The sequence below is a fragment of the Ovis canadensis genome, chromosome 15 (assembly GCF_042477335.2).
Source record: "Ovis canadensis isolate MfBH-ARS-UI-01 breed Bighorn chromosome 15, ARS-UI_OviCan_v2, whole genome shotgun sequence".
NCBI lineage: Eukaryota > Metazoa > Chordata > Mammalia > Artiodactyla > Bovidae > Ovis > Ovis canadensis.
In genome coordinates this window covers 57,594,977-57,658,783 of record NC_091259.1, presented here as the reverse complement: position 1 = coordinate 57,658,783, position 63,807 = coordinate 57,594,977, and the positions used below count along the sequence as shown (strand labels likewise).

The 63,807-nt window shown below is 42.3% G+C and overlaps 3 protein-coding genes and 2 pseudogenes across 4 annotated transcripts; 2 read left to right on the top strand and 3 right to left on the bottom strand.

Annotated features, from left to right (window-relative positions):
* Positions 1–10,840: 10,840 nt before the first annotated feature.
* Positions 10,841–34,670, top strand: LOC138420317 (olfactory receptor 51E1). 2 transcript variants are annotated; one of them, XM_069553447.1, is made up of 3 exons: positions 10,841–10,983; positions 11,296–11,347; positions 29,500–30,615. In XM_069553447.1, exon 3 carries the CDS (start codon positions 29,542–29,544, stop codon positions 30,493–30,495), a length of 954 nt encoding a protein of 317 aa, XP_069409548.1. In that variant the 5' UTR covers positions 10,841–10,983; positions 11,296–11,347; positions 29,500–29,541; the 3' UTR covers positions 30,496–30,615. The 2 variants fall into 2 exon arrangements, with proteins under 2 accessions (XP_069409548.1, XP_069409547.1); XM_069553446.1 differs by lacking the exons at positions 10,841–10,983; positions 11,296–11,347 and adding an exon at positions 20,129–20,759 and having other exon boundaries at positions 29,500–34,670.
* Positions 14,829–15,813, top strand: OR51D1 (olfactory receptor family 51 subfamily D member 1). Its single transcript, XM_069553940.1, has one exon. The coding sequence runs from the start codon at positions 14,829–14,831 to the stop codon at positions 15,801–15,803; it is 975 nt and encodes a 324-aa protein (XP_069410041.1). The 3' UTR covers positions 15,804–15,813.
* A 1,895-nt stretch (positions 34,671–36,565) lies between the features above and the next one.
* LOC138420725 (olfactory receptor 51I2-like) lies at positions 36,566–37,576 on the bottom strand (annotated as a pseudogene).
* A 6,253-nt stretch (positions 37,577–43,829) lies between these two features.
* LOC138420651 (olfactory receptor 51I2-like) lies at positions 43,830–44,791 on the bottom strand (annotated as a pseudogene).
* An 11,960-nt stretch (positions 44,792–56,751) lies between these two features.
* LOC138420520 (olfactory receptor 51I2-like) lies at positions 56,752–57,714 on the bottom strand. The gene has a single exon (XM_069553755.1). The coding sequence runs from the start codon at positions 57,712–57,714 to the stop codon at positions 56,752–56,754; it is 963 nt and encodes a 320-aa protein (XP_069409856.1).
* Between the last annotated feature and the right edge of the window lie 6,093 nt (positions 57,715–63,807).

Genomic DNA, 63,807 nt, shown 5'->3' with positions numbered 1-63,807 from the left:
AGATTTAAAAAATGGCCAACAGGTAATGAAAAGATGCTTAACATCACTAATCATAAGGAAATGCAATAAGATATCACCTCACACCCATTGAGATTGCTGTTATCAAAAAGACAAGAGATAACATGTGTTGACAAGGATAAGAAAAAAAAGCCCTCCTGCACTGTTAGTGAGAATGTAAATTAGTACAGCTATCATGGAAAACAGTACAGAGGTTCCTCAAAAATTAAAAAAAAAAATAGAATTGCTACATGATCCAGACATTGAATGGTTTGCCTTGGAAATGGACAGAGATCATTCTGTCCCTTTTGAGATTGCATCCAAGTAGTACATTTCGGACTCTTTTGTTGACTATGATGGCTACTCCATTTCATCTAAGGGATTCTTGCCCACAATAAAAGGTATAATAGCCATCTGAGTTAAATTCACCCATTTCAGTCCATTTTAGTTTGCTGATTCCTAAAATGTCAATGTTCACTCTTGCCATCTCCTGTTGACCACTTCCAATTTGCCTTGATTCATGGCTCTAACATTCCAGGCTCCTATACAAAATTAAGAAGAGGTGGCAAGAATACACAGAAGAATGTACAAAAAAGATCTTCACAACCCAGATAATCATGATGGTGTGATCACTCATCTAGAGCCAGACATCCTGGAATGTGAGGTCAAGTGGGCCTTGGAAAGCATTGCTACGAACAAAGCTAGTGGAGGTGATGGAATTCCAGTTGAGCTGTTTCAAATCCTGAAAGATGATGCTGTGAAAGTGCTGCACTCAATATGCCAGCAAATTTGGAAAATTCAGCAGTGGCCACAGGACTAGAAAAGGTCAGTTTTCATTCTAATTACAAAGAAAGGCAATGCCAAAGAATGCTCAAACTACTGCACAATTGCACTCATCTCACACACTAGTAAAGTAATGCTCAAAATTCTCCAAGCCAGGCTTCAGCAATATGTGAACCGTGAACTTCCTGATGTTCAAGCTGGATTTAGAAAAGGCAGAGGAACCCGAGATCAAATTGCCAACATCCGCTGGATCATTGGAAAAGCAAGAGAGTTCCAGAAAAACATCTCTTTCTGCTTTATTGACTATGCCAAAGCCTTTGACTGTGTGGATCACAATAAATGGTGGAAGATTCTGAAAGAGATGGGAATACCGGACCACCTGACCTGCCTCTTGAGAAACCTGTATGCAGGTCAGGAAGCAACAGTTAGAACTGGACTGGAACAACAGACTAGTTCCAAATAGGAAAAGGAGTACGTCAAGGCTGTATATTGTCACCCTGCTTATTTAACTTATATGCAGAGTACATCATGAGAAACACTGGACTGGAAGGAGCACAAGCTGGAATCAAGATTGCTGGGAGAAATATCAATAACCTCAGATATGCAGATGACACCACCCTTATGGCAGAAAGTGAAGAGGAACTAAAAAACCTCTTGATGAAAGTGAAAGAGGAGAGTGAAAAAGTTGGCCTAAAGCTCAACATTCAGAAAATGAAGATCATGGCATCTGGTCCCATCACTTCATGGGAAATAGATAGGGAAACAGTGGAAACAGTGTCAGACTTCATTTTTTTGGGCTCCAAAATCACTGCAGATGGTGACTGCAGCCATGAAATTAAAAGAGACTTACTCCTTGGAAGAAAAGTTATGACCAACCTAGATAGTATATTCAAAAGCAGAGACATTACTTTGCCGAGTAAGGTCTGTCTGGTCAAGGCTATGGTTTTTCCAGTGCTCATGTATGGATGTGAGAGTTGGACTGTGAAGAAGGCTGAGCACCAAAGAATTGATGCTTTTGAACTGTGGTGTTGGAGAAGACTCTTGAGAGTCCCTTGGACTGCAAGGAGATCCAACCAGTCCATTCTGAAGGAGATCAACCCTGGGATTTCTTTGGAAGGAATGATGCTAAAGCCGAAAATCCAGTACTTTGGGCACCTCATGCTAGGAGTTGACTCATTGGAAAAGACCCTGATGCTGGGAGGGAATGGGGGCAGGAGGAGAAGGGGACGATAGAGGATGAGATAGCTGGATGGCATCACTAACTCGATGGACGTGAGTCTGAGTGAACTCCGGGAGTTGGTGATGGACAGGGAGGCCTGGCGTACTGCGATTCAAGGGGTCGCAAAGAGTCGGACACGACTGAGCGACTGAACTGAACTGAACTGATATAATGTTGCTCTTTACAACATTGGACCTTGCTTCTATCACCAGCCACATCCACAACTGGGTATTGTTTTTGCTTTGTCTCTGTTTCTTCTTTCTTTCTGGAGTTATTTCTCCACTGATCTCCAGTAGCATATTGGACACCTGCTGACCTGGGGAGTTCATCTTTCATTGTCCTATCTTTTTGCCTTTTCATACTGTTCATGGGGTTCTCAAGGCAAGAATACTGAAGTGGTTTTCCATTCCCTTCTCCAGTGGACCACATTTTGTCAGACCTTTCCACCATGACCCATCCATCTTGGGTGGCCCCATATGGCATGGCTTAGTTTCATTGAGTTAGACAATGTCCATGTGATTAGATTGGTTACTTTTCTGTGATTGTGATTTCAGTCTGTCTGTTCTCTGATGCCCTCTCTCAGCACCTACTGTCTAGCTGGGATTTCTCTTACCTTGTCTGTGGGGTATCTCTTCACAGCTGTTCCAACAAAGCACAGCTTCTGCTCCTTACCTTGGATGTGCAGTATATCCTCACAGCCTCTGCTACTGACCTTGAATGTGGGGTATCTCCACAGACCTTTTAGAATAAACATCTCAAAAAGATGTCCTTTTCATTATAGGGGACTGGAATGCAAAAGTGGTAAGCCAAGAAACACTTGGAGTAGCAGGCAAATTTGGCCTTGGAGTACAGAATGAAGCAGGACAAGGTTAATAGAGTTGTGCCAAGCAAATGCACTGATCATAGCAAACACCCCCCTTCAACAACACAGGAGAAGACTCTACACATGGACATCACCAGATGGTCAACTCCAAAATCAGATTGATTATATTCTTTGCAGCCAAAGATGGAGAAGCTCTGTAAGGTTAGCAAAAACAAGACCAGGAGCTGTCTATGGCTCAGATCATGAGCTCCTTATTGCCAAATTCAGAATTAAATTGAAGAAAGTAGGGAAAACCACTAGACCATTCAGGTATGACCTAAATCAAATCCCTTATGATTATACAGTGGAAGTGAGAAATAGATTTAAGGGACTAGATCTGATAGACAGAGTGCTTGATGAACTATGGATGGAAGTTCCTGCCATCGTACAGGAGACAGGGATCAAGATCATTCCCCAAGAAAAAGAAATGCAAAAAGGCAAAATGGCTGCCTGAGGAGGCCTTACAAATAGCTGTGAAAGAAGAGAAGTGAAAAGCAAAGGAGAAAAGAAAAGATATAAGCATCTGAATGCAGAGTTGCAAAGAACAGCAAGGAGAGATAAGAAAGCCTTCCTCAGCCATCAGTGCAAAGAAATAGAGGAAAACAACAGAATGGGAAAGACTAGAGATCTCTTCAAGAAAATTAGAGATACCAAGGGAACATTTCATGCAAAGATGGGTTCAATAAAGGACAGAAATGGTATGGACCTAACTTAAGCAGAAGATATTAAGAAGAGGTAGAAGAATACACAAAAGAACTGTACAAAAAAGATCTTCATGACCCAGATAATCACAATGGTGTGATCACTCACCTAGAGCCAGACATCCTGGAATGTGAAGGCAAGTGGGCCTTAGGAAGCATCACTACAAACAAAGCTAGTGAAAGTGATGGAATTCCAGTTGAGCTATTTCAAATCCTGGAAGATAATGCTGTGAAAGTGCTGCACTCAGTATGCCAGCAAATTTGGAAAAGTCAGCAGTGGTCACAGGACTGGAAAAGTTCAGTTTTCATTCCAATCCCAAAGAAAGGCAATGCCAAAGAATGCTCAAACTACTGCACAATTGCACTCATCTCACACACTAGTAAAGAAATGCTCAAAATTCTCCAAGCCAGGCTTCGGCAATACATGAACCGTGAACTTCCTGATGTTAAAGCTGGTTTTAGAAAAGGCAGAGGAACCAGAGATCAAATTGCCAACATCCACTGGATCATGGAAAAAGCAAGAGAGTTCCAGGAAAACATCTCTTTCTGCTTTATTGACTATGCCAAAGCCTTTGACTGTGTGGATCACAATAAACTGTGGAAAATTCTGGAAGAGATGGGAATACTAGATCACTTGACCTGCCTCTTGAGAAATCTGTATGCAGGTCAGGAAGCAACAGTTAGAACTGGACATGAAATAAAGGCTGGTTCCAAATCAGGAAAGAAGTAGGTCAAGGCTGTATATTGTCACCCTGCTTATTTAACTTATATGCAGAGTACATCATGAGAAACGCTGGGCTGGAAGAAGCACAAGCTGGAATCAAATTGCTGGAAGAAACATCAGTAACGTCAGATATGCAGATGGCACCACCTTTATGGCAGAAAGTGAAAAACTAAAGAGCCTCTTGTTAAAAGTGAAAGAGGAGAGTGAAAAAGTTGGCTTAAAGCTCAACGTTCAGAAAACTAAGATCATGGCATCTGGTCCCATCACTTCATGGCAAATAGATGGGGAAACAGTGGCTGACTATTTTTTTTTTTTGCTCCAAAATCCCTGCAAATGGTGCTTTCAGCCATGAAATTAAAAGATGCTTGCTGCTTGGAAGGAAAGTTATGACCAACCTAGACAGCATTTTAAAAAGCAGGGATATTACTTTGTCAACAAAGGTCCATCTAGTGAAAGCTATGGTTTTTCCAGTAGTCACGTATGGGTGTGAGAGTTGGACTATAAAGAAAGCTGAGCACTGAAGAATTGATGCTTTTGAACTGTAGTGTTGGAGAAGACTCTTGAGAGTTCCTTGGACTGCAAGGAGATCCAACCAGTTGATCCTAAAGGATATAAGTCCTGAGTGTTCATTGGAAGGACTGATGTTGCAGCTGAAACTCCAATACTTTGGCTACCTGTTGCAGAGAGCTGTGTCATTTGAAAAGACCCTGATGCTAGGAAAGATTGAGGGCAGGAGGAGAGGGGGATGACAGAGGATGAGATGGTTGGATGGCATCACCAACGCAATGGAGATGAGTTTCAGTAAACTCTTGGGGTTGGTGATGGACAGGGAGGCCTGGCTTGCTGCACTCCATGGGGTTGCAAAGAGTCGGACATGACTGAGTGACTGATATGATCCAGAAACCCCACCTCTGGGTATATATCTAGAGATAATAAAATCACTACCTCAAAAAGATATCTGCACTGCCACATTCACTGCAGCATTATCTATAAAAGGTAAGACATAGAAACAACTTAAGTGTCCATTGACACAAGAATGAATAAAGGAAATGGGCTTTTATGGGTGGAAAGTCACTGGCCCCGTTGTCTACTCTGTACCAATATCACACTTGTATAGTTATTATAGGTTTATAATAAGCCCTGATATTTGATATAGCAAGTCTTTCCACATTGTTCCAATATTTTGAGTGTGGTGGCTATTTTCAGCAATTTACATTTTGCTATAAATTTTTAATTAAGCTTGTCAAGTTCTACAGAAGTACCTGTTAGGCTTTATTGAGATTGCATTGAATGTTTTGAAAAGTTGGGGAATATAATTAAATTCTTCAATTAAATTCCATTTAATTTATTCTTTTGGAGATATACACACATATATAAAATCACTAATCCACAGATAATGATTGCATGTATTTTTCTAATTCTCATACTATATGTTTCTTTTTCTTGTCTTATTTCAAACTATTAATGTAAAGACTTATTTCTAAAGCCATGTTCTCTTTTCATGAGGGCTATCTGTGGCCTTGTGTGGCTATGTCCACCAGTGTTTCCTAACAAAAAACAGTGGCATTACTCATCTGCAAAAGAAGCTTGGATACCTTTGGAAACAAGAGGACATTTTCTTATAGGAAAGATTTCCTTGTAGAAGCAGTACCTACAGTGAAATCTAAGAATGGTTAGTATGTATAGGAGAGACATAGACCTTGACTATGCAAGACAAAGCAAGTGCTTAGAAGTGAGTGTAAGAAAAGAGAACTTTCATTTGAGGAGCAGAGAGAATTCCAGTGTAGGACCTTGTTGAGGGACACTTGGTGGGTCATGATATCAATTGGGAATTATTATCAGCAAGTTTATATATTTAGCACCTCCTAAGCCAAGAATTTGAGTATATCTCTGGCCAGAGGTCTCCATTATTGGTTGGACATTTTAACATTTTGTGTATGTTGAATGATTTTTTTCTTTAGAAAAATATTGAAACAAAAATATAGGGATATACTGTAATTTTAAAAGTTCACCTTACTCAGTAAAATACCATTCTTGTTACTATAGTAAGTAAAAAAAAAAAAAAGCTTGAAAAGTGACCTTGAAACCCCTTCATTCAAAAATTGTGCCAACTTGATGCTACTAAGAACAATTTAAGGGGATCTACCTGTTTCAAATCCTGAACGATAATGCTGTGAAAGTGCTGCACTCAATATGCCAGCAAATTTGGAAAACTCAGCAGTGGCCACAGGACTGCTCCAATTCCAAAGAAAGGCAATGCCAAAGAATGCTCAAACTACCGCACAATTGCACTCATCTCACCCACTAGTAAAGTAATGCTCAATATTCTCCAAGCCAGGCTTCAGCAATATGTGAACCGTGAACTTCCTGATGTTCAAGCTGGATTTAGAAAAGGCAGAGGAACCCGAGATCAAATTGCCAACATCCGCTGGATCATGGAAAAAGCAAGAGAGTTCCAGAAAAACATCTCTTTCTGCTTTATTGACTATGCCAAAGCCTTTGACTGTGTGGATCACAATAAATGGTGGAAGATTCTGAAAGAGATGGGAATACTGGACCACCTGACCTGCCTCTTGAGAAACCTGTATGCAGGTCAGGAAGCAACAGTTAGAACTGGACTGGAACAACAGACTAGTTCCAAATAGGAAAAGGAGTATGTCAAGGCTGTATATTGTCACCCTGCTTATTTAACTTCTATGCAGAGTACATCATGAGAAACACTGGACTGGAAGAAGCACAAGCTGGAATCAAGATTGCCAGGAGAAATATCAATAACCTCAGATATGCAGATGACACCACCCTTATGGCAGAAAGTGAAGAGGAACTAAAAAACCTCTTGATGAAAGTGAAAGTGGAGAGTGAAAAAGTCGACTTTTAAAGCTCAACATTCAGAAAATGAAGATCATGGCATCTGGTCCCATCACTTCATGGGAAATAGATAGGGAAACTGTGGAAACAGTGTCAGACTTTATTTTCAGGGGCTCCCAAATCACTGCTGACGGTGACTGCAGCCATGAAATAAAAAGACGCTTACTCCTTGGAAGAAAAGTTATGACCAACCTAGTTAGCATATTCAAAAGCAGAGACATTACTTTGCCGACTAAGGTCCGTCTAGTCAAGGCTATGGTTTTTCCTGTGGTCATGTACGGATGTGAGAGTTGGACTGTGAAGAAGGCTGAGAACCAAAGAATTAATGTGTTTGAACTGTGGTGTTGGAGAAGACTCTTGAGAGTCCCTTGGACTGCAAGGAGATCCAACCAGTCCATTCTGAAGGAGATCAACCCTGGGATTTCTTTGGAAGGACTGATGCTAAAGCTGAAACTCCAGTACTTTGGGCACCTCATGCTAAGAGTTGACTCATTGGAAAAGACCCTGATGCTGGGAGGGATTGAGGGCAGGAGGAGATGGGGCGACAGAGGATGAGATGGCTGGATGGCATCACTGATTTGATGGACATGAGTCTGAGTGAACTCCGGGAGTTTGTGGTGGGCAGGGAGACCTGGTGTGCTGTGATTCATGGGGTCGCAAAGAGTCGGACATGACTGAGTGACTGAACTGAACCTGTTACACATGCCTTGGTTGAAGTAACTGAATTGTGAGCTATGAGTGAACATTGATAAAGACCAATAATTTTTGCATGAAGAGTGAATGAAAGAGTACTCTGTCAATCTCCCCTTTTAAATATGCACATTAGTGTCCATCTCCCCCCTCCAAAAATAGGAGGATACGATCTACTCAGAATTATGGAGACTAATTAATCTCATAATGTTAAAGGCTTTATTTGAAAGAGAGGGAAAAAGAGTCAAGTGATTCTGTCAAAATTAGGCCCCAGGAAAGAATCTTTCTAAGGAAGGAGGTTTAAACAGATATCTCAAAGCTAAAACTTAATAAAAACAGGGAGGAGGGTGAGTATTTTTACCATGAGGGAAAATATGTGAAAATTAAAGGGTGAGAGAAAGCATGGCACTTTGAAGCAGGGGACCAATTTCAATGTGTCTAGGACTTGGCACTCAGAAAGGGAGGTAGAGTGGTTAAGGATGGGATGGGAAAGTGCACAGAGATGGCACATGAAAGCTTTAATAGCTATATTATAAAGTGTGAATTTAAACTTCCTATTCTAAAATCAATGGGAAGATGTTGTGAACTGATGTGTGTTTGGAAGATCACACTGGTGGATAATGAATTGATGGCAAAGATAGTCTATGAGGCTGGCAGGTGAACAAATGATTCTGATGATCTAGGCAGAGATTATCTTGGTTCGGAGGCAAAAGACATGGATAAAAAGAATCTGATTCACAAAATTTCCAGGAAGTAAATTAAGGAGAACTTGGTGACTGATTGGATGGGATCAGAGAGAGGTAAGAGAGAGGGAGAAGGCAGAGATGATGGATTCTAGGTTCCTGGCTGAGGCAGCAGACACCAGAACTGAAAACATAACTGGAGGCATAGACTGAGGATCAGAGATAGTGAAAGTGATTGAAAGCATTGAGTTTGAGATGCCTGAGGGATGCTTAAATAATGTCCAGTAGGCATGACCATGTCTGGAGTTCAGGGTGTTGGTTTGGACTGTTTGGGGGATGATATGGGAGCAATTAAGATTTCTCATGGTCACTATATAGAGGGGCAAGGACAGAGAGTCTACCTGGATCACAGCATTGAAAAACTTCACTACGAATATGAGAAATAAAGGACTCCCTGCTAATTGGCAACCCACTCCAGTGTTCTTGCCTGGAGAATCCCAGGGACAGAGGAGCCTGGTGGGCTGCCGTCTATGGGGTCGCACAGAGTTGGACACGACTGAAGCGACTTAGCAGCAGCAGCAGCAGCTACTAATTCCATCCTGTTGACATTTACTTGTGTTTAATCTCTTTAAGCTTCAAATTTGTAGAAATTCTCTTTTGAGCTATTAATACTTCATGTATAGTCCATTTCATTCCTTCTCTTCACATACTGCTGCTGCTGCTGCTAAGTTGCCTCAGTCTGTCTGACTCTGTGCGACCCCAGAGACGGCAGCTCACCAGGTTCCCCCATCCCTGGGATTCTCCAGGCAAGAACACTGGAGTGGGTTGCCATTTCCTTCTCCAATGCATGAAAATGAAAGGTAAAAGTGAAGTCGCTCAGCTGTGTCCGACTCTTCGAGACCCCATGGACTGCAGCCTACCAGGCTCCTCCATCCACGGGATTTTCCAGGCAAGAGTACTGGAGTGGGGTGCCATTGCCTTCTCCGCTCTTCACGTACGAACTTATCAAAATTGTGGTCTACAGCCACTTTCTCCATTTTTTCCCAACTCACTCACTCTTCACTCTGCTGTATTCAAGATTCCATTCCTACCAACCACCTCAACAGTTCTTCACGAGGTAACCAGGGAGCTTTCATTTTCAGTTCTCCAGCGACTTGATCTCTCAGCAGCTTCTAGCCCTGCTGTCTACTCTTTCTCTCTAATGTATTTGCTTCCTTTGGCTGTTCTAACACTATCTCAACTAGATTTTCTCCTATTTTGTTGGCTTTTCATGTTGTTTTGAGCAATAATAATGAACATTTGAGCAATAATAATGAACATTCACTGGAAAATGGCTAATCGTTGTTACTGTTCAGTCACTAAGTCATGTCCGACTCTTTTCAACCCTATGACCTGCAGCATGCCAGGCTTCCCTGTCCTTCACTATCACCTGGAATTGCTCAAACTCATGTCCATTGAATCAGTGATGCTATGCAACCGTCTCATCCTCTGTCACAATCATTCACTGGAGAATTGCTAGTATCTCATTTTATTTTTCACTTCAAACTGAGGCTAAGAATGGTAAGTGGTTGAGCCCAGATTTGGACATGTTTGTTCCTTGATAGAGCCGCATATTTAAAAAGACTTTCTACACAGTCTCATTTTGGATGGGGAGGTGGGGACAGGAGAGTATTATTATCAGCCTGAGGAATAAAGAATTGGCTTATTAGGGAGAGGAGAAAGAGCTCAGGGGCAGCCGTAGCGCAGTGATAGGAGCTCAGATACAAGGTAAGTTAGGTCGTTAGTTCATCATCCTCAGAGTCTGAGCAAGCAGCGACGAGACTGCAATTCGCCTATATTACCATAAGGGGGCACCATTGAGAAGCGAGAGGCAGTGCCTTAGCCCAGCTCGGGATCCCCGAGGACTGCGTCCGGGCAGAGAACAAGAGTATTTACATCTGTGTGCTTTTAAATGCACGCCCTCACCTCCATTCCAGTAGCTCTTTTCTTCCAGTGCCGGTCATCTTTCACCTCCACTGTACTCCCTCTCTCTCTAGTCTCCTGAGGGACCTTAAAATAGTAACATAGTGCAGCCCCCCGAGGTAGGAGTCGGGGTTCGGCTTTCCTTGGGTGCCTGAGCCAAGCGGTGCTCCCAGGGAGTCTGGCGAAGTTCACTGCTCATCATCCCTCAGGCTCCCTAGAGCCCCCAGAGAAGCTATATAAGGGCAATTGCCTGGGGCAGCGTCAATGTAGGAAAGTGTGCCAGGCTTAGGTCAGGGTGGGGAGGGGAGGGCACGGGAAGGGAACCTTGCCCAGGTCCTGGAAAGTTCGCGGAGACCGGGAAGGGAGGGCACATTGCCTGAGGAAGCCTGCCCTTTGCTCACACAGCCTGCCAGCGCGCCCTGTTCCGGAACCCACCTTCAGGATCCCAGACCCTTTTCAGTGACCTTCCCAAAGAGGAATTCCTTCTAACCAACGTGAGGCTCATTCCAAACTTTGTCTACCCCTGTGTCAGGAAACCCCGCAGTTCTAGCTTCTCACCTTTCACTGAAACATGAGGCAAGGGGAATTAATTTACCCAGAGAAAAATATTTGTGTATGTTGGTGGTGGTGGTGGCAACTGGTAAATGAAGAAACAAATTGAGAAGCTTGGCAGGAAAGTTAAGTGGGATCCACACTGGGAAGGGCTTTGAATGCAGACTGTTGGATTCCGATTTGATCTTGAAGGCTATGGGAGTCACCTGTAACTTGCCAAACAGCAGCCTGACATATCCAGTTTTTCTGTTTAGATGTCAGCCACGTGGAAGGTGGATTGAAGAATCTGATTCTGGAAGCAGGGAGGTGAGTTCGGAAGTTCTTTTCATACTTAGAGCAGAATGAATGATATAATGAGGTTGGGGGGGAGGGAGGACGTGTTGAATAAAAAGAAAGCTATGATAGATTACTAGGAAAAACAAAATTACAGTAAAGGGGAAAGAGCAGAGATGGGTCTAGCTTCCCTGACCAGGATGACATGAGTGACTCATTGATACTATTCAGAGGGGTCCTATTTGGGACAAAATGAGTATGAAACTCTTGGATTATCCAAGTAGAAATATGAAGAGGAAACATGTTATATGTGTTTGGATCTCAGGACAGAGGCTTAGAACAGAGTGGTCTGTGTAGAGGAAGGAAGTTGAGCTTGTTCTGTGTTCACCAGGGAGGGTAGTGAAGGAAGGAGGCTATGCCTGTGGATACCACATAGCACTGGCAGCGATGCAGACTGATTTGTCTTTTTATGTCTCTGCTGTATCTGGTTTCCATGTCACACTCCAGCTAAGCAAATCTGAGGATGACTCTCATGTGGGCCTTAAGAGAACCCACTGAAAGGCTGTTTCATTCTTTGTTAAGGGCTGGAATCTCCCTACCTCCCAGAAAACTAGAACAACTTTTCCTAAATTTCTCTGATTGAAAAAAAGAAAATCACTGGGACAGAAGAGATTTATTGTTCTTTTTAACCAGATTTCTGGACCCCTCCCCTGGAAAATCCAATTCTCTGGGTCCGGAGTAGAACCTGAGAGACAGTGTTTTCAATAACAGCTTTAGCTGATTCCATCAGTGAAGTCTGAGAAATGGTACTCAAGCTGAAACACAAACCTATCTCTTGAAATTGAATCTCAGATGGACATTCCCACCCCCAACCCTACTTCCTGCCCTGAAGTCAGTTGAGAATGGATTTTAAAAGGCAACCAGAGACTGAGCCTCAAACTCTGAACCCAGACATACCCTAACCCTAACATGCACTAGAAAGGCTGGGTTCTGGCAGGATTTGTGCACGTTTGGCAGTACTGGTTTAGAAGGGACCAAAAGCAGGATATGTGATCAGCAACATCAGCTCTGGAAATGAAGGGCTTTGCACTGTATCCTGGGTGGGCTTCACACTGAGATTAATGGGACCCTCCGGAGACACGTCTATGACAAACTAGAGAAGATAATGTTACGTGGCAGCCTGAATGGGAGGGGAGTTTAAGGGAGGACAGTTCAGTTTAGTTCAGTTGCTCAGGCATGTCCGACTCTTTGCGACCCCATGCACTGCAGCATGCCAGGCCTCCCTTATCCATCACCAACTCCCGGAGTTCACCCAAACCCATGTCCATTGAGTTGGTGATGCCATCCAAGCAGCTCATCCTCTGTTGTCCCCTTCTCCTCCTGCCCTCAACCTTTCCCAGCATCAGGGTCTTTTCAAATGAGTCAGCTCTTCGCATCAGGTGGCCAAAGTATTGGAGTTTCAGCTTCAACATCAGTCCTTCCAATGATCACACAGGACTGATCTCCTTTAGGAAGGACTGATTGGATCACCTTGCAATCCAAGAGACTCTCAAGAGTCTTCTCCAACACCACAGTTCAAAAGCATCAATTCTTCAGTGCTCAGCTTTCTTCACAGTCTAACTCTCACATCCAACATGACTACTGGAAAAACCATAGCCTTGACTAGACAGACCTTTGCTGGCAAAGTACTATCTCTGCTTTTCAACATGCTATCTAGGTTGGTGATAACTTTTCTTCCAAGGAGTAAGCGTCTTTTAATTTCATGGCTGCAGTCACCATCTGCAGTGATTTGGGAGCCCAGAAAAATAAAGTCTGACACTGTTTCCCCATCAATTTCCCATGAAGTGATGGGACCAGATGCCATGATCTTCATTTTCTGAATGTTGAGCTTTAAGCCAACTTTTTCACTCTCCTCTTTCACTTTCAGCAAGAGGCTCTTTAGTTCTTTACTTTCTGACATTAGGGTGGTATCATCTGCATATCTGAGGTTATTGATATTTCTCCTGGCAATCTTGATTCCAGCTTGTGCTTCTTGCAGCCCAGCATTTCGCATGATGTACTCTGCATAGAAGTTAAATAAGCAGGGTGACAATATACAGCCTTGACATAATCCTTTTCCTATTTGGAACCAGTCTGTTGTTCCATGTCCAGTTCTAACTGTTGCTTCCTGACCTGCATACAGATTTCTCAAGAGGCAGGTCAGGTGGTCTGGTATTCCCATCTCTTTCAGAATTTTCCACAGTTTATTGTGATCCACACAGTTTAAGGCTTTGGCATAGTCAATAAAGCAGAAATAGATGCTTTTCTGGAACTCTCTTGCTTTTCCAATGATCCAGCGGATGTTGGCAATTTGATCTCTGGTTCCTCTGCCTTTTCTAAATCCAGCTTGAACATCTGGAAGGTCACGGTTCACGTATTGCTGAAGCCTGGCTTGGAGAATTTTGAGCATTTCTTTACTAGCGTGTGAGATGAGTACAATTGTGTGGTAGTTTGAGCATTCTTTGGCATTGCCTGTCTTTGGGATTGGAATGAAAACTGACCTTTTCCAGTCCGGTGGCCACTGCTGAATTTTCCAAATTTGCTGGCATATTGAGTGCATCACTTTCACAGCATCATCTTTCGGGATTTGAAATAGCTCAACTGGAACGCCATCACCTCCACTAGCTTTGTTTGTAGTAATTCTTCCTATGGCCCACTTGACTTCACGTTCCAGGATGTCTGGCTCTAGGTGAGTGATCACACCATCATGATTATCTGGGTCGTGAAGCTCTTTTTTGTACAGTTCTTCTGTGTATTCTTGCCACCTCTTCTTAATATCTTCTTTTTCTGTTAGGTCCATACATACCATTACTGTCCTTTATTGAACCCATCTTTGCATGAAATGTTCCCTTGGTATCTCTAATTTTCTTGAAGAGATCTCTGGTCTTTCCCACTTCTATTGTTTTTTTGCTATTTCTTTGCCTTGATGGCTGAGGAAGACTTTCTTATTTCTCCTTGCTATTCTTTGGAACTCTGCATTCAGATGCTTATATCTTTTCTTTTCTCCTTTGCTTTTCTCTTCTCTTCTTTTACAGCTTTTGTAAGGCGTTCTCAGACAGCCATTTTGCCTTTTTGCATTTCTTTTTCTTGGGGATGGTCTTGACTCCTGTCTCCTGTACAATGTCACGAATCTCCATCCATATTTCGTCAGACACTCTATCAGAACTAGTCCCTTAAATCTAAGGGAGGACAGTTACATGTGTATGTACAGCCGAGTTTCTTCGCTGCTTATCTAAAATTGTGAGAGCATTGTTAATCAGTTGTACTCGCAATACAAAATAAAAGATCTTTTAAAAATGTAAAAAAAAAAAGCTTTAAAGAAAAATGAGACTGAAGTTTTGGAATTAACAGGAGTACTTAGACATTCCGCTTGCAGCCCTCACTGTTTCAGTGCCCTTTCCTAAGTCCTTTCTCTCCGCTGAACCATGACTGAGCGATATTTTTCCTCTTCCCTTTCATAGACCTCGGACTTGGGATGCAGAAACCTCGGCTCTTTGTTCCTGCCATGACTGTGCCAAATGGAACTCAGGTCCACCCAGCATACTTCCTGCTGGTGGGCATCCCTGGCCTGGGACCTAACACCCACTTTTGGCTGGCTTTCCCACTGTGTTGTATGTATGCCTTGGCCACCCTGGGCAACCTGGCCATTATCCTCATCATCCGTGTGGAAAGGTGCCTGCATGAGCCCATGTACCTCTTCCTGGCCATGCTTTCCACCATTGACCTAGTTCTCTCCTCCGTCACCATGCCCAAGATGGTCAGCCTCTTCCTGACAGGTGTCCAGGAGATCGAGTTCAATGCCTGTCTGGCCCAGATGTTCCTTATCCATGCTCTGTCAGCCATGGAGTCAGCTGTCCTGCTGGCCATGGCATTTGACCGCTTTGTGGCCATCTGCCACCCACTGCGGCATGCTTCTGTACTCACAGGGCCTATGGTTGCCAAAATTGGACTAGCTGCCCTGGCCAGAGGGTTTGTACTCTTCTTCCCCCTGCCCTTCATCCTGAAGCGGCTATCGTACTGCCGAAAGCACACGGTCACACACTCCTTCTGTCTGCACCAAGATATTATGAAGCTGTCCTGTACTGACACCACGGTCAATGTGGTGTACGGGCTCTTTATCATCCTCTCGGTCATGGGCGTCGACTCCCTCTTCGTTGGCTTCTCCTATGTCCTCATCCTGAGGGCTGTGTTGGAGCTCTCCTCTCGGGGGGCAGCACTCAAAGCTTTCAACACCTGCATCTCCCATCTCTGTGCTGTGCTGGTCTTCTATTTGCCCCTCATTGGGCTCTCCGTGGTGCACAGGCTGAGTGGCCCCACTTCCCTGCTCCATGTGATTATGGCTAATATCTATCTACTGCTACCACCTGTGGTTAACCCTATAGTCTATGGGGCCAAAACCAAGGAGATTCGTTCTCGGGTCTTTCATATATTCTCACAGAGTGGCAGGTGAGCAGGATTTCCTCCCCAGTGTCCTTAGTCTCTACCAAAGATGGCAGGGTTCAGGTCCTGTTGAGCACCTTGGTGACTGGAACATCCAACCCACTGGGCTCTCTGTTCCAAGATATCTAAGTAGACCTTCAATTTCTATCTCCAGAAATGGGTCACTTCAGAAGAACCAGTTTTGACAGGACATGCTGGATCGTGATCACTCTACACTCCCTTCCTATGGTGACCTCACCTTATTTCTCTTTCCCAACTAGAAAATACATGTAGTTTTGACATGCAAAGGCTGTAAATGATACACATCATGATTCATTCTGTTCTTGATGTATGATTTTTATTATTTTGCTCCCATGTATCCACATCAGTGAATATGTGTTAACTATAACTTCTTTCTTGGATCCCAAAGAGGTAACACAGTCATTTTTAAGGATTAATAAAGGTATTTGTGTGATGGTGATTGAAGGGAGGGGAGGGAGATGGTAGAAAGCAAAGAGACAGTTCCCATGAAGTGTTTATGTTTCTATATATATGGGGGTGTATTTATGTGGAATCTGCCAATGTCATCTATGTGGTTCTTCTGGAGATTATTTTTCCATGAGGGTGATGTTTATTTTGGTTGCAGCTATGAGTATGTAGGTATGTTTGTGTGGCTATATGTGATTTTAGCCTGTGTGTGTGAGTACACAGAATATGTGCCAGCTGATCTGCCTGGCAGCTGTGTCCTGTCATGTATAATATTTTGTGAATAATTCTATAATTCCACACTTCTTGTGTTTATGTGACCTCTGTTGTTTGGTATATGATATGCATCTATGTGAGAATGGTTGTAGAGCATGTGTATCTAATGAGAACAGATGCCTCCTTTTCCCCTCATATTTTTAATATGTAAATGTAGAATGTAATATGCAAATGTAGAATATAATATGTAAAATGTAGAATGCATTAATAATATATAAATGGTAGGATGTAGAATGTTGCATGTTTGTAACAATGTAGACCGTATAATACACATAAGTGTGTGGAATATGTAGTGCTGGGATGGCTGTGTCTTTTGGCTTGTTTATCTTTGGGTGTATGCCTGTGATGCAAAGTATTTGTGATATGAAATCCATCTGTGTAACATATATATCTTTGGTCATATATAGGTGGAATAATATCTGAAGGATATGTGTTTGCAAATGTGTGTGTGTGCGTATGTATTGTTTGTGATTACTATGTTTTAACAATATTGCACTCATTTGTCCAATGGGTATGGATTATAAGGCACAAGAGCATGCCATAATGAACTTAGAAACTGTTAGGTCAAAAATATTCACAGGAAAGAATTATAGGTAGAAAATAATGTAGGTTCATTTGAGGGAGATGAAAGAATACTGAAGTAAGACTTATAAGGTTAAAATCCCGGAAATATCATAAAATGGCATACTGTAAAACCTCTCAGGATCTCATTTCCTCTTCTGAATAATGAAGCTACAATGGCAGTGATGCTGTAAAGCTTAAATCCTATGAACCTCCTATGTAAACTGAAAAGTGTAAACATACAAGAAATGATCATACTCATGGTTATCTCATTGTACAGCATTAGGAAACAACATCCACATCCATGGTCATGTGAATGGTGCTCCTATATTTTGCAGTGCATCACCAGTTTAGCCTCATGTGGCCATCCTGATTTACTGTTATTAATGAAAACATTATTATTTACTATCTCATAATAAATTGTTTTCACAGAGCTTCAGACAAGTTGACATTTGTTTTCCCATGCTGGTGTCTGATTTACAAGTGATGTGCAAATTTACAAATGAAATTCAAAGAAAACACAACCTTGCCAAGAAGTTCCTTTAAACATGGTTGATAGCTGTATCAGGAAAAGACATTGTGGAGTGGGCATTAGAGTCAATAGAGGTTAGGATCACTAGCTTAAATATTTGGGCTCATTGCTTAGCCTACTGTACCTCAGTAATTTTGGAAATTGTAAGTGCTGTAAAAAAGGAAATATAATGTACCTCCTGTTGGGTGGTTGTGGGGGTTAAGTAGAATAACAGATGTGAAAACATATGGAAAATAGACAGTGATCAATACACATTGGTGGTAGTGGTTTTAAATAATAAAACTGATTAAATGAGGTATATTTATTTCATTTTAGGGAATATTCAAACAAGAGACTTCAGCTTTCATAAGGCCCTGCTGTGCCAAGGCCAGAAGCTAGTCTCTTATCCAGGCTACAGTGTCTTTGGTTTTAGATTAACTCATGGCCTTCTTTCTCAGGAGATCTTGGGAAATCTTGGAGTCCTCTAGAATCTCTTTATTTTGAAAAATGATGATGACTTGGATAATTGTTACTGGTTTGAAAACTTGGCTAAATGCCAGACTATATTAAGGGCTTCCCCAAGGTTCCCACAAACTGTTTCCCTTGATCATAAACTTTAAAGCTTTATTTTCCAACTGGATGTTTATCCCTCTGTCATAGAGCTTAAATAGTTTTATGATAGCTGTATGTTTATCTTCCATCAGTTCAGTTCAGTTGCTCAGTCGTGTCCAACTCTTTGCGACCCCATGAGCTGCAGTAGGCCAGGCCTCCCTGTCCATCACCAATTCCCAGAGTCCACCCAAACCCATGTCCATTGAGTCAATGATGCCATCCAACCATCTCATTCTCTGTTGTCCCCTTCTCCTCCTGCCCTCAGTCTTTCCCAGCATCAGGGTCTTTTCCAATGAGTCAACTCTTTGCATCAGGTGGCCAGAGTGTTGGAGTTTCAGGCTCAACATCAGTCCTTCCAATGAATGCCCAGGACTGATCTCCTTTAGAACTGAAATATCCTTATACATAGTTGTCTGTCTCCCTTGAGGATAAGGACTAGGCTTCTCTGTCTCCAGGGCCTGACATACTGTATGCTCAATGGCTATCTGTCTGGGACTTCTCAGAGCCTGAGTGGATTCTGGTTTACTTACTTAAGATAAACCAAATTCACTCATCCCTCTCCAAACCCCCTCCAATCCCCATCTACACTCATCTCTTGTTCCTGTCTCTATAAATTATAGTCCTTAGTTTGACTGGTTCTATTTTATAAAGTCAACAAAGTACTTTCCTCACTCATTAATGATCAATTATGATCTAAAATCCACATGATATCTACAATCCAGCAGATAATATCTGGTTAATTATTCCCCACTACAGAGACAGGATCCTTCTGTATTCTCTACTCAGTGCCCTGTGAATCTTGAAGTTGTCCAATCTGGCAGGTAGGAACACTCGCTATCTGTGACCCTATGTGAACCCTGGGTGGGGATGCCATCGCTAATTTTTCCAGGTGGCTCTGTCCCCAGTCTTAAGTAGCTTGTTCACGTGCATGTAGGCTCAGTACTCAGCTGGATTTTTGCAGAGGAATCTCTACATGTCTTTAGAGTTCTCTCTCTCTCTGTAGATCTCTCACCTCCAATACCTGGTCTTCAAATTCTAGCTAGCTGGGTCTTCCTGGACTATCAGCTCTACATCTTTAACTTAAGATGTCCTCTGGACTCTGCATTCTCCTTCCCTAGACTGCAGCAGGGAACCTCCCAAGGCAGTAAGCTGGGGAAACCCCAGGTTCACTTCATTTGTTTTCCATGCCTCAGGGCTCATTGTCCTTCATTGCCTGATATCTAGTAGCTTGCAAACTTTTTTTTAATGTATGCTGTCTATTTTAGGTTCCTTCAGGTGGGATGTTACCTCATGTTATTCTCTCTTGGCCAGAAGTAGAAGTCCCTGCGGTATCTTTCACCCCTTTTCAGTCTATGGGAGTTTGAGGGAAGCAACAGAGATGGCTCCAGGGTGATAGCAATGAATGACAGGCTTCAGGTTTACAGGTACCTGGAGATCTTGTAATCGCGAGTTTTGATATGGTCTGAGTTGGAATTGTCTGATTTGACATTGTCTAATTTTGCATAGCTTATATCAGATCGCCCTGTGTTGTGAATTTAAAACTTGCAGTTGTGAAATTGATCAGTAAAAACACCAGGAGAAACCAATGAAAATTCACTTTGCTTTATTAATAGATTTATTAAAAATTATTTAAATATGTAACATACTTGGTTTCTCATTCCCACTGATCTCTAACCCTCTAAAATGTTCTCTCACTATTTTTGCCCTTAAGAGAGAAACCAGATGGCATTGGTCTTATATGGCTGGAGCTGGAGGTAGGGGAGGGCTAAGGAAACCACATCCTCCTTTCTCAACAAGAAGTTCAAGGCCAGGGAATAGAAGGCAGAGGCATGGTTCCCAGGGATCCCTGTTATGAATTAGCTAGAGATGGGCCCTAGAACCTGGGGGATAAAGAAGACCCAGCCCTATAGCTTTGGGGAAAGGCAGATGGGTCCACTGGGATGGATGCAGACCCAGCAAGGACCAAGCAGGCACCACTCATGGAAGGAAGGTGGAGGCCAGAGAAAGCTTCAGGCAGGTGATGAGTTGGCACCTAATCACAGAGTCTCCCAGAAAGCATATCCTGCTTTTCCTCTGGTTGAGTTTGATGAAGCTGAGGGAGATTTGGAGAAAGCCTCTCCCAGAGACCATGGCCACACACGTGAGTTTCTCTAGATTCTCCGTACTCATTTACCCTAACTTCACATTGGGAGCTGGCAGAAATACTCCAACTGGCACAGGGCCCATCTGGGGAGGACTCTAGAGACCCCTTACCCACTACCCCTCCTTCCTCATACCCCAAACACACCTTCTCAGGACACAGCAGCCCAGAAGGACATCAGTCCCACAGTTGGCTATGAGGGGTATCTGCAGATAGGCCCTCTGGGCAGCGCCCTACCCCCCACAGGGAGAAGCCAAAAGAGGGGAGGAGATGTGACAGAATAAATAAGCCTGACGAGGGAGGGGGCGGAGACTGAGAGGGTGGAACTACGGTGCAGCCTGCCAGATCACTGCTGGAAGGGTCCTGGAGAAAAGGGCACTGGTTCCTTCAGTGCAGTTGAGGTGAGTGTGGGAGACTGGAGGTGACTCCTGGGGTGTGGGTTTCCTGCAGCTAAGGGTCCCTCATTAGACCTGCTAAGTGAATGAGAGAGCAGGCTGAGGAGAACCAGAAGTAGGGAGTGGGGCCGGGGATGTGAAGGAGGCCCCGGACTCTAAGGATAGACGGCCTCAGCAATTTCTGTGCTCCTGTGGTAAATGGAACGTGGGTGGTGCTTGATGCTTCTTTTGCAGTTTTTAAGACATTTTCCTGTGATCAGTTTACTGGGGCACCCATCTTGAGCCTGGTGGGGATGGGGCTAAATGAAGGTAGTGGGGTTGAGAGCAAATGGGCCTGGGACCACTCTAGAGTTGGACTGGGGTTTGGTGTGTGAACAGGGCTGGTTCCACCCAGGTTGTTGGTGTGGCTGAAGCTCAGTTTATGATCAGGGTCAGATTATAGCCCTGTGTGGGGTGTGGGCTCTGAATGGGGTCTGGGCTCATGCTGTATTTTACATCAGGAGTCAGGCTGTGCTGAGTCTAGAACTTAGCACTATTCCTAGGGTTCTGATCCTGACCCAGTCCAGGTCTAGGATCAGGGTTCAGTCTTCAGCCCACTTAAAAAACTGGATTTTGTGTCTACACTGTGACTTCTCCTGCCTTGCACTCTATAGGTGCCCCTCTCCCCTCCACCACCCGCCGCCCCCCCGCCCCACCACCACACACACACATATGCACACACACTGAACCACTTGCAGCTTTTCAAACAGGGTGTGTTCTCTTTCTCTCTGGGTCTTTGCATTTGTAGAATGCACTTCTGAAAACAAATTAGATCAAGTCTATTGCTTAATTTCTCCCAAGTCACTGAGAATTAAATCAAAGCTCCTGGCCACGTCCTGCAAGTCCCTGCATGACCTGTCCCCTCCTCTCCTCTCTGACCTCATCTCCTACAACTCTGCTGTGCTCCTGATACTCTGGCCACCTTTACCTTTTTCCTCCTGTGAGTCCCCAAAGCAGACCTTTTTCTCTTGCCTCCTCTGCCTGGAGAGCTCTTTGCCTCGATCTTAGAACGGCTGGTGTTTTCTCATCACACATCTCTCAGTTGGTATGTCACCACCTCAGAGAAGCCTTCACTGACCCCCTGTCTCAAACAGGGCTGTCCTGCCCCTGTCCTTTTCTATCCCATCACTCTGTCTTATCTTCAGGGCACTTATCTTTATCTGAAATATTCTTGCTTATTTGTTTCTTTTCTATTATGGCTCTCCTAGTGCTTGAGCTCCATAGAAGCACTGATCTTTTCTATTGTATCCACTGTTTTATTTCCAGTTTTGGGCACATTGATGTGTTTTGTCTCCTAACTGAATGCTGCTGGCCCCGTGTTCCCAACCCTGCTAACTGTGACTGGCCCTGCAAGTCTTGGCTCAGATGTCATCTCCTCAGAGCCTGACAAGTTGGTGAACTATTGTCTGCTTTGTTCTGAGCCGCTTGTACTTACCCCTGCCCTAGCATTTATCATAACATGTTATGATAGCTGCATATTTGTCTCAATTTCTCTCCCCACCCCAACCCCACTCCCCCGCCCCCCCCGCCCCCCCCCCCTGCCCTGCCCCACGCACACTGGAAGGCTGAAACATGACTTGTTTACTCTGTGTTTTAGTATCTCTGGTGCTTAGTCTGGCATAGTCTGATATTTGAAAAAACAAAAAAAATGTATATTAATCAAAGTCCAAGTTCAGGCTATTCTGCTGCGTATAGATGATAATCAAAGAAGCTCTGAAGGTCTCTGATAAGGATCAAATGTGAAGGTGTGTGGGAACCTTATTGGCTCTGGTCCTATGTGGGAAGTGGAGGGGCATGGCCATGAATGCTTGGAGCTCTGACTGTGGTTGATTTTGGAGGGACAGACTGGATTGTGTGAGGAGAACGGGGATGGGAGGGAGAGTGGCGATGGGAGCCTCACTCTGCCTTTTGTGAGTCAGAAATTGTACTCTCTCATCCAATCTCTTTATGGCCATTCTAAAAAGAATGGCCAAGGCCCTATAAGAGTTTATCTGCATTATAAAATACCAGCAAGGTATGAGGGGCAGAAAATGCAGATGACTTGGATGGATGTGATACTCTTCTAGGGTCTTCCCTGGTGGCTCAGCGGTAAAGAATATGCCTGCAATATAGGAGACACAGGTTCAATCCCTGGGTCAGGAAGATCCCTGGAGGAGGGCATGGCAACCCACTTCAGTACTCTAGCCTGGAGAATCCCATGGATAGAGAAGCCTGGTGGGCTATAGTCCATTGGGTCGCAAAGAGTCGGACATGACTGAAGTGACTTAGCATGCGTGAATCATACCATTATAGTGTATGAAGAGAAGGTTCCCTCTCCATGAATTGAGTGATGAGCCCTGGTAGTCCTGCCAGTCACAGTAATATCCCTGAGGACTGCCTTCCCTCTATGGCCTGGCAGTAACAGTCAGAGGTTCCCAGGTATTCCTGGGCTTCCCTCCAAGGACATTTTCTTCCAGATGTTCCCACAGATGCTGGCAGGGGCACCAGAGGCCCCTACCCCACTGTTCTAGGCACAGAACATTCTGTGTGTTTAGGTAAGAGCAGTGATCACAAATCCCCTCTTCCATTCCCTCCTTGTCCCCCTTCCCCACTGAACCCAAGTGGGGGTAGCTGGTCAGGTGTCTTGAGTCCTAGAGAAGCCCTCTGTACTCATGGGTTTTTTAAATTTTGGATTCCTTGGAGATTAACCTTGAAATAGTCCTTAAAAATCATTCAAAAGGATACTAGGAGAGAGGCAGGGCAGTAGTTTGGCATATTGGAAAGCACATGGATATGATGCTGAGAGCTCTAATTAAGCCTCAGCATCCCTGTATGCAAAATGGGATTGACGATGTCTGCTTGACAGCTTGATGAGAGGCCTGTATTGAATGAGAAGGAAGTACTCAGTAGAGGGTAAAGATTTTTACTTTCCACTGTGGGCCCTGCCCAAGTCACAGCCAAAACTGGGGCTGACTGGCGGGAAGTGCCTAAGTCCCAGTTCAGGAGGGCCCTCTTAGTTTCTCTTCCAAGGATCTAACTGGGCCAGGTGTTCTACTTGCCAAGCCCCCTTTCTGCTTTGCCTCTGGGGCAGATTTGATTAGCTTTCAGAAGGTGCAACACAATTAAAGACAGTTAAAGGGGAAAACGTACAGGTGTTGGAATTGAACAGTCTAGGTCAAGTTTCTGTTTTACCAGTCAACTATTAAACCTTGGGAATATTTAACTTTTGGGGGGGCTTCAGTTTTCTCACCTATAATGTAGACATGATGCATAAAAGTCTTATTATGGAGAAACGTTCCCAAGACTTGTTAAAATGGTGTGATTTTTCAGAGAAAATCTCAAGCATAGAGCTATCCCCTGGGGGTTTAAGACAGTGTTCATTTCAGTTTAGTTGCTCAGTCGTGTCTGATTCTTTGTGACCCCGTGAATCACAGCACGCCAGGCCTCCCTGTCCATCACCAACTCCAGGAGTTCACTCAAACTCATGTCCATCAAGTCGGTAATGCCATCCAGCCATCTCATCCTCTGTCGTCCCCTTCTCCTCCTGCCCCCAATCTCTCCCAGCATCAGGGTCTTTTCCAATGAGTCAGTGTTGGCTTTCTAAAAAAAGAAAAGGACCTTTTCTTTGTTTATTTTTCCTTGATTATGTTCTGTTTTCAAAATAGAGTGATTTAGCTCCAATTTCCTTCAGAGCCTCCAAATGTTATCTGAGTGTGTGCCATGATTCTAATTACTAACTGCTGCTCAGGCTGGCAGTCAGCTGGTAGGACTGTGGGAGACTGGGGTGCTTCAGGGCTGAGCAGTCTGAAGGGTGACACTTGGGTTGTTGGTTTGGCTCCCCCTCCAGTCCTCCATTTCTCTCTTGCTGCTGCCATCTGAGGTCCAGCCCGATTTTACCTCAGATAGCTGTCCACTTTATGCTGTCGAGGCAACTCTCTTCTGGGCCAGCTAAATCCTCTTCTCTCTGATTTCTGGTGTCTCCTCAGTTCTCAGTCTTTGCCTTTGGGAGAGATTGGCTGCTAGTTAGTGTGCGTGAGGTAAAGTGGAAATTAAGGTGACAAATGCGGGGGTGGGGGCAGGTGATAAAAGTTTTTGGAAACAGACATTTTCAGAGCTCTTATTCCCCATTTTAATGCAAACGTGAAAAAAAAAATTTTGTACACTGTGATGCTGTTTTATGATGTCTTTTGACATTCCTGACCTCATTGATTCTGCAACAGCACAATGAGGTTATTATCATCCTCTGCATTTACTTGGACCCAGAACTTGTATTTGCAGTCCCAGGGCTCCACTCAACACATGAGTTTACCCTCTAGGTAACAGGACTGAATGTGCCAACCCATAATTTCTTCTCAGTATATTTCCTAAGACAGCGCATCTTTATCCTGGGAACTGCCCAGTTTTGCATTGTCTATCCATGTGAAATTTCTGGATGGTGTTGATATCTGGCCCTCTGGAGCACTAGAGCCATTTTGCTGACATCTCCAGGTCGGGGGTCCTTGGTCACCCTCTCTCCTAGGTACAAATCGTGCTGCAATCGTTGCCGAGTCCAAGCTCATTCTGCTCGTCACATGATAGGCCAATAAATCCGGGAGATGAGGTGTTGAGGCAAGTGATATGACTTTGGAAAGCTGACTGACTGAGAAAATGTCAGACTAGTATCTCAAAATAATTGTATTGTTCTGGATGCCAGGGCTTAGATGCTAGGTTCTTTTATGGATCAGAGATGGGGGGAGATGAGGAAACAAAGTAAAAGATCATTTAATTCTTGCAAATGTCTCCTAGAATGGCAAGCCTTAGGCAGGGGGCTGTGTTAGTTTCACCTCCTTACAGTCATTTCACAGGTGGTATGAAATGGAGTATCTCCTGTCATATCAATAAACAAATATGCCGCAGCTATCTGTGATTCCGGCCCTCCACATGTGAATTTTTGAGCCAAGCTAGTAAGCAACAGACAAAGGACACCATTTTCCACACAAAGAACTCGAGGATGTCCCAGTCTTTCACAGGTGGGCAGGGTCAGGCTATCTACCTGTGAGTCAAACAAAGGGAGCATAGCCCAGGGCTCAGGCAGGCAGGGCTCTCTGAGGCAAGCTGTTATGAATGCCTACAAAAGGGCTTCCCTCATAGCTCAGTTGGTAAAGAATCTGCCTGTAATCCCTGGGTTGGGAAGATCCCTTGGAGAAGGACAGGGGTTGGGAAGATCCCCTGGAGAAGGAAATGACAACCCACTCCAATATCCTTGCTTGGAGAATCCCATGGACAAAGGAGCCTGGCAGTACAGTTCATAGGGTCACAAGAGTCTGACCCGACTTATTGACTAAACCACATAGTAACAGAATCGGCAAAATAGGATTTAAAGTCACAGAAGCAGGTCCAGTATGGAGTCAGATTTAACCCTTCCCAGTTAAATATGTCCATTTTGCATTTATTTAGAGTCAAGGCTTTGCTTTTGCCCTGTTCTCCATATATCCATTCTCATGCCCTCTGGATCCCTGAATGAGAAAGATCTTTTCTGTTTGATCCTAAAAATTCTTGTTCTGAACTTACAACACCCTGCTATGAATTTCCAGTTTTGATTTTTTCTCAAAAATCTCTATAGTTCAGACAATTGGCAGTTTTTCTTATCCCCTTGTCTGTGCTACCCTCATTAGACATTTACTGAGGAATTCTTGTGATAAAACTCTTTTTTATTTTCAACAAACCTTAACTAAACACAGGATTGGGTCCCTGCCATTTAGGAATTAAAAATTTAGTGACAAACAAACATAGCAATAATTCTAGTTCAGAATGGTAAATGCATGAAAAGAGATCTAAACAAAGTTCTTTGGGAGCACAGAACAGGAAACATTGAATTATACCCAAGGGGATCAAGGGGGAAGAGGTTCAGGAAAGTGCATAGGAGAGAGACAGTAAACCAGGATGTGGAAGATGCAATTTTCACTCAGTCATGTCTGACTCTTTGCAAACCCATGGACTGTAGTCTGCCAGGTTTCTCTGTCCATGGAGATTCTCCAGGCAAGAATACTGGAGTGGGTTGCCACGCCCTCCTCCAGGGGATCTTCCCAACCCAGGAACTGAATCCAGGTCTCCAGCATTGCAGGTGGATTCTTTACCGTCTGAGCCACCAGGGAAGCCCCCTTTTTTCTTACCAAGATAAAATTATCTTAAACATACCCTAGCAAAATGGGAAGAGGAGAAAGCCTATATATATAATATATATACCCCTATATAGTGTCAGTTCAGTTCAGTTCAGTTCAGTTCAGTCACTCAGTCGTGTCTGACTCTTTGTGACTCCATGAATCACAGCACTCCAGGCCTCCCTGTCCATCACCAACTCCCAGAGTTCACTCAAACTCATGTCCATCGAGTCAGTGATGCCATCCAGCCATCTCATCCTCTGTCGTCCCCTTTTCCTCCTGCCCCCAATCCCTCCCAACATCAGAGTCTTTTCTAACGAGTCAACTCTTCGCATGAGGTGACCAAAGTACTGGAGTTTCAGCTTTAGCATCATTCCTTCCAAAGAACAGCCAGGACTAATCTTCTTTAGAATGGACTGGTTGGATCTCCTTGCAGTCCAAGGGACTCTCAAGAGTCTTCTCCAACAGCACAGTTCAAAAGCATCAATTCTTTGGTGCTCAGCTTTCTTCACAGTCCAACTCTCACATCCATACATGACCACTGGAAAAACCATAGCCTTGACAAGATGGACCTTTGTTGGCAAAGTAATGTCTCTGCTTTTGAATATGCTATCTAAGTTGATCATAACTTTTCTTCCAAGGAGTAAGCGTCTTTTAATTTCATGGCTGCAGTCACCATCTGCAGTAATTTTGGAGCCCCCCAAAATAAAGTCTGACACTGTTTCCACTGTTTCCCCATCTATTTCCCATAAAGTGATGGGACCAGATGCCATGATCTTAGGTTTCTGAATGTTGAACTTTAAGCCAACTTTTTCACTCTCCTCTTTCACTTTCATCAAGAGGTTTTTAAATACAATTTATATAATCTAATAAATAATAGGAGCATGTGAATATTCATGAATTAATGGAGGAAAGGGAAACAGGGAGAAAGTTAGTTAACTCTCTAATTGTTTCAACAGAGAGATGTGATCTGAGAAAACTCAAGTCTGATATTTCCCACTTCAGGAATCTCTACTTATATCCCTCACTTCAATAGCCAGATTTGGGGATGGTGGAACCCTGGTATAGGATTGATTGTTCCTCCAGTGCTTCTAATGCCATCATCTTTCACGTTTAGTCCTCTGCGTCAGTCCCACTGTCTTCGGCCTAGTAGGTCCCCTAGAAACAGAGCGTAAATAGAAATTCTTATTTAAAGGACATATTGTCACGAGAAGATGAGTAAGGGAAATAGGATAGGGCAGGAAAAGAAAATAATGTGAGGCTGTGGTTTCAACTGGAGACCAGCTACAGGTTTGGTTCCTCAGGAAGCTTTGGAGCACACATTGCCTCCCAGGTTTGGTCCCAGCTGGAGTCAAGGAGGCTGGCCTTGTGTACCATTGTGTCAGGCACTCATTGCCTGACATCTAGATCACTCTAGATCTGCCCTGGTGGGGATAACATGACTTTCTGGGTGAAGTGCCTCTCATTTGGTAAATAAAAATTTTCCGTAAAAAGGAAGAATTCTGACTCTGTCTTACTCAACATCCACTGCAGAAGGGGTATAGATGCATTGGCTTGGTGAAGGGGATCTGAGTGGGACACCTATGGCATCCATTGTGGTCATTGCTCCTTTAATGATATAAACTGGGCAGTCTGAACAAGTGTAAGATTTTGGGTGAACATTTAAGCAAGAGTGAAAATGTAGAGTTAGAGTTCAGGATGAGTTTAGTGTATCTTTTTTTTTTTTAAATTGAATTAAGGGTTACCATAATAAAATAGGTATTATTAAGTTTTATATTAAGTTTTAAATAGCTACAAGAGTTAAGTCTTTATTGTTTAGTTGCTAAGTCGTGTCTAACTCTTTCATGACCCCATGGACTGGAGCTGTCCATGGGATTTCCCAAGCAAAAATACTGGAGGGGATTGCTGTTTCCTTCTCCAGGGGATCTTTCCAACCCAGGGATCAAACCCACATCTCCTGCATTGGCAGGTGGATTCTTTACCATTGAGACACCTGGGAAGGCCATTATTAAGTTTTACATTGTTTTATATAGCTACTGGAGTGAAGTCTTAGGTTAATGCTAAAGTTAGGGTTAAGGCTAGAATTGGAGAGGTCATTAGAATTAGTGATAAGGTTATATTTCAGTGTTAGTCTGTGTTACTAGAGTATTGCTACATTGGACCGTGATTAGTCTTAAAGATAGTCTAATGATAGAATTACAGTAGGTATTAAAGATAGGGGAGCACAGAGTAGTTAGGATAGAAGCAATGGGAGTTTTTATCATCTATGTCTGATATGAACTAGTCAACTATCTCTTCTTGGTGAACTACATGATTTAAAACACTTAGAATTTTTGCTTCAGTATTTTATTTGTTTTCCGAATTCACTTTGAGGTGAGGCTAGTGAGTAAGACTGGGTGAATGCCCATTTGGGCCTTGAGTTATGAAGGATAGTTAGGTTGAATTTAGAATAGAATCAGAGTTTGGATAGGCAATGAAATTAGAGTTCTTATCAGAGAATAGGGCATGGAACAGGGAGGGTGGCGGTGGGGAGGAAAATGACAGAAAAATCTTAGAGGATCTGACAATGGCTTCTCTTTGTATTCCAGCCTCTACGTGCCTGGCAGTGGTTGCAGCTCAGCTTCTTCACAATGGTGGGTCCCAATGGCAACGAATCCAGTGCCACATATTTCATCCTAATAGGCCTGCCAGGCTTGGAAGAAGCTCAGTTCTGGCTGGCCTTCCCATTGTGTTCCCTCTACCTTATTGCTGTGCTAGGTAACTTGACAATCATCTACATTGTGCGGACGGAGCACAGTCTACATGAACCCATGTACATCTTTCTTTGCATGCTTTCTGGCCTTGATGTTCTCATCTCCACCTCATCCATGCCCAAAATGATGGCCATCTTCTGGTTCAACTCCACTACCATCCAGTTTGACGCTTGTCTGTTACAGATGTTTGCCATCCACTCTTTATCTGGCATGGAGTCCACAGTGCTGCTGGCCATGGCCTTTGACCGCTATGTGGCCATCTGCCACCCCCTACGCCATGCCACTGTGCTAACATTGCCTCGTGTAACCAAGATTGGCATGGCTGCTGTGGTGCGGGGGGTTGCGCTTATGGCACCCCTGCCTGTCTTCATCAAAAGGCTACCTTTCTGCCGCTCCAATATCCTTTCCCATTCCTACTGCCTGCACCAAGATGTCATGAAGCTGGCCTGTGCTGACATCCATGTCAATATCATCTATGGCCTCATCGTCATCATCTCGGCCATTGGCCTGGACTCACTTCTCATCTCTTTGTCATATCTGCTTATCCTCAAGACTGTGTTGGGCTTGACACGTGAAGCCCAGGCAAAAGCATTTGGTACATGTGTCTCTCATGTGTGTGCTGTTTTTATATTCTATGTACCGTTCATTGGATTGTCTATGGTGCACCGGTTTGGCAAGCGGCAGGACTCTCTCCTGCCCGTCATCCTGGCCAACACCTACCTGCTTGTTCCTCCCGTGCTCAACCCTATTGTCTACGGAGTGAAGACAAAGGAGATCCGACAGCGCATCCTTCGTCTTTTTCATGTGACCACCCACACTTTGGATCCCTAAGGGATCAAATTTCTTTTTCGTGCAAAGTCTTTCAGTTCAGATTTTAATATCAACATTTTGGAAGACAGTATTATGGAAAAAATTCTTAATAAAAACACAACTGATCCTTCAAAGATGAAACTGGTTGGAGGATTTCCATGTGTGTAGGGGCAGCAGAACTGTATATTCCCAATCCTTATTTTTCAATATTATTTTTCCCTTTAGTTCTTTGGGGTAGTTGTGGTTGTTACTTCCCATTTGGTTGGAATTCAGTTCAATTCTCAAGTCCAAACCATTCAGATAATTGCTTGCACTGATAGTTCACAGCATTCTGAGATAAGGGCGATATTTCTAAAGGATATTTATGAAAGGTTTGAGTATGACAAAAATTAAATACAAGAACATAATGCAATTAGACAATCTGGCTTAAAACTGACTTCCTCTTCAGAATCCCCTACCATTTGGATCTTAGGAAAGGAGACATACCTGGATTTCCCTCTTCAAGGTGACCTCCACAGAGAAAACATGATTTCTCTTTTTTTCTGACTACTATTCCTTAAGAAGAGGATTGAAAGTAAATTCACAGAAGATTACATTTATCCACATTAATGAAAGATGATACTGTATCTGAGAATTTTCATAGACTCTGGATAGTTTTCCTTATTTTCCAATTTTCTTATCAACCTTTTGATTTCGGTAGGAATATGATTAGTGTCCCTATTGTACTGATGGGGGAACTGATGGTCAATGAGATCACACGGGCTTAAAACATTATCTTTTGATGCCCAATCCCATCTTTGAGGAGGGGCTGTTAGACTAGTGGGGTAGTAAGTCAGACATTCTAGAGTCTCGAAGTCTCGAATTTTCTGTATTTAAGTTCCTTTCTTGTTCAGTATTGTATTTAGGAATTTCCTGTTAATGTTGTTGATGGCTTTAATTTCAAAGGTTCCCAGCCTATTTGCCATTGTACTTACATTGTAGCAACAGGAATATGTTTGGGTAATTCCCAAACAGTGGCTATTTCGGGTAATAGTATGATTAGTAGTTGGGGCATTCACTGGATATCTGGAGAGACACTTTATAGAGAGGTGCAGCTGAGAAAACTTAGAAGCTCATGGCAGAAAGGGCAGGGCTGGTACCATAGACCAGGGAGTCAAGAGCACAAAGCATTGTGAGGCTGAGTAGGGTCAGTGGCCCAGGTGACCAGCAAGGAAGAAAAGCTAAGGCAAGCATAGGGCCACAGAAAGTGAATAGAACATACAAGTGGAACATGTGTTCCCAGGGTTCTGAGGTACCCTGCTGGGGACACCCACAGCATCAATGTGCCATGGGTTTGATTGGGGAATTAAGATGGGGAATTAAGATTGGGGAATTAATTGGGGAATGGGGAATTAAGATCCCACATGTTGTGTCATGCAATACAGACTTTTTTTTTTTTTAAGACTGTATCCCTGATAGCTGTATTTAGCATAAGTATGGTTCCAAAGTCCCACCCAGGAGCCCCACAAGCCAAGTATAGCACTTCCAGAAGGAAGCCAAATGGGAAGAATGTGTGTGGGCATTGCAGGGGTGCGGGAGGAATGAATGGAGCAGGAATGAGATCTCCACCCACAGGGGAGTGCTAGGCAGACCTAAGGAGAGGTAGGTAATGTGAGAAGCAGGTAGGAGAGTAGAGAGCATGGCACATGGCTGGCCAGACTTTTCTGGCCATAGCCAGAAGCACAGGACTACTCAGTAGAAAAGATATCAAGAGAGCATATCCAATTTCTTGGACTGGAATCCAGAAGATGAGAATTGTGAGCAGTATGGAATCTGCTGTGCCCGGTGAGTGGTGACCAGCATATCGAGGTATATAAACTAGTCAGTGCCAGCTAGGGCCACTCTGAACTGTATGGAGGATCATCCCAGTTCCCAGTAGTGCCCTGACACTGAGACTGAAAGAAAGAAACAGAATGAGAGAGAAGAGAAAGACTTTTTCTTATTAGGAAAGCAGTATATGATCACAGTAAACAAAAATCTTAGACATTCTGAAAATATAACAGAAATAAAAATGTAATAAAAACTCCAGTAAACTTGTCACCCTAAAGAAAAAAAAAAAGTACTGCTGGCATTTTGGTGCTTATTCTTTCAGATTTCTAATAAGTGTTTGTATACATGCTTCTGTATGATGAATGTGGGTATCTGTTTCGTAGTTGAAATCCCAAAGAGTCATAGACAAATGAGTAAAAAGAGACAAATCAGAAAGACACATTTTTTACTTTTATTTCTGGGGATGCAGCTATTATCTTAGATTTCAAAAGAGATTGCAAGTGTATAGTAGTTAATATGCTCAGGACAAAGTTTCATGGTTTTGATCCTAAGTGCATTAACCATTTGTTGAATGTAAACCCACATGCACACACATCAACACTTCCACTACCTTCCTTCCTGTGTTTCTCAATAAGTACTAAATGCCAGATTTAGGGACAAAACTATATCCGGTCATTTACTTTAGTACTTACTGGGTCATCTGGAGGGCCCAGAGGTAAGAACTAGGATGAAAAGAGAGGCTGCCTTTTTTAGGAGAGTTGACTGGAAATTAGAGGTTTCCTGGGTAGTTTTAATAGTAAAGAATCTGCCTGCAATGTGGGAGACCTGGGTTTGATCCCTGGGTTGGGAAGATCCCCTGAGGAAGGGAAAGGCAACCCATTCCAATATTCTTGCCTGGGAAAACCCACAGGCAGAGGAGTCTGGTAGGTGACAATTCATGGGGTCTCAAAGAGTTAAACACGACTCAGCAACTAACACTTTCACTTTTCAAAGAACTTTATCATGTACATTTTACCTGGACATCTTGTTTTGGCCCCATTCCCCATTTCCTTTGTTTAGATATTCTTGTCTCTGGCCTCACCATTGCAGCTAATTGGCCCTTTTCTGGGTCCTAGAAAAGTTAGAATAACATGAAATTTCAGTCTTTAAGTCACTTACTCTTTTTTTTTTTTTTAGGTTTTCCCTAGAAATGATTCATAAACGTGTCTTGTGTTCCCAGTTATGACCACCAGCTCTCTAGTCCAGATACTCCCCTGCTGCTTGTCATTGTCAAAACCAATTGTCATTGTCAAAACCTTCACACTGGTCTCCTTGCTTTGCATATCATTTGCACCAGTCCCAAATCCCACAAAGCTGGTATGAGTTTTTTTTCCAAACATACCTCTGATTAACTTCCCTGCTTAAAATCCATCAAAGATCTTTTGTTACTTCCCATAAAAATTTTTACTTCTCAGAAAGACAGTAGGCTACACCTTTCCCTTTAATACCTGTTCCTGTCTTATTTTTCCAGTATAACATTTATAATTCTTCCACACAACATAGTATTCAGCTACTTGGTGTCTCTGATTTCATGCATTTTTAAAGCCTTTGTTTCACTCTGTTGCATTGTATGAACTGATCTTTTGCCTTTTTTTTTCTTTTTAATAACTCCTTGTAAAATGAAGTTATTCATGATTTGTCAGGCCAGAAGAAGTATTCTCTCTTCAGTGTGCTCTGACTTCTTGAAGATTTTTAGAACTGGACCATTTTCAGTTCAGAAAAGCTCGAATGAGATCGCTGAATTGTATCTGTTTAAGATAATAACGTATCTTATATCACTCTTTTAATTAAGTTGAGAAGATTCCCTTGTATGCAATGGACATACATGTGGAGGGCCATTCTCTTCCACAATGGCTGGCCTTCTTGACATAGGCAGATCTGAACCTGGGAAAGGGATATATAATAACATTGGTTTAGGCTTTCAGGGTTGATGTTCATTGTTTATCTCTTAAGCAAAGTACTTTCAAAGTACTTCATGTCCATTCCCCTGGAATCTCATAGTTTTTGTTATCCTAGATTTGATCCAAAGAATATGAAGCTGAAGCAGAACCAGATTGTAATCTGCTATTCCTAAGGAAGCCAACAAGGATGTAGAGTTCTTAACTCTAACACACTTCAAGAAGAAGGGGGTGAAGACTTGGTTGGAAATCTGAAATGGGGTTATAGGAGAGGATGCAACTGTCAGTGTCAGACTTCACCATGGAATCTGTCAGGCAAGCGAGCCTCTTGGAGAAAAAGACACTCCTGAGAGGGGTTACAGGAAGAGTTAGTGCTTAGGCAGGTGGCACCATATCACATGATTAACACATTTATTCACTTGTTCAATAAAAATTTATGAAAAAATTAAAGATGACTTTTTCATGTTGTTTTTTCCCTTATATTTTCCTCCTCCTTAATTCATACTTTGCCTAGAAAAACCCTATACAGTTTCCAAGATGAAATAAAAAGCCTTCTCCCCTTTGTGGAGGTTTGTCTGATCTTCCTAGGAAAGATCTAGCATGTATGGATTTATTGTTCTCGTGATCTCTTGCACTAAATTTTATTATGGTATGTTTAAATCTATACTCTGATTGTGTATTTACATACCTTTATCCTGTGAACTCCTAGAAAGAAAGGACCATGATTAAAACATTTCTTAGCCTTTGTTCCCCAGCACTGCTTCTGGTACAAAGTAAATGGCGAATGTCCATTTGTATCATGAAGAAGCCTCATTGTCATCCCACTGCATGAGCACAGGCTAGGAATTGTCAGTGCTTGCTGAGGGTAGCAGGATCCTATGAGGCTACAGAAAGCGTCTTTTGTGGTATCCAGACTCTGTTCAGTTCAGTTCAGTTGCTCAGTCATGTCTGACTCTTTGTAACCCCATGAATCACAGCACGCCAGGCCTCCCTGTCCATCACCAACTCCCAGAGTTCACTCAAACTCATGTCCATCAAGGCAGTGATGCCATCCAGCCATCTCATCCTCTGTCGTCCCCTTCTCCTCCTGCCCCCAATCCCTCCCAACATCAGTCTTTTCCAATGAGTCAACTCTTCACATGGGGTGGCCAAAGTACTGGAGTTTCAGCTTTAGCATCATTCTTTCCAAAGAAACCCCAGGACTGATCTCCTTTAGAATGGACTGGTTGGATCTCCTTGCAGTCCAAGGGACTCTCAAGAGTCTTCTCCAACACCACAGTTCAAAAGCATCAATTCTTCGGTGCTCAGCTTTCTTCACAGTCCAACTCTCACATCCATACATGACCACTGGAAAAACCGTAGCCTTGACTAGACGGACTTTGTTGGCAAAGTAATGTCTCTGCTTTTCAGTATGCTATCTAAGTTGGTCATAACTTTTCTTCCAAGGAGTAAGCGTCTTTTGATTTCATGGCTGCAGTCACCATATGCAGTGATTTTGGAGCCCCAACGAATAAAGTCTGACACTGTTTCCACTGTTTGCCCATCTATTTCCCATGAAGTGATGGGACCGGATGCCATGATCTTCGTTTTTTGAATGTTGAGCTTTAAGCCAACTTTTTCACTCGCTTCTTTCACTTTCATCAAGAAGCTTTTGAGTTCCTCTTCACTTTCTGCCATAAGGGTGGTGTCATCTGCATATCTGGGGTTATTGATATTTCTCCTGGTAATCTTGATTCCAGCTTGTGCTTCTTCCAGCCCAGGGTTTCTCATGATGTACTCTGCATATAAGTTAAATAAGCAGGGTGACAATATACAGCCTTGACATACTCCTTTTCCTATTTGGTACCATTCTGTTGTTCCATGTCCAGTTCTAACTGTTGCTTCCTGACCTGTATATAGATTTCGGGAGAGGCAGGTCAGGTGGTCTAGTATTCCCATCTCTTTCAGAATTTTCCACCGTTTATTGTGATCCACACAGTCAAAGGCTTTGGCATAGTCAATAAAGCAGAAATAGATGTTTTTCTGGAACTCTCTTGCTTTTTCCATGATCCAGCGGATGTTGGCAATTTGATCTCTGGTTTCTCTGCCTTTTCTAAAACCAGCTTGAACACCTGGAAGTTCACATATTGCTGAAGCCTGGCTTGGAGAATTTTGAGCATTACTTTACTAGCATGTGAGATGAGTGCAATTGTGCAGTAGTGTGAGTATTGTTTGGCATTGCCTGTCTTTGCGATTGGAATGAAAACTGACCTTTTCCAGTCCTGTGGCCACTGCTGGGTTTTCCAAATTTGCTGGTATATTGAGTGCAGCACTTTCACCAGACTCTGTAACATGTCATAATTACATCAGCCTCTGTCTTTCTCCCTTAGCATCCTGAGCATGGCCTCCCTGATAGGCTTGGACTTGACACTATTGATGACGGGGTTGAGCGCAGGGGGCACCACCAGGTACACGTAGGAAACAAGGGTGTACCACAGCGGGAAGGTGCCTCCCAAAACGGTGGATCATGGACATGGTGACACCTGGAATAAAGAAGACAAAGACAGCCAGGACATGGAAGGCACAGGTGCTGAGGGCCTGGATGCGCTTCCTGGGAGAGGCTAGACTCAGGACCATGCACAGGATGAAAGTGTAGGGTAGGACGATGAGCAGGGAATCCATGCCCCCAGTGGACACAATCACCCAGAGCCCATAGCGTATTTGATGCTGATGTCAGCACAGGCTCTTCTCATCACGTCAGGATGGAAACAGAATGAGTGAGACGGGACATTATTGCCAGGGCAGAAGTTTAGACGCTTAATCAAAAACGGCGCAACGAAGAGGCCCAAAGTAGCACTGGCCACAGTGGCCAGCCCAGTCCTGGTGATGACAGTGTTCGTGAGCACAGAGGCATAGCGCAGGGGGTTGGCGATGGCCACAAAATGCTCAAACGACATGGCCAGGAGCACCGAGGACTCCACCACAGAGAAGAAGTGGAGGAAGAACATCTGGACCAGACAGGCGTTGAAGCTGATGAGCCGATGGTCAAACCAGAGCACAGCCAGCGTGGTGGGCATTGTGGCCAAGGTGAGGCCCACGTCGGTGAGGGCCAGCATGGACAGGAAGTAGTACATGGGCTGGTGCAGGCTGGGGGTCCTCCTCACAGCCAAGAGGATCAGGCAGTTTCCAGTGAGGGTCACAGTGTACATGGAGGAGAAGGGGATGGAGATCCAGCCATGAATGGCCTCCAGGCCTGGGATGCCAATCATCAGGAAAGCAGGAGGCTGGAAGAAGCAGATGTTGGCAAAGGACCACGAAGGGAGCATCTTTAGTTTACAGATCAGGTCTCCAGAAAGATGTGACTTCTTCAATCTGGGCATGCACTGAGAGGATCCAGAATGATAGTAAAGAAAAACCTAATACTGAATCTGAATTCTAAAAATCAAGTCCCATACCTGATCGAGTCCCAGTACAATCAAGTAACTGGTTGTATTTTTTACCAACATGTCTAAAACCTAATGATAATAACAAGTTAAGTTTTTGCAAACCCCCTATTATATTTCATGTAGTATGCTAGTGTATTGCCTAGCATGAAATTCTCATTTCATTGTCAATGTCATGAATTTCTTTTTAAGGCTGTTCCCCCTCATCCACAATATCGGGCCCTATAAGTCATGTCACTATGACATAATTTTATCTTGCAAAAGTTTACCATCCCTAATGTTGAGCCCAGGTATGAGCTAAGGACATTTCTCTGTAGGGAAATAGCGATTAGAATTCAGAGAATCTGATCATTGTCTACTTGTTGCCCAAATTGAGGATATATTGTTATGCACATTGGGATATAAGAAGAATGCCTGTTTGGAGAGAGAGAAGGACAATTGAATCAGATACCCAGGGAGAGGCAAGGGTGAGAGCTCATGCAGTCTGATAGAGAGAGGGTCTGAAAGAGTGACTGGCTGCTTTATTCCCCCATGGAGATGGCCTTACACTTCCTGAAACCAGGCATTCCTAAGGTGCCATGTTTTTCTTGCTTTTGACTTTTGTACAAAACATTTTGAGTATAATAAATGGATTGATTTGTGCATAAGAATTTTTGACTGAATTTCTCCATCTCAGAACCAGCAGAGACTTTGGACAAGGCCACCTCCCCCCTCCCATTATACAGATGAGAAAACTGAGACTCAACTCTAGTGGCTGGCCTCTGAGTGAACTGCTCCTATGTTGTAGTCCTTCACATTAAATCCAAGTCTCTCTGACTCCAAATCCAATATTCTTTCCTGCGACTTCTACAAATGAGAGAAAGTATTTGAAAACTGTCTTAAGCACAAAGCACCACAGGCATGATTTTTGTTATTATTGTGTAATGTATTTCTTTAAATCTTTCTTGTATATTATTCCTTTAATCTTCACAATTATCTTGTGATATAGACTCTGAAGGGATTACTATCCCTTCTTTAGGGATAATGTAACTGAGATTCAGAGAAGTGGCTTATTTCTGCTACTCCCCTGCTTAAAATCTCCCAATCATTCCTAACTGCAGTCTGATAAAATGCATGTGATATGATGTTATATGGTGATACTGACCCCTATCATTTCAAACATTTTTTAAAAATTGGGATATAGTTGATTTACAATGTTGTATTAGTTTCAGGTGTATAGCAAAGTGAATCAGTTATACACATACATATATATACACTCATTTTAAAGATTCTTTTCCCACATAGACGATTACAGAGTGAGTAGAGTTCCTTGTGCTATATAGCAGGCCCTTACTAGTTATCTATTTTATATATAGTAGCGTGTATATGTCAGTCCCAAGCTTCCAGTTTGTCCCTCTCATCCCCACCTGCCTAACTCTCCACCCTTATCACAGAACAGAAAACCTCTTGCTCAGTATTCTTTAACCACACAGACCTTATTTCAGTTTATTAAAAAAGCCAAGTCACTGCTTCACTTTGGGGCTTTCCTGTTCATCCTTCATCCCTCTGTTTGCTTTCTCCTGGGTCACTCCTCTGTCCTTAGATCTTAAATATCATTTTCTCAGAGACCATTTGGGTTGACCCTCATTAAGTAGGTGCCAAGAGCCATATACCAAACCCATTATGCTCACCCTACACATACTTAGTTTCTTTGATACCACTCCACATATTTTAAAATTTTATGATTGCTTCTTTCCTTGAAATCTTTTGTTCTCTCTCGCTGAGACTGTAAGAGCCGGGAATACAATAGCCATATGGTTGTGTTTGCTGACACAGAGCTCTCGCATTGTGCAGTGCCTGGAACAGAGCAGATTTTCAGTCAATATTTGCTCATTTGAATAAATAAATGACAAAATAAATAATCATCTATAAACTCAATGAAAGGAGAGGAAGGAAAAGAAAACTATTATTCCCCTATCCTCCAAACATTGGGAAAAGGGCTGATTTTAAAAAGGAAGGTAGTTGAGGTCTTATCCTAGGCATTAATGCATTATAGAATTGAAAACATGTTTGATTCATGGATGACTGGGCATAAAAGAAATGCCCAATGAAGGGTCTTGTTAAATCTTTGAAAATGAATTTATAAAAAGAATTAAGGTCAACAATGAATCTCAAGTATTTGGGTCTATCCATGCTGCTTTGAGAAGTGTGATGGGGGCCTTCACAGACATGTGTGTACTTCCAACCTTACTATTGTCTAGAATTAAAGCTAATAGATGAATCCGCCACGGGTGTACATGAGTTCCCAATCCTGAATCCCCCTCCCACCTCCTACACCATATCATCTCTCTGGATCATCCCCGTGGTGGATTCATGTCAATGTATGGCAAAACCAATACAGTATTGTAAAGTAAAATAAGGCAAAAATAAAAATTAAAAGAAAAAGCTCTAATAGATGTCCTTTCATCAACTTCCTCTATCTGCCCAATATGCCTTACATCTCTGCTCTCCTTCCTATCATTCAGTCCCTAATTCTATAGTTCATAATCTCATCATTTCTTTTACAGTTTCTTAGGGTGGATGCTTGGCTGGTATCATTTCTCTTACCTAAACGACCACCTCCTCTCCTGGCAGATTTCTCAAGCTACTTCAATCAGCTCAATTTTCCTAATTTTCCTTTCCACACTGAAATTGGTGTATCCCTACACCACTGAACTTCTTAATCACTTTCTAGGCCAGACCACCAGTGCCTTTGGCTAGAGCTCTGTACAATCACTTGGGTGTACATCCCTTCAAGGCTTCAGAATCTCTGGGGCAAGCACAGGAGCAGAGACCCTCGGTTCTGTCTCCATGCTTTGTAATTGGTGGAGTAGCACTATCACACAGCATACAGCAGATACAATGCATTCCAGTTTATTTTAATGTAAAGAATTAGAGTTATATGGCTATATCATTGAGTTGTTCTGGTTTTGTATTGCACAAGTTAAAAATTAGTCAAGTTATGATAAACAATGAATTCCCTCCACTCTGAAGCCACATGGTGGGATATATCTAACTTTGTCCACATATATCAATGAAAGACACTGACGTTTGGAGAAATCAAGTTTCTAGTGAGGACACAGCATTGAATGATCTAATCTTAATTCTGTTTGTCACATAATACCTTGTTGTTCCAAGTAAACTGCACTGTTTGCCACAGACTGTACTAGGTACCAAGCTTACTAAAAATCTGTCAGTTTCTCCTTGTGATCCTCAATTTCCTCAGGAACTGAGACAGATTATCTCTCTTTCTAATTCTGGCATTCTATGATTGCAAGACCCAGTGTTCCTAAGATAGATTTGTTTTTCACTTCCCTACCTTTTCCTTTTATTGTTTTCTCCCCTCTGATTCTCCTTCCCTTAAGGTGCTCATGCTCCTACACTTTTGTTTTAGCTAAACAGCCCTCCACATGCCCAACCATTTTTTCCCTCCCTTCTGTTTCTTCATTCATATCTCTTAGAAACCCCGTTCAATCATTCAGTCATTTACCTGGAGATTTCTGATCTCTTTCTCCTCTCAGCTAGCTTGAGCCTCCCAAGAACAGCAATTCTGATTTATATTCATAAGGCTCTACTCAACACAATGTATGGTATATCTTGGGAATTTGGTTGCTGTTATGAACAAGTGAATGAGTGAAAGTCACCAGAGTAATTTGCATACTATGCTTGCGTGTTGCCAAGCATGCATCTTTCTATTTTTCTAGAATGGTAGCCCAGAAGAGATTTTGGTACCCTTAACCATTTCCACTCTGGATCATCAATATAGATGTCAGTCTTAGAAACAGAGCTTAGGATTTTGAGGCCTTCTCTGAGCTAATCCAGGAGCCACAGGAAAAGATTATCCTTGATCTTTCCCTTACACAGAATATGAAACTACCCCTGAGGGTACTTAGCACTCCTGTCTCCATATTTCTCTGCTACCTCTGCCTTCTGTCACTTGACTCTTATTTTGAAGGAGGAGAGGGGGAGATAACAGAAGTGTCCTCCAGGACTCTGGACATAGAGAAGGCTCTGAGTCTGGGCCCTGGCTACTTACCCTGGCTGCTTCCCCAGGCTGCTTTGTTGTGCCACTTCTTACATAAACTGGGGAAGACTCTGCAGCCAAGACACTCCTCTTTTGCTGCCTCAGGGGAATGCAGCCCATCTCTAGGGATATCAGGCTTTAGGCCACAGAGAAAGTTTTTTCTGTTGTGCTTCACCCCTGGGATGGGAACATGTGATGAGATGGTAAGAAAGATGGAGGAGGCTGAAGGGAACTTTCAGGAGAAAGGGAAACCCTGGTCAATTAGAGACATGGGCCATTAGAACTCTCCGGAATGTAGAGACTCTCTGGTAATCTACCCCAGCCCTCTGTAAAACATGCTTTCAACAAGTTTTGCTGCTTCAGGGGCCCATCTATGCTGTACACATCATTTTAAAGAGAATACCTTTCTCTTTGCTGGAAAGAGGCAGAGTTAGCCAACACGGAGATGACATTACTTGTGACCAATAACTAAACTGAACACTCAGAAGTAGGTCATGAGGAAAAAAGAATGCCTATGTCACAGAAGGAAAAATGCTTTTCACCAAAAGAATTTTCAAAAACTGAAGGAGCATGATATTTGGACATGGATATTAAGATCACTGGCCAAGGTTTTGGAGAAGAGACCAGAAAGTGGTAAATCCTCTGAATATCCTCATAAAACGTATGTACATAGGGGACTTCCCTAGTGGTCCAGCGGTTAAGACTTTACTTTCCAACGTAGGGGGTGTGGGTTCGATCCCTGGTTGGGGAGCTAAGATCTCACTTGCATTGTGGCCAAAAATGCCAAAGCATAAAACAGAAACAATATTGTAACAAATTTAAAAAAACCTTTAAAAAATCTTGAAAAATAATAAGAAACCCAAGGGCTGGCCCAACCACAATTCTGGTTACCCATAGGCTAAGGCCATCATTAAAATAATTATATATAAAAAAAGACATTTGCACATCATAGAGCGGGAGAATAGGTGCTCAAATATTAGGCAGCCAGACGCATCAGTGAAGCTCTGTGTCCTGTCAGCCTACCCTCTCCAAGGTAAAGGGAAAATTATTTCACCTTGTTCTTCCTACTTCCTCCAAAGAGGCACAGAACCTATTAGTCATCCTTGGGTTTTAGAGAGAGCACTTATACGCTTGAAAATAATCATTTGACCCATTTGTCAGATGCATAACAGGATGTCGGTTTTGAGAGGGACTACCAGACCACCTTACCTGCCTCCTTGGAAATGTGTGTGTAGGTCAAGAAGAAAGAGAACTGGACATGAAACAACAGACTGGTTCCAAATTGGGAAAGGAGTACATCAAGGCTATATATTGTCACCCTGCTTATTTAACTTGTGAAGAGTACATCATGCGAAATGCTGGGCTAGATGAATCACGAGCTGGAACCAAGATTGCTGGGAGAAATATCAACAATCCCAGATATGCAGATGACACCACCCTAATGGCAGAAAGCTGGTTTAAAACTCAGCATTGAAAAAACTTAGATCATGGAATCCTGTCCCATCACTTCATGGCAAATAGATGGGGAAAAAATGGAAACGGGGGCACACTTTATTTTCTTGGGCTCCAAAATCACTGCAGGTGGTGACTGCAGCCACAGAATTAAAAGACACTTGTTCCTTGGAAGAAAATCTATGACAAACCAGGTTCCTCTGTCCATGGGATTCTCCAGGTAAGAATACTGGAGTGGATTGCCATCCTTTTCTAGGGGATCTTCCCAATCTAGGGCTTGAACCCATGTCTCCGACATTGGCAGGAGGGATCTTTACCACTGTGCCTGCTGGGCTATAATCCACTGGGTTGCAGAATCAGACACAGCTGAGCATGTACACTTACTTAAACATTTTTCTATGTGTAATTTTTATGTATATTCATAGGTGAGATGTTTGAAGGGAAAGACCATTTGTAAATCATTTCTGTATTCCTTGTACTTAGCATAGGACCAGAAAAAAGTTAGCATTGAAAAAATGTATGTGAAATAATGAGAGAATAAATAAATAAATGAAAGTTTCCCATGATTATCAATCATCTCCTTTCCCAGATGCCCAAAACAGTGCTATGGTGGGACTTGATCTATCCAGGAGTTGAAATTTTGATTTGCCAAACTTTCTTCAAGGCCCCCAATCTTGTAGGCATCTGGCATCATCAACTCTGGCATTTCCTCCTCAGCACCCTGAGCATGGCCTCCCTGATGGGCTTGGACTTGACACTGTAGATGATGGGGTTGAGCACAGGGGGCACCACCAGGTACACGTAGGCAACAAAGGCGTGTACTATGGGGGGAAGGTGTCTCCCAAAATGGTGGATCATGGACACACCTATGACTGGGATGAAGAAAACCAGAACAGCTAAAATATGAGAAACACAAGTGTTGAGGGCCCGGATATGCTCCCTGGGAGAGGCCAGACCAAGGACCGTGCACAGGATGAAAGTGTAGGACAGGACGATGAGCAGGGAATCTATGCCTGCAGTGGACACAACCACCCAGAGCCCATAGAGGATGTTTATGGTGATGTCAGCACAGGCTCTTCTCATCACGTCAGGATGGAAGCAGAATGAATGGGACAAAATGGTCTTATTAGGGCAGAAGTTCAGACGTTTAAGCAGGAAGGGCCCTGGGAAGAGGGACACAGTGGCTCGGGCCACAACGGCCAGCCCAGTCCTGGTGATGACAGTGTTCGTGAGGACAGAGGCATAGCGCAGGGGGTTGGCGATGGCCACAAAGCGGTCAAACGACATGGCCAGGAGCACCGAGGACTCCACCACGGAGAAGAAGTGGAGGAAGAACATCTGGACCAGACAGGCATTGAAGCCGATGAGCCGACGGTCAAACCAGAGCACAGCCAGCGTGGTGGGCATTGTGGCCAAGGTGAGGCCCACGTCGGTGAGGGCCAGCATGGACAGGAAGTAGTACATGGGCTGGTGCAGGCTGGGGTCCTCCTCACAGCCAAGAGGATCAGGCAGTTTCCAGTGAGGGCCACAGTGTACATGGAGGAGAAGGGGATGGAGATCCAGCCATGAATGGCCTCCAGGCCTGGGATGCCAATCATCAGGAAAGCAGGAGGCTGGAAGAAGGAGATGTTGGCAAAGGACCAGGAAGCAAGCATCTTGGGAAGGCAGTTGAGGTCTCCAGAAATTTGTGACCTTTTCAATCTGGGCAGACACAAAGACATTGACCATACACCTATTAGGAAGACATTTATTTATACTGTGTAGACTCTTTCATTAATTATTTTCTATTTCTCAGCTTTTACTTTGTATTATTAGCTGTTCCAAGAATGTATATATAACAACCTATATGTCATGGAAACAAATATACCACTTAGGAGATAGTATAACTTCTCTATGATTATCAGAAAATAAATGATTGAAATAGATTTAAGATTTAGTTCTTAATAAATGTACATTTTATACTATTTCCACCCTTATTTCCAGTGTTTTCTTTAAATAAAGTGATGTGTGTTAGCCCTTTTGAATATATAAAAGACATTTTAAATGCTCATGGTCATTCCTTTTTGCAAAATTTTAAAAGATTAACATAGTTATCACATGTGCTCTCATAATTACTTTCCTGATAGATAGGGAAGGGAAATATTTTATCTAAAGTGAAAAGAGAAATTCTGAAGTCCAACAAAGGAAGAGAAAGTTGCAGCTTCTTCCTGAATTATTAAAACTATTAGAACTTGGGATCTTCTTGTGTTTGGAGGGTCTGAATACAAATCCTAGGACATTGTCTTCTAATCAAGACCCATAATGAATAATACCTAGGCTGTTAAGTACTAGAAAAGTTTTGTTGAATGAAGAGGCACTTGATTCTCACCAGGTCACTGAGAACACTTAGATATTTGGGGTCTGCCTCTGCCTTGCCCAGAGAATATCTGCCTGGGTCTTTAAATGCCCCTGCAATCCAGGCTACACATTGCTTTGTAGGAATCATTTTCTCACTCAATTCACTGAGCGTTCCCCATAATGTTTAGAATACCAGCTAAATCTTTTGTTCAGCCTCTTAGCACACTCATCAAGAGGACTTGATTTGTCCTTGAATGACCTCCCTGAAATCTCTCAGCGCTGATCTCAGCTCTAGCTGGGAGGGCCACAGCTGCAGGAGAATGAGACGTAAGGTTCTCTTCTCCAAGTTAGAATTTCCACAGAAGCCAATCAAAGATATGAATGAAAGACATAAATTTAGGCTCAATGAGGATTTAGTGGGATCTGTCCTAGAAATATCAGTTTAGTTTCTGATTTTGGGGAAATAAATTTTCTTTTTGTTTGAAACTAACACAACATGTTTTATTTAAAAAAATTTTTAACAAAAATTTTATAGCATTTTTCCTTTTTTATTTTAAATTTTTATTTATTTTTTAATTGAAGGATAATTTCTTTACAGACTTTTGTTGTTTCCTGTCAAACCTCAACATGAATCAGCCATAGGTATGCATATATCCCCTCCCTTTTAACCTCTTTCCCATCTCCCTCCCCATCCCTCCCCTCTAGGTTGATTTTGGGGAAATACATTTTCTTATCAGTTATTGGATACCTCTTGTCTTCCAGATATTAGACATTCTATTCTCTCATTTATATTAGTAAATAATTCCACTTAGTCTCAAAAAATGACAAGTATTACTTTAAAAAAGTATATTTTAAACAAATAATCAAAATGACAATAATAATAAAAGATAAAACTGGAGGGAGAGGCTTAAAGAGTTTCTCTAGGCTATGCCAGAAAGGAATCCAAATTAAAATTCTGGTCTATTTGGCTTACACACTTTAAACAATCTTAGACCTCCTATATTGGCTGTACTAGATACTGGAGATTTGTTAAGTGTGGGGCTGGCAGGATCAGATTATCAAGAAGAGCTTGTTTTCTGCTGATGTTCCATGGTGATAAGACTGAGGTTCTGGAAATGAAACCCTTTCCTCTTTCTCCAAAAATCTTCTGCCATTTCTCTGTGACTGTTTCAGTTCAGTTCAGTTGCTAAGATATGGCTGACTCTTTGTGATCCCATAGACTGCAGCACACCAGGCTTCCTTGTCCATCAAAAATTCCCGGAGCTTGATCAAACTCATGTCCACCAAGTCAGTGATGCCATCCAACCATCTCATCCTCTGTCGTCCCCTTCTCCTCCAAATTTCAATCTTTCCCAGCATCAGGGTCTTTTCCAAAGAGTCAGTTCTTTGCACAGTCAGTTCTTCAGCTTCAGCATCAGCTCTTCCAATGAATAGTCAGGACTGATTTCCTCTAGGATGGACTGACTGGATCTCCTTGAGGTCCAAGGGACTCTCATGAGTCTTCTTCAACACCATAGTTCAAAAGCATCAACTCTTCAGTGTTCAGCTTTCTTTATAGTCCAACTCTCATATCCATACATGACTCCTGGAGAAACCATACCTTTGACTTGATGGACCTTTGTCAGCAAAACAATGTCTCTGCTTTTTAATATGCAGTCTAGGTTTGTCAAACCTTTTCTTCTATGGAGCACGTGTCTTTTAATTTCATGGCTGCAGTCACCATCTGCAGTGATTTTGGAGCCCTCCAAAATAAAGTCTGTCACTATTTCCATTGTTTCCCCATCTATTTGTCATGAAGTGATGGGACTGGATGCCATGATCTTAGTTTTTTGAATGTTGAGTTTCAAGCCAGCTTTTTCACTCTCCTCTTTCACTTTCATCAAGAGGTTTTTAGTTCCTCTTTGCTGTCTGTCATAAGTGTGGTGTCATCTACATACCTGAGGTTATTGATATTTCTCCAGGCAATCTTGATTCCAGCTTGTGCTTCATCCAGCCCAGCATTTTGCATGATGTACTCTGCATATGAGTTAAATAAGCAGGGTGATAATATATAGCCTTGATGTACTCCTTTCCTATTTGGAACCAGTTTGTTGTTTCATGTCCAGTTCTAATTGTTGCTTCCTGATCGGCATACAGATTTCTCAGGAAGCAGGTAAGGTGGTCAGGTATTCCCATATCTTTCAGAATTTTCCACAGTTTGTTGTGATCCACACAGTTAAAGGATTTTGGGGTAATCAATAAAATAGAAATACATGCTTTTCTGGAAATCTCTTGCTTTTTCTATGATCTAATGGATGTTAGCAATTTGATCCCTAGTTCCTCTGCCTTTTCTAAATCCAGCTTGAACATCTGAAAGTTCTTGGTTCACATACTGTTGAAGCCTAACTTGGAGAATTTTGAGCATTATTTTGCTAGCATGTGAGATGAGTGCAATTGTGTAGTACTTTGAACATTCTCTGGCATTGCCTTTCTTTGGAATTGGAATGAAAACTGAACTTTTCCAGTCCTGTGGCCACTGCTGAAGTTTCCAAATTTGCTGGCATATTGAGTGCAGCACTTTCATAGCATCATCTTTTAGGATTTGAAATAGCTCAACTGGAAATCCATCACCTCCACTAGCTTTGTTCATAGTGATGCTTCCTAAGGCCCACTTGACTTCACATTCCAGGATATCTGGCTCTAGGTGAGTGATCACACCATCGTGGTTGTTTGGGTCATTAAGATCTTTTTTTGTATAGTTCTTCTGTGTATTCTTGCCACCTCTTCTTAATATCATCTGCTTCTGTTAGGTCCATACCATTTCTGTCTTTTATCATGCCCATCTTTGCATGAAATGTTCCCTTGGTATTCTCTAATTTTCTTGAAGAGATCTCTAGTCTTTCCCATTCTATTGTTTTCCTCTATTTCTTTGCACTGATCACTGAGGAAGGCTTTCTTATCTCTCCTTGCTATTCTTTGGAACTCTGCATTCAAATGGGTGTATCTTTCCTTTTCTCCTTTGCCTTTTGCATCTTTTCTTTTCTCAACTATTAGTAAGGTCTCCTCAGACAATCATTTTGCCCTCTTGCATTTCTTTTTCTTGGGATGATCACTGCCTTCTGTAGAGTGTCACAGACCTCTGTCCATAGTTCTTCAGGCACTCTATCAGATCTAATCCCTTGAATTATTTGTCACTTCCACTGTATAATCATAAGTGATTTGATTTAAGTCATACTTAAATGGTCTAGTGGTTTTCCCTACTTTCTTCAGTTTAAGTTTGAATTTTGCAATAAGTAGTTTTATGTTCTGAGCCATATGAGTCCATGATCTGAGTTCATGATCCCGATGTTGTTTTTGATGACTGTATAGAGATTCTCCATCTTCGGCTGCAAAGCATATAATCATTCTGATTTTGGTATTGACCATCTGGTAATGTCCATGTGTAGAGTCATCTCTTGTGTTGTTGGAAGAGGGTGTTTGCTATGATCAATGTGTTCTCTTGGCAAAACTCTGTTAGCCTTTGCTCTAAGCAGGGCAAAGGCTGTGACCCTTTAGAATCTTCTTATAAAGTCATTTGCCTTTTATTGTGGTAATTATCTCCTTGGTTTTGCTTTTCTCTTTACTATTCCCAGGTACATTTCTTCAGCTCTTAGTTCATCTTACTATTCTGATTTTGATGATTTCACAAATTTCTATACTCTTTTTTTTTCAGATATAACCAATAAGTGAATGAGAAAATGGATGATTAAATGAAGACAGTAATTTTATTACCCAGTTCTTCTTCACTCGGTCCATTAACATAGCATCTCAAAGGTCCATATATTCACAACTTAAGCTATATACTTTGTATATAGTAAAGACCAGTGGTTTCTTCAGATTAATACAATTAATTGTCATTATTAACTAATTTCATTTGGATTTGCTTAGGATCAATCCAGGAGATACTCTTTGCCATTGGCAGCACAAATCAAAATAGAATGTGTCAGCTCTCCGTTTAATTTGAAGGAATCTGAGGATTAATTTGGAGAAGGAAATGGCAACCCACTCCAGTATTCTTGCCAAGAGAATCCTGTGGACAGAGGAGCCTGATGGGCTGCTGTCCATGGGGTCACATAGAGTCAGACACAACTGAAGCGATGTAGCACGCATGCATGCGCTGGAGAAGGAAGTGGCAGTCCACTCCAATATTCTTGCCTGGAGAATCCCAGGGATGGAGGAGCCTGGTGGGCTGCCATCTCTGGGGTCGCACAGAGTTGGATATGACTAAAGCGACTTAGCAGCAGAAGCAGCAGCAGAGGATTAATTTTATCTGGGATTAATGTTACAGTTCTCTTTCTTTCATCCTGCATTAATTAATCTATTATTGAATTACTCATAAATCTCTTGTTTTGAACTTGCTTTTGATATGTAGGTCCCATGTAACTGTGGGTATTTGTGTGATCTATTACTCTTGGCTGTGGTAGCAGGATCCAAATGGTAACTTAAGCTGAACATTACAAGAAGTTTGGAGCTTAAGGGGTTAAAATTATAGTATACCCTTTAAGGAAAATTGCCAAAAATTATGAATAACTCTTATATAACCAAGCCAATTTCTCCCTTACATCCAGATAATGACCTTTTTACCTGTTTTTTTGTGTATATTAGTGTTATGAGGAAATAATATTGGAAAAGATTCTCTGTGGTTTAAAAAAAAAAGGGAAGGCTTTTTTTCCCACTCTTATTTTACTGAAATGCCTATTTTAGTAGCCAAGTTGGATTGATATGTTTTGTGCTTCCCATGTGGTTCAGAATTTTAAAATAAATCATTTTAACCTGGAATCAGACCAGATTTGGTCTTCTATTATTATCTCCAGGACACTAAAAGGTCAAAGATATTTTAAATTATAGCTCTCCCCTGAGGAATTCCATCCTTTCCACTTTAGCACTCTAGGATTCTTTATCTTCTGACTCCATGTGTCTGGGAAAGTCAAATCGCCTAGAAGCAAAAGGTTGAATCCACCATACTTTCTTTACTTGAACTCAAAATCAAGTGCATACAGATGATCAAGAGACACATGAAAAGATGCTCAATATCACTAATTATTAGAGAAATGCAGATTAAAAACCACAGTGAAGCATCAGCTCACACAGGTCAGAGTGCCATCTTCAAAACATCTGCAAACAATAAAGGCTAGATAGGATGTGGAGAAAAGGGAAATGTCCCACACTTGATGAGAACGTATGTTAACATGGCCACTATGGAGAACAGTATGAATATTCCTTAAAAAACTGAAAATAGAACTACCCTATGACCCAGCAATACCACTACTGGGTATATACCCAGAGAAAACCATTATTCAAAAAGACACATGCAGTCCAATATTCATTGCAGCACTATTTAGAATAGCCAGGACATGGAGTCAATCTAAATGCCCACTGATAGACGAACGGATAAAGAAGATGTGGTGCATACATATGATGGAATATTTCTCAGTCATAAAAGAAGTGAAACTGGGTCACTTGTAGATATGCGGATGGAGCTAGAGTTTGTCATACAGAGTGAAGTGCTACTGCTAAGTCCCTTCCGTCGTGTCCGACTCTGTGCGACCCCATAGACGGCAGCCCACCAGGCTCCCCCGTCCCTGGGATTCTCCAGGCAAGAACACTGGAGTGGGTTGCCATTGCCTTCTCCAGTGCATGAAAGTGAAAAGTGAAAGTGAAGTCGCTCAGTCTGTCCGACACTTAGCGACCCCATGGACTGCAGCCTTCCAGGCTCCTCCATCCATGGGATTTTCCAGGCAAGAGTACTGGAGTGGGGTGCAAACAGAGTGAAGTAAGAAAGTGAAAAACAAGTATCATATGTTAACGCATATATGTGGAATCTAGAAAAATGGTACAGAGGAAGCCCTTTTCAGGGCAGGAATAGAGACCAGACATATATGCGGACTCACGGGGAGGATATCTGCAGCGCAGCACAGGGAGCTCAGCTCAGGGCTCTGTGGTGACCCAGACGGGCTGAATGAGGGGGTGCGGGTGGGAGGTATAAAATCGAGCGCAAACATAAAACTGATTCACTTTGTTGTAAAGCAGAAACCAACACAATATTGTAAAACAACTGTACACCCCCGCCGAAAAAGGTCAAGTGCTTTTCTTTTTCCTACCAGAAAAAGAGAGAAATAAACATGATAATTATGTGACGTGATGGAGGTGCTATCTAAAGCTATGGTGTAAAAATTTTGCATTATTTAAGCCAAGTGCTCTTCTAAGAGTTTCTTCTTACTCAGAAAACATGGGAAAGACAAATCGCATAGAGAGAATTGAGACAGCAAGCAAATATCTAGATTACCCGCAGCATGCTCTCTGGAGTGGAATATTAAGATACCTTTATATCGATACCTTACTTAGAGAAATAAAAAGGTGCTAATCTGCTTGGACACAGAGTCTGGGTTTTTGCATAATTATCTGGATTAGACAGTCTCTATGCTGCAGGAAAGTAGTCTCTTTCACTTCTTTTCCCCTACCGGGGTGGGGGGCGGGGAGGGGTATGAATGCGGATCTGGCATTTATGGGAAGGCTGGCCTCCTTCCTTTCCTTCCTATTCTTGACACATGCTCATTCTGCATCTCAGTGGCTCTTCCACATGAAAGCGGCTGATCAAGAGGGCATCTCAGATTCTCTTACCAGGTCCCCCTCCTAATAAATAACATGTGTATGAAGGGTTGTATCTGGGCCCCAGCTTACTCACCCTGCTTGTTCTTGCAGCCTTCGCTACTGTTCCTCATTCTGAAGGAGCCAGAAAATCTCTGCAACTAAGACCCTACTTTATACCTAGTGCCTTGAGCTGCTGCTCCCCAGGGACATCCTGGCGACAGGCCACAGAGGATAGTCTCAGCTTAGTCTTTCCTGGGCAATGAAAAATGTGCAAAATATGTATTTTTGGTTGGAAAGTTATACTATTGAGCACCTGATTTGTGAAGGAGAGGGCTAGAATTATCCTCTCTAGGCTCATTCCTGCTACCACATCTGTAGGAGATTTTACTTGGCACTTCAAACTTTTTTTAAAACTATGTCTTTTAGTATGTGGAGTCACACAGAATACTTCCTGGTCCCTCCAAGTGACCCTTACAGACACTCAGGTGAGTTGTGTTTATTTCTCTGCACTCTCTTCTTGGTTCCTAGGGTTGTTCTTGCAGGTTAAGCAGATTCAATTCTGTGTCTGTGTCTCCTGGGATTTTGTGTAAGCACCATCATGTTTCATAGCAACTATGGATAAAGTAACCTGGGAGGACAGATGGGGAATAAATGGCTTAAGACAGAGAGAGATGAATGGGGGAAGACATGGGAGCTCACCTGTGTCTCTGGACTTGTGTTTTAGAGATGCAGCATGCCATCTTACCCAGGACATTTTCCTTGCCATCTTGTTCTATCCCCAGGGGCTTCCTTTACTTCTATTAAAGTGAAAACATGAAAACATGAAGAGGCCCCAGAACCAACATGCAGAAGCATCTGTGTGTGTATGTGTGTGTGTGTGTGTGTATGTTTGTGTGTTACAGCTTTACTGAGGTATCATTAATGTACAGAAAACTGAATTTCTTTAATTTATATAATTTGATCCATTTGAACATACCTATGGCATCTGGTCCCATCACATTATGGGAAATAGATGGGGAAACAGTGGAAACAGTGTCAGACTTTATTTTTTTGGGCTCCAAAATCACTGCAGATGGTGATTGCAGCCATGAAATTAAAAGATGCTTACTCCTTGGAAGAAAAGTTATGACCAACCTAGATAGCATATTCAAAAGCAGAGATATTGCCGACTAGGTCCGTCTAGTCAAGGCTCTGGTTTTTCCTGTGGTCATGTATGGATGTGAGAGTTGGACTGTGAAGAAGGCTGAGCACCGAAGAATTGATGCTTTTGAACTGTGGTGTTAAAGAAGACTCTTGAGAGTCCCTTGGACTGCAAGGAGATCCAACCAATCCATTCTGAAAGCGATCAGCCCTGGGATATCTTTGGAAGGAATGATGCTAAAGCTGAAACTCCAGTATTTTGGCCACCTCATGAGAAGAGTTGACTCATTGGAAAAAACTCTGATGCTGGGAGGGATTGAGGGCAGGAGGAGAAGGGGACGACAGAGGATGAGACGGCTGGATGGCATCACTGACTCGATGGATGTGAGTCTGAGTGAACTCTGGGAGATGGTGATGGACAGGGAGGCCTGGCGTGCTGTGATTCATGGGGTCACAAAGAGTCAGACATGACTGAGCGACTGAACTAAACTGAACTGAATTGATATACACTTACAGTCATTCCTTACAATCGAGGTGACAGACATCCATCACCTCCAAATGTTTCCTTGTTGCAAATGGCTGGATTTTCTTTTTAAAGGCTAAGTAATAATCCACTTTATGTGTATACCACATTTTCTTTATCCATTCTTCTGTTGATGGACATTTGGGTTGTTTCACTATCTTGGCTATTGTGAATAATGTAAAATGAATACGGGAGTTACAGATATGTACAGAATGTGTTCCCAACTTAATATAGGATATATATGACAAGCCCATAACTTACATTATACTCAATAGTAAAAACTGAAACATTTTTCTCATGAACAAGAATTGGAAACAAGGGAAGTATGCTCATTTTTTCCATTTCTATTCAGTATAGTACTAAAATCCAAGCCAAAGTAGTGACTTAAGGAAAAGAAATAAAGAGCTCCAACTGGAAAATTAGAAATAAAATTATCTCTGTTTGCAGGCTACACAATCTTATGTATTTGAAATCCCCAAAGCTCTATAAGAAAACAGTTTACAATAAATTCAAGAAAGTTTCAGGGTACAAAATTAGTACGCAAAATCAGTTTTGTTTTTATTACACGAACAATCAGTTATCCAAAATGGACAATAAGAAAAAATAATCTGTTTCACAATAGAATCAAAGAAAATAAAATACTTAGGAATACACTTAACTAAAGAGGTGACAGACTTGTACACTGAAAACTATAAATCACTGAAGAAGATAATAAATAAATGAAAGTACACTTTATGTTCATGGATTGGAAGAGTTAATATTGTCAAAGTGTGCATTTTACCCCAGATGATCTGCAAAGTCAATGAAAGTTATATAAAAATATCAATGATACCTTTTACAGAAATAGAAAAAAGTCCTAAAATTCATATGTAATCATAAAAGACCCCCAACAGTCAAAGCAAACTTGAATTAGAAGAACAAAGCTGGAGGCATCACATACTTTCTGGTTTCAAAAAATATTACAAATCTATAGCAATTTAAAACAGCATGGTACTGTGTATAAGCTTCCCTTCTGGCTTAGCTGGTAAAGAATATGCATGTAATGTGGGAGACCTGGGTTCAATCCCTGAGTTGGGAAGATCCCCTGGAGAAGGGAAAGGCTACCTACTCCAGTATTATGGCCTATAATTTCATGAACTGTAGTCCTTGGGTTCACAAAGAGTTGGACACGACTGAATGACTTTCACTTTCACTGGTATAAAACCTGTCTTGTAAAATAGAAATCCAAACTCACCCATATATACTCAATTACTTTTTAATAAGAGTCCCAAGAACATACAATGAGGAAAGGACATTCTCTTTGACAAGTGATGTTGGGAAAATTGGATGTCCTCATGCAAATGAATAAAATTGAACCAGATCTCACATCATATACAAAAGGTAACTCAAACTGGATTAAATATTTGACCATAATAAACTATAAAACTAGTAGAAGACGACTTGGGGGGAACCTTCATGTAACTGGACTTGGCAAAGACCTATGAAATAATGAAACCAAAATCACAAGCAACAAAAGCAAAATTAGACAAGTGGGGATACTTCAAACTAAAAAGTTATTGCACAGGAAAGGAAACACTATTAACAGAGTGAAAAGGCAATCCATGGAAAAGAGAAAATATTTGCAAACTACGTATCTGATAAAGGATTAAAATTAGCAATATATAAAGTACTCCTGTAACTCAAGAACAAAAATATAACCTGATTAAAAAATGGGCAAAGGAACTGAATAGCCATTTCTTTGAAGAAATACTAATAGGCATATAAAAAGCAACTTGCAAAGCAAGTAGCAACTAAACTTGCTACTTTTTAGGAAAAAGCAAATCAAAACCACAAAGAAATGTCGCCTCACAGCTATCACTAAAAAAATAAGATAACAAGCATTGTTGAGGATGTGGAGAATATGGAACCTTCTGCATCATTGGTGATAATGTAAACTGGTGCAGCTACTAAGAAAATAGTATGGAGCATCCTTAAAAAATTAAATATGGAGCTACTATATCATCTAACTATCATTTCTGAATATATGCCCACCAAAATGGACACCAGGATGTAAAAGATATATGCAGTAGCATCATAAGAGAATATTTATGTCAAAACATAGGCCTCTAAACCCTGCTTAAACTTACCTGCTCCCTGATTTTCCACCAGTGCAGCTGACAATGCAGAAAGTGCCTACCTCAGTGGTCTCTTCGTGATGACTTTGGAATGAAGATGTTCCTAACCCAGGGACATGGAATTTTAAGAGATGAGGAAGGCGTGAATGATGTGTAATTAAAATTTATAGTCTCTGAAATTAGAATCTCAGGTGACAGTCAAAGGCCAGAGAAAGGCCATTTTCAAGCAAGGAGGTACACTTTGGGAGCAAGGAATGTCCATTGGATCCCTAGCTCAGAAGAGCTGTACTACACTTTCATTGCCTGTAGCACGTACACACACACACAAACACACACATTATGCTGAGCCACATCTGACCACTCACCTTTCCTCAAGCAACCAGATAACTCCACACCTCAGTTTATTCACTTTTACAATCATTTCCAGTGATTATGTGTGACCTCTCTTTGTCTTCGTGACAACTGACTCACCTTTTAGCCTCCATCCTTGAGACCTTTCTCATTTTCCCCTGGCAAGGGAGCAAACCCTCTTCCACATTCCTATAACTCCTTGTGTGAAACTCTCACAGCCTTATTATACTTACTGTAATTGTGTATTTAGAGCTTCTATCCTTCAATGGAGGGAAGAGACTCCCTATGGTTCATTTAATGTTATTCCTTATAACAACTACAGAGTCTTGCACAAGTAAGTTTTGAATGAAAAAGCTGAGGTTAATAAGTGAAGTAAAGAATCAGGACTGTTTTTCACCCATGAGTCTGAGGATATGCATTTGTTTGCCATTCTCTTGATAACGTCTCTGGGTCAGGGCTCAGAAAAATGGGCTTTTCAGACATAGGTTATGACTGTGTGACTGTGTTTTCCGTCTGTTTTTGAGGTTATTTCTTGACATCATCAGCCTTTCCTCTTGTCCCTCAGCACCTTAAGCATGGCCTCCCTGATGGGCTTGGACTTGACACTGTAGATGATGGGGTTGAGCACAGGGGGCACCACCAGGTACACGTAGGCAACAAGGGCATGTACTATGGGCGGAAGGTGTCTCCCAAAACGGTGGATCATGGACACACCTATGACTGGGATGAAGAAAACCAGAACAGCTAAAATATGAGAAACACAAGTGTTGAGGGCCCGGATACGCTCCCTGGGAGAGGCCAGACTCATCACTGTATGAAGAATAAGGGTATAGGACAGCACAATAAGCAAGGAGTCTATTCCCATCGTGGACAGAACCACATACAGCCCATAAATGATATTGACAGTAATGTCAGCGCAGGCTCGTTTCATGACATCTGCATGGAAACAGAATGAGTGGGACAGGAGGATCTTGCCAGGGCAAAAGTTCAGTCTCTTTAGTAAGAAGGGCAATGGGAAGAGGGACACAGTGGCTCGGGCCACAACGGCCAGCCTAATCCTGATGATGATATTGTTCGTGAGGACAGAGGCATAGCGCAGGGGGTTGGAGATGGCCACAAAGCGGTCAAACGACATGGCCAGGAGCACCGAGGACTCCACCACGGAGAAGAAGTGGAGGAAGAACATCTGGACCAGACAGGCGTTGAAGCCGATGAGCCGATGGTCAAACCAGAGCACAGCCAGCGTGGTGGGCATTGTGGCCAAGGTGAGGCCCACGTCGGTGAGGGCCAGCATGGACAGGAAGTAGTACATGGGCTGGTGCAGGCTGGGGGTCCTTCTCACAGCCAAGAGGATCAGGAAGTTTCCAGTGAGGGCCGCAGTGTACATGGAGGAGAAGGGGATGGAGATCCAGCCATGAATGACCTCCAGGCCTGGGATGCCGATCATCAGGAAAGCAGAAGGCTGGAAGAAGGAGATGTTGGCAAAGGACCAGGAAGGGAACATCCTTAGGGGCCAGATGAGGGCTCCAGAAATTTGTGACTTTTCAATCTGGACAGACACAAAGACACTGACCCAACACGTGTCAATAGGCAGATAATTATGCTGTTAGGCATTTTCACTATTTATTTTCCATTTCTCAGCTTTTACTTTATATTATCAACTGTTCTAGGAATGTACATACATTAGCCAGTGTGTCATCAAAACAAATATGACATGTAGGACATAGTGTAAATTTTCTATGGTTCCAGCAAATAAATGACAGGAATGGATTTAGTTTTTACTAAATGTAAATTTTATACAATTTATACCCTTCCATCCAATGTTTTCTTTAAATAAATTGATGTGTGTTAGGAGAAGGCAATGGCAACCCACTCCAGTTCTCTTGCCTGGAAAATCCCATGGATGGAGGAGCCGGCAGGCTGCAGTTCATGGGGTTGCTACGAGTCGGATATGACTGAGCGATTTCACTTTTACTTTTCAATTTCATGCATTGGAGAAGGAAATGGCAATCCACTCCAGTGTTCTTGCCTGGTGAATCCCAGGGATGAGGGAGCATGGTGGGCTACCGTCTATGGGGTCGCACAGAATCTGACATGACTGAAGTGACCTAGCAGCATCAGGCACAGCAGCACTCTTTAATATATACAGCACGTTGAAAATGCTCATGATCATTGTCATCCTCCTCTCTGTGTCCTGGTTATTCTTATTCAATTGAGAATGAATTTTTTTATAGTTTAAATGATGTTATATTTTAAGTGATTAAGCCTTTCCCTCAGGGGATCTTCCCAACCCAGGGATGGAACTCATGTCTCTCACATTGCAGGTGATTTCTTTACCAGCTGGCCAAAAGGGAAGCCCAAGAATACTGGAGTGGGTAGCCTATTCCTTCTCCAGGGGATCTTCCCAACCGAGGAATCAAACAGGGGTCTCCTGCATTGCAGGTGGATTCTTTACCAACTGAACCATCAGGGAAGCCCAATTTCACATAGTTATCACGTGTTCTCTCATAATTACTTTGCTGATAGAGAAGTGAAATATTTTATCTAAAGTGAAAAGAGAAATTCTGAAGTCCAACAAAGGAAGAGAAAACTGCAGCGTTTTCCTGAACTATTAGAACTTGAGATTTTCTTGTGTTTGGAGTGTCTGAGTACAAATCCTAGGACATTGTCTTCTAATCAAGATCCAGTAATGATAAATACCTAGGCTGAAAATTATATTAAGTAGCTGCATCATACTCCATACGTGGTATGGATGTACCAGTCTTTATGTTTGCATTTCTTATGGTTAAGGATTTCAGCAGTTTCCAATATTTTGCAACTTCAAACAATGTTGCAGTGAATAATCTTGTGCGTATTTATTTTTGTATTGTTGGAGATATATCTTCAGGGTAAATTCACAGATAAAGAATTTTTTTTGGTGGGAAAGATCAAGAGGTATACATACATGTATCAACAGTTTGGTTTGAGATAACCAAATTCCCCTTCACAAGGGCTGTTAACATTTGCATTTCCATGGTCTATTTTAGAAGTTCCTGTTTTCCTACAGCCTGGCCCAGAAAATGTCAAGCTTCTTAATTTTTGCCAATCCGAAAAGCGCAAAGGGGTATCTCAGTCATTTCAACTTGGATCTCCCTGATGAATGAAGCTGCACATTTTTTCACCTGGTTAAGGAAGCCTGTTTTTGGAGAAGGCAATGGCACCCCACTCCAGTACTCTTGCCTGGAAAATCCCACGGATGGAGGAGCCTGGTGGGCTGCAGTCCATGGGGTCGCTAAGAGTCGGACACGACTGAGCGACTTCACTTTCACCTCCACTTTCACTAAGAAACTTCGGTAAATGAAGAGACACTTGATTCTCACCAGGTCCCTGAGAACATTTAGGAATTTGGGGTCCAGCTCTGCCTTGCCCAGACAGTATCTGTCTGGGTCATTGGGTGCCTTTGCAATCCAGGCTACAGTAGTTGCTAAACAGAGATCATTTGTGCACTCCATTCATTGAACATTTGCCGTAGTTTTTAGAATACCAGCTAAACCTTTGTTCAGCCTCTTAGCACACTCATCTGGAAGAGTTGATTTGTCCTTGAATGGGCTCCCTGTAATCTCTGATCATTGACCTCAGCCCTAGCTGGGAAGGCCACAGCTGCAGGAGGACAAGACCTAAGGTTCTCTTCTCCGAGTTAGATTTCCACAGAAGCCAACTGAAGACATAAGTCAGGGACATAAATTTAGGTTCTTTAAGGGTTCAGTGGAATCTGTCCTAGTAGTGTCACAAAGTTTTAGCTTCTGATCTTAAGCTGGTGGCTCACCAATAAAGAAGCCACCTGCAATGCAGGGGACATGTGCAAGAGACACGGGTTTAATCCCGGGGTTGGGAAGATGCCCTGGAGAAGGAAATGGCAACCTACTCCAGTATTCTTTCCTGGAATATCCCACAGGCAGAAGAGCCTAGTGGTCTACAACCCATGGGATTGCAAAAGAGTTAAACATGACTGAGTGACTCAACAACAACAAAACAATGCTGAGCAAATTGACTTCCTAATTTAACAATTATCGAAGCTCTTGTGTTCTAGATGTTAGACCCCCAACATTCTTGTTTGTGAATAATATCTCTCTGTCTCAAAAAAAAAAAAGACATAAAGTAAGTGTTACTGTATCTTTTTAACAAATAATAAAAATTACAGGGACTTTATTGGGACTTCGTTGGTGATCCAGTGGTTAAGACTTTACCATCCACAGAGGGTGCAGATTCTGTCCCTGCTTAGGAGTAAAAATCCCACATGCTTCGTGGCCAAAGAAGCAATACATAAAACAGAAACAATATTGCAACAAATTTAATAAAGACTTTAAAAGTGGTACACACTGAAAAAAAAAAAAAAAGGAAAAAAAAATACATTAAACTGGAAGGAAGAGGCTTAGAGAGTTTGCCTAGGCTGTGCCAGGAAAGAGACCAAATTCAAATTCAGGTCTATTTGGCTTATATGCTTTCAACAGTCTTAAACTTCCTGTATTGGCCATGGGCTGTACTAGATACTGGAGGTTTGTTAAGTGTGGGGCTGGCAGGATCAAATTATTAAGAAGAGATTGTTCTCTTCTGATGTTCCATGTTAATAAGACTGAAGTTTCTCCAAATGAAGCTCCTTCCTGTTTCTCTAAAAATCTTAATTCTCACTGTTACCTTGTGTGTCCTTCTCATAAAGCCATTTGCCTTTTGTTGTGCTAATTATCTCCTTGCTCCTGCTTTTCTTTTCACTAATCCCAGATATATTTCTTCACTCTCATTCCCTTACTCTTCTGATTTTGATGATTTCAAAAATTTCTACCCTCTTTTTTTTCAGGGATAATCAGTTAATAAACAAGAAAATGAATAATTGAATGAAAATAATTTCATTTTCTAGTTCCCCTTATCTCAACCCTTAACATAGTACCTCATAGGTCCATATGTTCACAGCTTAAACTATATACTTCGTATAAAGATCAGTGGTTTCTTCAGCTAATATTTATTATTATCCAATTTTATTTGGATTTGCTTAGGATCAACTCAGGAAATACTCTTTGTCATTGGCAGCATAAATCAAAATAGAATGTGTCAGCTCTCCATTTAATTTGAAGGAATCAGGATTAATTTTATCTGGGATTAATGTCACAGTTCTCTTTCTTTCATTCTGCGTTAATTGATCTCTTATTGAATTATTCTCAAATCCCTAGAACTTGACCTTTTCCATAGTTGATAGGTAGATCCCATGCAACTGTAGGAATTTATGTGATCTATTACTCTTGGCTGTGGTAGCAAGATCCAAATGGCAATTTAAGCTGAACATTATAAGAAGTTCAGAGCTTAAGGGGTTAAAATTATAGTATACCACATAAGTCATATTTTGAGCAATTCTTGTACAACCACGGCAATTTCTCCTTTATATCCAGATAATGACTTTTCTACCTTTCTTTTGTTAATATATATTACATTGTTATGAGGAGTCTAATATTGATGCTTTTGAACTGTGGTGTTGGAGAAGACTCTTGAGAGTCCCTTGGACAGCAAGGATATCCAACCAGTCCATCCTAAAGGAAATTAGTCCCAACTATTCATTGGAAGGACTGATGCTGAAGCTGAAGCTCCAATACTTTGGCCACCTGATGCAAAGAACTGACTCATTTGAAAAGACCCTGAGAATACCATGGATGGAAGAGCCTGGTAGGCTACAGTTCACAGAGTTGCAAAGAGTAGGACATGACTGAGTGACTTCACTTCACTTCACTTCTTCTGATGCTGGGAAAGATTGAAGGCAGGAAGAGAAGGGGACAACAGAGGATAAGTTGGTTGGATGGCATCAATGGACATGAGTTTGAGTAAACTCCTTGAGTTGGTGATGGACAGGGAAGCCTGGTGTGCTGCAGTCCATGGGGTCACAAAGAGTCAACACAGCTGAGCAGCTGAACTGAACTGAACATTGGGAAAGATTCTTTGTGTTGAAAGAAAGGAAAGGCTTTTTTTTCCTCCCTGTTCTTTTACTAAAATGCCTATTTTAGTAGCCAAGTGGGATTGATATGTTTCTTGCTTCCCATGTTGTTCAGAATTTTGTAATAAATCACTTTAACCTGGAATCAGATCAGGTTTGGTCTTCTATTATTATCTCCAGCACACTAAAGGGTCAAAGATATTTTAAATTATAGCTCTCCCCTGAGGAATTCCATCCTTTCCACTTTAGCACTCTAGGATTGTGTTATCTTGTGACTCCGTGTGTCTTGGAAAGTCAAACAGCTGAGAAGCAAAAGGCTGAATCCAACATACACTCTTTGCTACCACTACTGCTAAGTCGCTTCAGTCGTGTCCGACTCTGTGTGACCCCATAAACGGCAGCCCACCAGGCTCCCCCATCCCTGGGACTCTCCAGGCAAGAACACTGGGGTGGGTTGCCATTTCTTTCTCCAATGCATGAAAGTGAAAAGTGAAAGTGAAGTCGCTCAGTCGTGTCTGACTCTTAGCGACCCCATGGACTGCAGCCCACCAGGCTCCTCCATCCATGGGATTTTCCAGGAAAGAGTACTGGAGTGGGATGCCATCGCCTTTTCCAACATACACTGTTTACGTGACCTCAAAGCCAAGTTGTTTTCTTTTTTTACAAAAGAGAGAAATAAAGAAATCTTATAATTGTGTGACATGATGGAGGTGCTATCTAATACTATGTTGTAGTCATTTTGCAATATTTAAGCCAGGTTCTTTCTAAAAGGCTCTTCTTAACTCAGAAAGATGGAAAGGACAGTCTCATAGTGAGAGTGTAGAAACCTAGCAAACATTCAGATCACCCACAGGATGCTCTCTGGAGTGGGATTTTAAAGATAGCCTTATTGATACCTTTCTTAGAGAAATAAAAATGTATTAATTTGCTTGGACACAGAGTCTGGGTTTTTGCATAATTATCTGAATTAAACAATATCTGTGCATCAGGAAAGTAGCCTTTTCACTTCCTCTCTTTTATTTGGTGATGCAGACCTAGTATTCGTAAAGGCCTGGAATCCTTTTCTTCCTGCTTCTGGCATCCACTCATCCTCCATCCCACTGATTCCTCCACATGACAGCAGTTGCCAGAGAGAATTTCAGACCCACTAACCAGGTCCCCACCCTTCTTAATAGTGTAAAAAGGGTTCTAACCTAAGTTACTCACCCTGCCTGTTATTGCAGCCTTCTCTATTGCCCGTCATTCTGGAGAACCCAGAAAAACTCTGCAACTTAGATGCTACTTTATACCACTGACTGGGTGCCTTAGTGATTTGCTGCTCCCCAGGGACATCCTGGCCACAGACCACAGAGGATAGTCTCTGCTTAGTCTTCCCTGGGAAATGGACAATGTGCAAAACATGTGTTTTGTTGGAAAGTTGTGGATCTGAGCAACTTTGAAATTGTGGAACATTATGGGGCTTTCACAAAATCACAGGAAAACCCGACACAAAAGTGGATCTGCTTAACCTGCGAGAACAACCCTAGGGACCAAAGGGAGAGTGGCAAGAAGCAGACACACCTCTGTGGAGGAGAGTGCTAGGATCATCATCCTTTCTAGGTTCATCCATTCCACTATGTTTGTAGGAAATTCTACTGGCAC

Bases quoted from the DNA above. Each gene is read 5' to 3' on its own strand.
- OR51D1 (XM_069553940.1), top strand. From the start codon at position 14,829: ATGCAGAAACCTCGGCTCTTTGTTCCTGCCATGACTGTGCCAAATGGA.
- LOC138420317 (XM_069553446.1), top strand. From the start codon at position 29,542: ATGGTGGGTCCCAATGGCAACGAATCCAGTGCCACATATTTCATCCTA.
- LOC138420520 (XM_069553755.1), bottom strand. From the start codon at position 57,714: ATGTTCCCTTCCTGGTCCTTTGCCAACATCTCCTTCTTCCAGCCTTCT.